Genomic DNA, 72,089 nt, shown 5'->3' on the forward strand with positions numbered 1-72,089 from the left:
TGCCATTGCTCCCCTTCCTATGTCCCCTTGGACAATGTACCTGTGTTACAGACTAGAACAATACCCTGGACTTTCCTCCATCATCACCCCATCCCATTGCACTTGCCCCTCATTATTTTAGCACTTCAATAAACACCCTTGGAAAAAAAAGAAGTATGGAGTATGTCAATTATTTCAAGTATGTATTCATTTAAAAAGGTATAAACATTGCATTTTAACTGTACAGTAAATGAGCATACGTTAATGACCTGTAGTTGGCTGCAGTGATCACACCAGGAGATATTGTGAGGCACCAACATCTGTAAAATGAATTGCCAAATGGTACAGTAAGTGGGCATATAAGTTGGAAATAACTTCAATGAAATGTGAAGTAACAATGTCTTACCTGTGTGTCATTGGAAGTATTGTCTGATGACTGAAGTTCTGTTGTCCGCATCCTCTGCCTCCTCATTGTCCACAGGGTCCACTGCTGACACACAGCCATGTCCAGCCTCCTCCTCCTTCAGAAAAGGCACATGGCGTCTCAGGGCAAGGTTGTGCAACATGCAGCATGCCACTACTATCTGGCAGACCTTCTTGGGTGAATAGCACAGGGATCCACCTGTTAGATGGAGGCACTTGAAACTGACCTTCAGGAGGCCAAAGGTCCTTTCAATAATCCTTCTGGTTCGCCCATGTGCCTCATTATAACGTTCTTCTGCTCTTGTCCTGGCATTCCTCACAGGGGTCAGCAGCCAGGCTAGCTTGGGGTAACCAGAGTCACCTGCAATATTGAGCGACAACATTTAGCCACACACTATCAAATATGGCCCACACCACTGATTCCGTTGACATTGTGCGCCGTTGCGGGAGGCAGTCGGAAACCACCGCGCAACTCCTCATTGTTTATAATTGGTCCCTATGGGTATCAGTGGCCAATGGTGATCTACACCAGCGGTGACGGTATGCACCACCGCTGACGTGACTGCCATTTTATATCTGATTCCTCACTTGCTACCTGATCTTCCACAGGACAGGACTTACACTGCATGTGCTGCTGTGACCTGTGTCTGGAACCTACCATGTCCCATCTGAATGGGGAAAGGGCCCCAGCCTTTACTTTGGCGGAGTTGGATGGGGACCTACCCCACTACGGACTGCTGTATCGGCCTCCAGACCAACAGGTGAGTACACTGTTGGCACAATGCATGTGGCATGAATGCATGGAGTGGTGTGTGAAAGCCTCATGTGAGGGGTGGTGGGTGGATGTCCTCTGCTCGGCGTATTGATTGTGTGCTGGGGCATGTGTGTGCAAATGGTGATGTGAAGGGGTATGGTGGGCCATAAGTGTAACAGGCAGGACTGTCTGACTAATACTATTTTCCTGTGTGCATTTCCTCTGCAGGTCAGCGCCTGTCAAAAGAAGGGTATATGGCATGCCATTGCCAAGGACGTGCGGACCCTGGGGGTCTATGGCAGGTGGAGCACCCACTGTCGGAAATGGTGGGAGGAGCTTAAATGCTAGGCATGGAAGATGGTGGAGGCCCAGCTAGGGATGGCCTCCCAATGAGGAAGGGGTGCCCGTGAAAAACTGACCCCCCTGATGGTCCTGGGGAGTGCAAGGCCACAGTTTCTCAAGTGGGTGGCTACTTCCACTGGTTCTGGAGGGGGCATTGGGCCCAGTGTGCTTCATCCTAGGAAGGATGGGGTGAGTGGATGGCTTCTTCCACTGGTTCTAGAGGTGGCATTGTGCCCAGTGTGCTTCATCCTGGGAAGGATGGGGTGAGTGGGTGGCTTCTTCCACTGGTTCTGGAGGGGGCAATGAGCCCTGTGATGTTTATCTTGGGGAGTGCAAAGTCAAAGTTTCTCACCTGGATGACAGACCCACAGGAATTGCTGGGGCCAGGCTGCACAACAGCGCATGGAGGCAGGACTACACTCTGCCGGCCTTGCAACTCCTCATTGTGATGGCTGCTCAGTGGTGGCAGTGGCGGTGCTGGTGGTGGTGCTGGCAGTAGTGGGGGGAGGCTCCAGCCCTTCCCCTGCAGCCTCGGACGGCTGAACCACCATGGTTGTTGGTAGAAACTCCCACTGAGTCCCAGCACCAGGTCTCTCTTACTTTTTGCCCTCTGGTGCAGGCCCCTTGCCCTTCCTGTCAGCAGCCGGGGATTGCCCCTTGCCCTTCCCTGTAGCAGCTGGGGGTGCCTCCTTGTCCTTACTAGATGCAGCCAGTGGTGCCTCCTTGCCCTTCCCTGTAGCAGCTGGGGGTGCCTCCTTGCCCTTCCTAGACCAGCTGGTGGTGTCTCCTTGCCCTTCCTAGATGCATCTCGTGCAGGCAACCTTTCACTGTGGCTGCCTGGTGCCCCGGGTTCTTCTCCAACCTGCAGTAGCTGTCGACACTACTGTGGCCGTGGACTGGGTGGCTGAGGTGCTTGCCTGGGTTCTGACCACCCTGGGCACACGTGAAGGACAGGGGGCGTGGTAGGGAAGAGGTCTACAGTGAAGAGGAAAAGCTTCTTAGGGACAATGAGGCGGGAAGAGGGTGAAGGTTTAGGAGTGGAGAAGGAGGAAGTGGTTGTAGGAGGTGTCTGCCTGCTGATTTTGGGTGCAGGTGCATGTGCTTGATGCTGTTGTAAGGTGGATGGCTGTTGGGTGTCTGAGTGCTTGCATTTGTGTACTTTGGGGGAGGGGACATAGATACAGTGTGAGAGGACACAGGGGACATGTGCATGGATGTGGAGGCGGTGACTGCCAGTGAGGGGCTTGTAGTGATAGGCGTAATGGTTGTAGTGGATGAGGATGTAGTGCATGCAGGTGTGAGTGTAGAAGTTACTGGGAAGGAGTTGGACAACGAGGAGGAGGGGTCACAGTGGAGGCAGTGGATGTTGGTATGTCTGATTCTGGATGGTGTTTGTGTGAGTGCCTGTGGGATGATGTGTGGTGCTTGTGTTTGCCTGAACCACTCCTGTGTGTTGTCCTGTGTGCATGCTGGTCTGCCTGTGTGCTTTGGATAGGCTGGGGTTGAGGGGAATGGGATTGGGTAGAGGAAGTTGGAGGGGGGAGTCTAGAAACTGGGACAATGGCTGCCATCAGGGAGGAGGCCAGAGCCTGGATTGATCTCTGTTGGGCCCCCATGCCAGAGTGAATGCCCTCTAGGAATGCATTTGTATGTTGCAAATGGGATGCCAGCCCCTGGATGGCATTCACAATGGTTGACTGCCCAACAGAGATGGATCACAGAAGGTCAATAGACTGCTCACTCAGGGCAGCAGGGCTAACTGGGACAGGGCCTGAGTTGCCTGGGGAGAAGGAGATGCGGGCACAGGAAACACTCTGAGGGGCTGCTGGGAGGGCGATGCTGGTACTTGGTTGGCGGCTGTACCTGTGGTTGGGGTGGTCACAGAGGTGTTTGCCACCACCAGGAAGCTTTCATCGGAGGAGGTAGCATTGTCCGAACTGTCCCCTCCAGTATCCGCCATTGTGCTCCCCTCGCCTTCCGTCCCGCTGGTGCCCACACCGTCAGTGGATTCGGCCTCTTGGGCCCTGTGGGATTCAGCTCTCCCCGTCGCCGGCGCCTCTGCTCCTCCGCCAGATGATGCTAATGCACATAAGGACAGGGTGTCAAAACAATAAGGGGGGGAGAGAAGAAGGATACATTTGGTCAATGGCGGCAACAACACCAACGGTGGTGTACAGGACACACACACACACAAGGAACAGCCCTACGCACTAGGCAATGCACTAACAGTCACAATGCTAGTCACCAGCCCATGGACAGGGACACCTAACGCCAATTGCAGCATACCTGAGACCCTCAGACCCCTCTACAGTAGTGCATGCCTACTAGCTTGGTTGGAGGAAGTTTACATCAGACCCTCCCCAACATGGGACCTACCCTGCAATGTTCAGTCTGGCCTAGGGGCACCCATAGGCCCACATCCCCCACCCCGATGCCACCCCACAACACGCAAGTAGTACATTGGGACACTGTACTCACCCCCTTGTGGCTGCTGTGATGCCCCCAAGTGCCCATCCTGCTCTGGATAGGCCACCGCTTGTATGTGGGCCATCAGGGGGGTCAGGGTTTGATGGACACCCCTTACTCATTGGGAGGCCATCTACAGCTGGGCCTCCGCGGTCTTCCATGCCCAGCGTCCCAGGTCCCCCCACCGTTTCCAACAGTGAGTGCTCCGCCTGCCATAGACCCCCAGGGTCCGCACGTCCTTGGCGATGGCACAACATGTACCCTTTTTCTGATGGGCGCTGACCTGCAGAGAAATACACATAGGAAAAGGTATCAGTCAGACTGTCCTTCCTGTTACACTCATGGCCCACCATAGCCCTCACATCGCCTTAGGCACAGATACGGCCCACCATACATGCAGCATGCTGCCCACTGCTCTTCCATCAACCCCCCCACACGAGTCCTCCACACACACCACTCCATGCATTTATGCCCCATGCATCGTGCTCGCAGTGTACTCACCTGTTGATCTGGAGGCCCATACAGCATTCGGTACTGGTGTAGGAACCCATCCACCAGTCGCTCCAACTCTGCCGCAGAGAAGGCAGGGGCTCTTTCCTCAGTGGCACAAGCCATGATAGGTTCAAGACACAGGTCACAGCAGCACATGCATTGTAGGACCTCTCCTGTTGAAGGTCACGTAGCAAGTGAATGAAAAGATAGAAAATGGCGGTCACATCAGTGGCGGTGCGTACCGTCACCACTGGCGTACATCACCATTGGCCACTGTAACCCAAAGGGACCAATGGTAACCAATGAGGAGTTGCACTGCAGTTTTCGACCGCCTCCCCCAACGGCGCACAACATTTGCGGAATTACCTCATTTCCACATGTCCCTCTTAACAGGACAGGCGGATGCCATTTCGGGGGGGGGGGCAGGCCATGGGACCTAACTGCGTCACAGTACACATAAGCACTATTTGGGCCTATCCAAACATATACTGTTACAGTCACAACATGCAATGAAGTGTAGTGTTTGGAAATATGGGATACAGACCAGCTGCTCACTGTTTTGCCCCATAGATTGCAACCGCTTCGGATGAATAGGAGATGGAGACATCCCCACGTGTAGAGGCCCCTGGTGGACTTGGCAACAATGGAGGACAGGCACATTATCCTCACCTATAGACTGGACAGGGCCACAGTCACAGAGCTGTGTGCCCAATTGGAGCCAGACTTGCTATCTGCTATCCGTCACCCCACCGGGATCCCCCCTCTTGTGCAAGTGCTATCAGTGCTCCTTTTCATGGCAACTGGCTCCATCTAAGTGACAGTGGGCTTGGCAGAAGGAATGTCACAGCCGATGTTCTCAATAGTGCTGACCAGAGTGTTGTCTGCCCTGATTAAATACATGCGCAGCTACATCGTTTTCCCCCTGGTGGAGGATTTGGCCACAGTGAAAGCTGATTTCTATGCAATGGGACATATCCCCAAAATTATTGGGGCTATTGTTGGTACACATATTGCATTTGTACCCCCACCTGGGAAAAATTAGCAGGCGTTCAGAAATCGAAAGAGCTTTCACTCTATGAATGTGCAGATAGCGTGCCTGGCAGACCAGTACATCTCCCATGTCAATGAAAAGTGTCCTGGGTCTGTGCATGATGCCTTTATCCCGAGGAATAGCAGCATCCTATATGTGATGACTTAACTCTAGAGGCACCGGGTGTGGCTGATAGATGAGCCCTGGTTCCCACCCAGTGGATGTTGGTGTATGGGTATGGTATGGGCCCTAAGGGTTAGTGTGTGTCTAACAGTTGTCCCTCGATATTTGCAGGTGACTCTGGTAACTCCAACCTCTCATGGCTACTGACCCCTGTGCGGAATCCTAGGACAAGGGCAGAGGAACGTTACAATGAGGCACACAGGAGAACAAGAAGAATCATAGAGAGGACATTTGGCCACCTGAAGACTAGGTTTTGATGCCTTCATCCCTGTGCTACTCACCCAAGAAGATCATCGTGGCATGCTGTATGTTGCACAACCTTGCCTTACGTCGCCAGGTGCCTTTTCTGCAGGAGAAGGCTAGAGATGGCCGTGTGGCAGCAGTGGACCCTGTGGACAGTGAGGATGAGGAGGCAGAGGATGAGGATGAGGACAACAGAAGTGCAATAATTTGTCAATACTTCCAATGACACACAGGTAAGACAGTGTAACTTCACTTTTAATTGACAGTTTTGTGTTTGACATTGTCACTGGGAGGCTGATTTTCCCACTTCTATAGCCACTTACTGTCCCCTATGGCATCTCTATTTGCAGATATTTGTGCCCCACTATCGCTCCTGGTGTGTTGACTGTAGCCAACTACAGGTCATTTATATGTATACATTACAGTACAGTTGTATTGCAGTGTTTAAAGCTTGTTAAATGAATACATATTTCAATCATTTGACAGACTCCATACTTTTTTCAAATGGTGTTTATTTAAGTGCAAATAAGTAGAGAGGGATGTGCAGTGGACTGGGGTGATGGTGGAGGAAAGTCCAGGATAGAGTCCAGTCTATGTGGATCACAGGTGGATTGTCCAATGGGGGCATAGGAAGTGGAGCAAGGGCAGTTCATGGTGGACAGGGTGACAGGGTGGAACACAAGGGTGACAATCAGGAGAGTCTTATTTCCTGGTGGGGGTCTTGCCAATAGTCTATGGCTTCTGCCTGGATCACAGGGACCATGTTGCAGGGTGGTTCTCCTTCTGCAGGGGGAGGGTTGCTGGTGGCCTGTTTGTCCTGTGGCAGGTCCTCCTGTCCAGTAGCGGCAATGGAGGTGGAGGGCCGGTCATTGGTTTGGCTAGTGGTAGGGGCTCCCGTGGGGTACCACTGCCTCCCTCATAGTGTTGGCCATGTCTGCCAGCACCCCTGAAATGGAGACCAGGGTGGTGTTAATGGACTTCAAGTTCTCCCTGATCCACAAGTACTGTCCTTCCTGCAGCTGCTGGTTCTCCTGGAACTTGTCCAGTAGCTGGCCCATCGTCTCCTGGGAATGGTAGTATGCTCCCAGGATCTTGGTGAGTGCCTCCTGGAAAGTTGGTTCCCTGGGCCTGTCCTCCCTCTGTCCCACAGCAGTCCTCCCAGCTTCCCTGTTGTCCTGTGCCTCTGTCCTCAGAACCGTGTGCCCACTGCCGCTGACCCCAGGTCCCTGATTGTCCTGTGTTTGTGGGGTGGCCTGGGGACCCTGTAGTGGTGGACACACTGCTGATTGACGTGTCCTTGGGACAGAAGTATGGGCCCGCTGGGTGGGTACTGTGCTAGTGTTTCCTGAGGGGGGAGGCTCTGTGGTGGTATGGGACTGTGCCTGGGTACCAACTTTCCAGAGATCCCTGATGGGCAAGGTTGGTCTTCCAGATCCAGGCGAGGCGTCCTGAGCTGCTGTCATCATTGTGGGCCTCTTCTGGGGGGGGACTGGATGCAACATCCTCTCTGGTGATGTTGGCTGAGGGACATGTGGGGATGTAAATGCAGTGTTATTGTTTATGCGTGTGACATCTTGTGCATGGGTGTGTTGCCCTCTATAGTTGTTATTGCCCTTGGCAGCTTTGCCTTGTGTGAGTAGTTATTTGGTGGGCTTGGTGTTTCCCTCTAGTGTGCATGATTCAGTGATGGGTGTCCGTGCAGGTCTGTGATGGGGGTCCATGCATTGGTGTTGCATGCAGGGCTTGGTTTTGGGGTTAATGGGTTGTGATGGTGGGGTGTGTAGGAGGTGGCGGAGTGATGGGAGTGTGGGTAAGAGTGGGGTTTTGTGATGGCATGCAGGTAGGGGGGGTGATAGTAGTAAAGAGTTGACTTACCAGAGTCCAGTCCTGCTGCTCTCCTGCCAGGCCCTCAGGATGCATGATTGCCAAGACTTGCTCCTCCCATGTTGTCAGTTGTGGGGGAGGAGGTGGGGGTATACCGCCAGTGTAGAGCTATTTGTTGTCTTGCTGCTGTGGAACGCACCTTCTCCCATTGGTTGTACCACCTCTTCTTGATGTCATCCCTTGTTCTGGGGTGCTGTCTCACTGCATTGACCCTGTCCACGATTCTCTGCCATAGCTCCATCTTCCTAGCAATGGATGTCTGCTGCATCTGGGATCCGAATAGCTGTGGCTTTACCCGGATGATTTGCTCCACCATGACCCTTAGCTCCTCCTTATGAGAACCTGGGGTGCTGCTGTGGTGCCATGGGTGTAGTGTGAGTGGTGTGGGTGAGGGTGTGTAGGGTGATGTGTTGGGGTGTGTGATGTAAGGTGCGTGGATAGTGTATAGGTGAAGGTGGTGTGTGGCTGTGGTCTTGTCTGTGATCTTGCTATCTCTCTTGTGGCACTTGTTTGTAATGGTAAAGGTTTGCGGGTAATGTAGGTGGGTGTGATTTATAGTGGTGTGGGTGTTTGGGTGTGGTGTGTGTATGAGTGTCAGGTGTGTGTAGTTTGAATTGTTCAATGTGGTGTTGTTTTATATGTGTGTGTATATTTTGAGCGCGGCGGTATTTAGCGCCAATGGTTTACCGCCATTGAATGTCCGCCGCAGTGATTCGTTGGTCATAATGCTGTGAGCGTAGTTCTGTTGGCATAACGGTGTGGGTTGTGTTACCGCCAGTTTATCATTGACCTTTGGGCTGGCGGACTTGTGTGTGGCTGTATAGTGACGGATTGCTATGCATGTGTCATAGTATGGGTACCGGTGATCCGCGGCAGTGGCGGTATGTTGGCGGCAGTCACCATGACAGTAAGCGGTACTTACCGCCAATGTCATAATGAGGGCCTAAATGTTTAAAATCAATTTCTATTGTTCTTTACTTACTAACCCGTTTCCGAGTAGCTTGGTATAAAGCACTTTAGCCAGTAATGAACGGACATGATGATCATGTATTAAATTTACTCACATATTATTGTAATGTTCATATCAAGTGTATTGGTTCACTGCAAATGATTGTCTCATTTCTATGTATGTATTTTTCTAATGAAAACAATTGATTGTTTTTAATTTGATCTGTTTTCATTGCATAGTCCTGAATATGGTTATGTTTGAGGTTTTCTTTGAACCATAAAATAAAACAGCAGAAAAGTCATGATTATTAGGACATGCTCTAAACATGAAGTAAACAATGTATCTGTCTGCTAGGAATTGTGGGTCGTATGTATGCGTTCTTATTTTTCTTTTTCAAACCTAGGTGTAAAACTATAGAGCTCAGTTCAACTAGCACAGCATTTCAATGTGACTTGGCTTTCATGAAGTTACCTATCATATTGTTAGAGAAAAGCAAACAAGGTCTAAATTAATATCAGCCACTGTTAATTATTCACGGTCGCATTTATGTTTGATTTTTTGTACACCTACATACCAATGAGACTTGATCCTGCTCCGACAGAAACCGTCCAGTCCGAGTGGGGTGGTCACGTTCCCACAGGGACATGGCCTAGCAGTTCGGCTGGACCGTTCCTATTAGAGCAAGTGCAGTACTGGATTGCTGATATTTACTCCCCATCTCGAGTGGCTCTTTAGGCAAAAATGATGAACTGAAATCCGAGTACCGAGATGGCCGGTTGCTGACACGTTTGCAAGCATCCCATTTGTCATCTTTTATTGTTTAATTGTTTTAGTTTAGTGTAATTTCTACAGCAATTTTCAAAGAAACTTTGATTGCTGATATGTTCTCCTATTGTGTACTGTATAAATTAACATGTAAATAAATTATTCCATGTACAATTTTCACGTGCATTCAATTTTGGTTTACTCCATTTTTAGTGGTGTCTTGTTTCACATACTAGTGATTCTGGTACTGTTGAGCTAGTTTTTTCTTCCAAGGCATGTGAGAAATATAAAGAACCTTTGTACTCTCACATCTCAGAAGTTTCCTTCTTATATCTTTCACACTATGCTTTTTTACCTTTAAATGTATTCCTTCAGTTAATTTTGCAGTTATTCACAGATGTCTGAAATATGTCTTGTGAGTTCATTAACATTAAATATTTTTGTTTAAACTTTCACCATAACGTTTGACATTCACCATATGCCATTTCAAACCCCGCAATGAGAGATGTGTATCTTTAGAAATTCGAATACATTTTAAAAAGCTGCATTGCATATCGCCGAAGACACTCGGAGCACGCTATCCATATTTTCCCAAGATATTTCCTTCATTATATGTTTTTCCATCAATAATTTATGTGCCATCTGCTTTTCCAATATTATAAACATAGATTCATGACTCTTTCACATAATAACATCATTACAATGCCTTTAACAATGTTCATTTTTCAATACAAGGATCCGTTACTTCTATAACTTGTGATTTGCAACATAAATAGTTGCATTACGAGTATTTTAACAAAATACGCAACTATTGTGTTCATAATAACAACAGTAAAACACACCATCTGAGCTTTAGCACAAAAAAGGGTGTTCACACCTATTGACACAAAACAGCAAGGAATACTTTGCTTCCATTGTGCACCGGCTTTGCTGGTATTTGCTTGTCCCAACTCAGAGTTATGAAGAATGGAAAAGCGCTATTCATTAATATGCAGTGTTTAGTGCACATCAGAAGTGCTGCAGTGTTCTTGCTCGGAGAGAGCGCAAGTGCACAGAATTTTCTATCATTTTGAAACAGGTAATAGTTTTCATTGCTTGGACATAATAACAGGGAGAAGTGTTCTCTAATGGCTCATACCTTAGAGGGCTCCATGTTTGGGTTGACCATAGGAGATGGTCAAATAAAGCTCAATCACGGCATGAGAGATGCTACTGGCCTTGCTAAGCATTACTTGGGCCTGATCATCAAGTGGATTCAGCAGAACTGTTGGACATGGAATGAAGTATAAAGATTCCTCTACTCAGGTAATGGGCAATGAGAAATGTCGGAGTGGATCTTATGCGATGTACACAATGGCAATGCATAGACAGAGGAGCAGGTCCTCCTGGTACCACTGGTGAGAATCAACAGTAAAACAGAGAGTGATCAATGTTTGCAGTTTTGGTTTGGGTCCCAAGCAGAAGCTGTAGAATGGTGAGTGTAGGAGAAATGACAGCAGTAATTATGTACATTTGTTTAAGTGTTAGAGGCATATTGCATGTTGACTTTTTGGCCATAGTTGGAATGGGAATAATACCTGCATCATGTATAATTGTTTTCTCTTGCCCAGAGCCCCCGACTGAGAGTATCTGTTATCATGGTTGATTTTGGTCACAACCTCATGCAATCTAGTGTGTGAGTGGGGTATGCCAGGCTGGACACTGCTCCCCTTTTGTTAGGAACTTCACTCTGCACTGAGGCTGTGTCTGGAGAAACGTCTGGAAAGGAAAGATGAAAGAAGTACCTGCCTAAACCAGTTCTTTACCTCCTGTCTTTACTGTGACTATATAAAAGTGAGAGTCACAGATCCACTTGTTCCCCTTCCAAGTTGTGAAGAGAGTGCTCCGCTGAGTACTTAGTGAACTGCTTCACAACCACGGCTGGTGTCTGCCTGACAGCCAGTTACCGAGGGCTGAGGGCACATCAACTACATTTCGACCTGTAAACACAAACCTGTCTGTCTGTACTGAAGCACCTGCAAGTCACCTTGGGCTAGATGTACCAAGAAGGCCTTTTGCGAGTCGGAAATAGCGATTTTGAAGAAATCGCTATTTCTGATTCGCAAAATGCAATGTATCACATTTGCGATTCGGTAATAGCGATTTCTTAAAAATCACAAATGCTATTACCGAATCGTAAATTGTGATACCGGCCCCATTCGCACCTATGGGCCTGTAGGCCCATATTTGGGAATTGTTTGCATTTCCAAAATTGCGATTTCTTAACTGGAAATCGCAATTTTGGGAATGCAAAACCCCAGGGTGCTGGGGGCCTAAGGCCCCTTCTGCTGCACCCCAAAAAGTTTTTTAGGACATGTAAGGTGCACACATGCCAAAAGGGCATGTGTGCTTTACATGTACATTTTAAAAATGCATTTTAAATGTATTTTTTAAATTTGCACATGGTTACCATCAAGTTCAACTTGGTGGTAAATAGAGATTCCTTAATGCCCCATTCGCATGAAGGAATTGCTTCTTACATGTGCTTAGAAATCGCAAATAAGGAATCCTTATTTGCGATTTCTTATTTAGAGAGTCGCAATTTGTGACTCTCTAAACAGGGTCGCAATTTTAAGGAATCGCTATTTTAGCGATTCCTTAAAATTGCATTCAGAATGCCTTTAATACATTCTGAAATTGTTTTTTGCATTCGCAAACGGGCATTCGCACTGTTTGCGAATGCAAAAAGCTTTCATACATCTGGCTCCTTGACTGCTGAGAGAGGGAACAAGTGTACCAACTCTAAAGAAGATATGATTGATGAGAACGAGCAAGAACCAGTTGACCCTGGAGCATAGAGGGCCATCTACTGAGGAAGATAAAAAGAGTGACTTGCGTGCTCCATGTACTTGTGCACAATTTCCCCTGATTGACAGCCAGTATAGCATCAAACGTGTTAAATTGTACCCAAGCGGACCATTTCACCTCTACATCATGAAGTTGTAGCTGCCTTCTATTACCGTCCCAATTTTTAAGAAAGGCAAATGGGCTGACCCTGCATGCTTTCGCCCCATTCGTTTGTGGATAGTAAGGTCAAGGTGTTACGAAGGGTTCCCCTAGATTGCCTTTCCAATTGCGCTAAAATTAAGAATATCCTCTCAGAAGCCTAACATGGTTTTCGGGCCAGATGGGGTACTGTCGACCAGACCATGAACCTTTCTAAGCTGGTCGTGAAGTACACCAGGTCGAAGGCAGGGGGCCTTCAGGGATCTAAACTTGGCCTCTGATAGAGTAAATAGAGCTGAACTGTGGGCTGCACCCTGGCCCATGAGGATCAAACCAGTCCCGCTCTCCTTCCTGCATACCTTCTATGAGGGTTTTTCTGCACTCCGTTGGGTATGGGCTGAATGGGGAATGCACCTTGCCCCTGAAGCTGAATAGAGGGGTGCGGTAGGTTTGCATTTTGGCTCCTTTCTCTTCACTCTTTACATTAACAGCCTGGAGGCGACTCTAATGGATTCCGGAACAGACCTTTTGATTGCAGGCAGCTGTCGTTTACCTGTTCTTTTATATGCAGATAACACTGTACTTATGTCACATATGGCTAAGGGCTTACAGCGTCTAATCTCACCAACCACTATTCTAAATCTCACGTTATGGTGGTGGGATCAAGGAATACCAGATTTAAAAGCTTCTCAATTAAGGACCATATTAATAAAAGTGTGGATCTCTTTTCATATTTAGGGATCCTACTGGACTCTAGCCTCTCTTGGCAAAGTCTGATAAAGAAAAACATGTTTAGGTTTAAATCTGCTATCAGTGGGGTCAGTGTTCCGGCTAGGTGCTTGAGGCATACTCTTGTTGAGGCAATGTTAAGAGTATTCAGGGCTAAGTGCGTTGTGATGGCTTGTTATGGATGTGACGTGTCGTCCTCTCAGCTTCAGGTCATTGGGAATTCCTTCTGGTAAAGTCTTCTCAAAGTCCCCCAAAGCACGCCCTCTGAAATGTTTCAAAAGAAAGTGGGCTTGGGGCATATCTCTGGCCTAATTGGACTGCACCCTCTGTTACTGTGGCTGTTTGTTTCGCTGAAGGAGGACCATTCTCTCAACAGGCTTATTTTGTGTGACTGCCTGGCTTTGGATGGAATGCCACATATTTCCTGGCTCTCTTACATTAGATGTACCATAACCTCCTTGGGCCTCCTTAGCTTTATGTAGAACCGGAGCGCATAGCTAGGACAGATATCTCATATTTAAAGAAGGTCTTTCTCACTAGGGTGGCTGCAGAACGAGAGGCCATGGCCCTATAAAAGCGTACGATACGCCATTCGGCTATGGAGAAAACTGTTCATGGAATGGAGCCTTACCTGACCCTCGAGATCCCTAACTTCCACCATAGGTTGCTAACCTTTTTTAGATTCAACTTGTTCCACCAACTTTTGTTGCCTAAACTGTTTTAGTATAGCACTTTGGACCTCCTGGCATGTCTCTTTGATGACGTCTCTCTCTCTAATACGTTTCACATTGTCATGACATGCCCAAGGTTTAACAACCTTTGGCTCAAGTTTATTCGTTTGCTCCTCCTCCTATGAATGTTAACAAGTGAGGCTGGCTTTTATTTCCCCCTCCGCTGTTAAAGTCTTCCACTATCTGCTTCTGCCTGATTTGCTTTTTATCTGGGGTGTTGCATAGGCGATGAATTTTAGCACGTTTCTAGTGGGTTTTGTCCTTTTTTAGCTCATCCGCTGTGATTTTAACTATGTTTTTAGATTTTTATAGTGCACTGTTTGTTTTTCTTTTACATGTTATTTTTAATCTGCTGTAGATGTGACTCAGAGTTCTTCTCTTGTGTATTTTTTCTCATGTATACTTTGTGATCTTCTTGGAAAATTGAATAAAGTTTAAATATCACGAGTAGATTTTGCTGCTGTGACATCTTAAACTTGTCCAGTGCATACCATACCACTTTAATATTGTGAAACGGAGCGTAGGCAGACCTGCAGCTGTGACCTCATGGAGCAGTGCCAGAAAGCATTGGACCACTATGACCTTGAAGTGCACCGGAGTGGACAGCCTTACTAACACAGAAACTTGAGGCTTGTTGGGGTTGTGCTCCGACACTACTAATGGGACGAGGTAGCTCCATGACTGTTTGCCCCACAGATCACCACCCTGACTCATCCAAGTCCCAGAAGCTGGCTTGCAGCCAGCTAAACAATGATGCCAGAGCTTGTACAACGGCAGCCAGCACATCATCTCCCAGATGAAAGCTGAAGAAAGACAGACATGTGCTGAGGGTCCCTGCCGTAGCCGAAGAGCACACAAACTTTTGCAGCGGTGAAATAAGGACAAGTAGGACTAATAAGAGGAACTAAGCACACTTTCTCAATAGACAGAGGTACACAGCACCTGTGCCTGATACCCACCCAAGACAGAATTCGAACCCTGGAAAAGGGAGGGAGTAAGACAGATTGCCAGCCCCAATTATAGTTGCCACAGGTCAGTGAAGCATTTGTATCTTAGTCATTCAGTATTTAGGCCCATATTTATATATTTTTGCCCCATTTTCTGATGCAAAAGCAGCACAAACTTACAAAATACAATTATATTTTGTAAGTTTGCGCCGCTTTTGCATCAAAAAATGCCGAAAATGCAAAGTATAAATATGGGCCTTAGTTTTCAGTGTGTATTAAAGTACTTTCTTTTAACAATCACTAGTGCTGGGGAGGATAATCTGTTATTCTGGGTGATGGATGATTATTGAGTTCTGAGCTTGAAGCATCCCCCACTGCCTCCCTGAGAAGCCTGTGAATGTTCATCATTACTACCACTGAGAGTCAAATGCTCCCACAGCTGAGGCCACAGCTGAGGCCTTATAGCCCCTGCTTGCTCCGCGCTCCCAAACCACCGGGACGGGGTCTGACAGTCATCCAGGTGTTCATACTTCAATCCCCTCTCCCCTCCATTATGCAATGCATGTCTTCCATGATCTGGCCCACACTTTGCAAGTAGAAAAAACAAGAAGAAAGATTAATGCAACAAAGCACGCTTCTTTAAAAAGAGTTTATCTAAATTTAGAAAGAAAGTGACTCTTCATTGAGGACCCACTGGAACTGGTGCAATAGAACTTAGGGCCAGATGTATCAAGTCTTCGAATAGTGATCACCAAATTGCAATTTTTTGCGTATCGCAATTAAGTAATCACTCTTGGAATGTATGAAACTCCACGAGTTTCATATAGCGATTCGCGAGGGCTCGAAAATGGACCTACTTTATTAATATTCATGAGGTAGGTCATAATTTGAGAACCACTGTGAATGTCTACAATCACAGGGATGGTAGCCTGCTGGGCTCAGCATACCACCATGTCTGTGATTGCTTTGAAATAAAAGCAACCTTTTTTTTTAATGCAGTCCATTTTCCTTAAAGGAAAATAGGATGCATTTAAAAAAGAAAAATGAAAACTTTTATTTTCATTTTTTAAGAATAGGCAGTGGTCCAAGCTCTTAACATTTTTTTTTGCATGTATTCACAAAGGGGAAGGGGTCCCTTGGGGACCCCTTACTCTTTGCAAATGGGTTACCACCAATTTGAAATTGGTGGTAACTGTGATTGTTTTGCGACCGCATTCACGGTCACAAAACAATCATACATACATCTGCGATTCGATATTAGGGAGGGCCTTGACACGCCCTTTCCTAATACCAAATCAGTATTTAGTCGCAAATCCAATTCCAGGTTATGGAATTGCAAATTGGATTTGATACATACCAAAATGTAGTTTTTGCAAATCACCTGATTTTGCCACCATTGTATCTTGTCACTAAGATATTTATGAGAGATGAGTAAAGATGACATTCCAAATGGAGAAAAAGCTGATTTTTTTGATGAATGAGCGCTGCATATGTACCACCTTTATGATTACAAATACTTTGACGGTGAACACGGATTTGACTTCATAGAAGATGCCCAAGTTTCTTATTTTGAAGGGATGTATAGAGGGGTTTAAATACCATGGGGTCAAACAAACGGTATTCTGCAATGTTTGACCTCTCTCATAATATATTCTTGGTTTTAACTCTGTTCATACAGAAAGAAACTTTCTTCATCTAAAAAAGGTCTTAATCATGATAGAAGCACATCTTAATTAGAGCAGTGCTCTGCAGTACTGGAAGTAGATACTCTTAAACTAAATTAGAGTCAGCAGTTGACAGTCATTTGCTTTACCCTCATGGATGAGGTTTTCGGACACACAAGAGTTTAAAGCCACGTGGCTTATGGGGATGCTGGAGATAAACAAAAGGAAGACCACCTTCATCCAAAACACTACCGATTTCCAGTGCTGGATTTTTGAGTAATAGTCTAATGCAGTTAGGACGTTGTAGTTTAATTGTGCTTCCTGTGAACTAACTAGTGTAGGGCACTGACATTAGTAATTTTTATGTGAAAGGATCAGGACTGTAGTCAGTTTCCTTGATGACTTTGAGTGCTGTGGTCACCCTAGATACAGCAGTATGGGGTGGAAATGTGTTACTGGCTGAAAGCGAACAGAAGCAAAACAGAGACGGATAGTGTAGGTGACCCCAGTAGTCTTACAAATATGTTCTAATAGTTATATGTTTAATGGCTCAGGCAGTAAAGCAAAGGTGTCTTTAAAGCCAGATGATTGCTTTGATACTAAAACCAGTTGTAGAACTCCGCATTGCCGGCAGGGTCTGCAGAATTCGGGCACTCCGAGCTTCGCATAGTAGCACTGAGTTCCTGAATTCTGCAATCCAGAGCAGAGTTCATTCACAAGGTTTGGTTTTGGCACTCTCTCTTGAGTGCCACAATTCTCTAGGGCTGCTAGCCAGTATGCAAGACTTTGTGTTAGTTCGTGCTGTTTGACGCTGAATGCATGAGACTTTGCATTTACCCACGCTTCTTCCGGCCAAGAAGTAGGTCAAAACAGTCCTGCTCGCAAGCATGAATGCATTTAGAGTTGATTTTATGCTCGAGATACATCCAAAGCCAGTCAAAAAGTGTTTTTTGAGTGGACTTTCTTCTCTAACGGCTCCTTCAAGTGTTTTTTTTTTTTTTTTTTTTTTTTACTGAATAGCCTTTTTTCTCTTTTTCTCAAACAGGAAGGAAATGCCCCAGAGACTCCAAATAGCTCTTCCTATCCAGCAGGCTCCACCCAGTGCTTTGTCCATCTCCTGGTCGCTTTTCACTTGGATTTCGATATGGAAGGATCACTCTCTTTGTCTCCTGGATATACATTTGGGTTTAAGGACTTTGTTTTGTGCAATCACACAAGTAAGTTCCTAAATTATTGAATAAGCGTGTTTTTCGTTTGCTTGGGCATGCACCAGTATTTCTTTGTACTTTAATTTGATTTTAAAAATGTATAGTGGTGAGAAGCCTGGATTTTAAGTATAGGCTTAGTTATTGATTTTGCATTTGATTGATAGTTCATCTTTTGTAAAGGAAAAATGTTGCACAGCTCAGTACCTATCCTTTTCTACAGATTTCCAAGGGGCCATCTAGCATCCAGTACTAGTAGTTATGAGTGCATGAAATAAATATTTCACTGGTATATATTATTGACACTTGATTTAGGGCAGGGATGGCATTGGGTGAAGTTAAACCTATTGGCTATTGTTTTCATTTAATTTTTTTGCAGAAAGTGTATATGTTGTGTTTTAATATTTGATGGCATGGGGAGATGTGTACTGTTGTGAAATTTTTATAGCTCATTTAGTTCTCATATTTTGCCTTGCAGAATTAATGGGAGTGTTTTCTTCAGTGTTACTACCACACCTCTTTAAGGCCAGTATGTGTGTGTGTCATTGTACACCATTTGTCTTTGTTCTCCATGCCATGTGCCCAGGGGCCATTTTGTGTAGTATATGTACTTAGACTTGCATTTGTTCTCTGGTCTCCATGCCTCCTTGTTCGCAATCATTGTTTGACCATCTGGCTGGTGACTATTCTGCCCATTCAGTCAGTGTCCCTTTGCCATAGGCTTGCATGCATCCTTGTTTTCCATGCCTCTTTGCTCCTTGTTTTTGTTTTACCATGTGGCCGGCAGCCATTTTGTGCATCCAGCCAGTGTGTCTTTTCCATAGGCTTGCATGAGTTCTTCTTTGCCCCCCTTGCCTCCTTGCTCTTTATTGTTGTTGTGTGACCATATGGCTGGATGCCATTTCGTCCATCCATCCAGTATCCCTTTGCAATAGGCTTGCATATGTTCTTTGTTTTCCATGCCATCTTGCTCCTTGTTGTTGTTTTACCATGTGGTTGGCGGCCATTTTGTTCATCAAGCCAATGTCACTTTGCCATAGACTTGCATGTATTCTTTGTTTGCCATGCCTCCTTGCTCCTTGTTGTTTTACCATGTGGCTGGCAGACATTTTGTGCATCCAGCCAGTGTGTCTTAGCCATATGCTTGCATGGGTTCTCCATCCCTCCTTGCTCATTGTTGTTGTGGTTGACCATGTGGCTGGCAGCCATTTTATGCATTAGATGTACCATAACCTCCTTGGGCCTCCTTAGCTTTATGTAGAACCGGAGCGCCTAGCTAGGACAGATATCTCATATTTAAAGAAGGTCTTTCTCACTAGAGTGGCTGCAGAACGAGAGGCCATGGCCCTATAAAAGCGTACGATACGCCATTCTGCTATGGAGAAAACTGTTCATGGAATGGAGCCTTACCTGACCCTCGAGATCCCTAACTTCCACCATAGGTTGCTAACCTTTTTTAGATTCAACTTGTTCCACCAACTTTTGTTGCCTAAACTAAACTGTTTTAGTATAGCACTTTGGACCTCCTGGCATGTCTCTTTGATGACGTCTCTCTCTCTAATACGTTTCACATTGTCATGACATGCCCAAGGTTTAACAACCTTTGGCTCAAGTTTATTCGTTTGCTCCTCCTGCTATGAATGTTAACAAGTGAGGCTGGCTTTTATTTCCCCCTCCTCTGTTAAAGTCTTCCACTATCTGCTTCTGCCTGATTTGCTTTTTATCTGGGGTGTTGCATAGGCGATGAATTTTAGCACGTTTCTAGTGGGTTTTGTCCTTTTTTAGCTCATCCGCTGTGATTTTAACTATGTTTTTAGATTTTTATAGTGCACTGTTTGTTTTTCTTTTACATGTTATTTTTAATCTGCTGTAGATGTGACTCAGAGTTCTTCTCTTGTGTATTTTTTCTCATGTATACTTTGTGATCTTCTTGGAAAATTGAATAAAGTTTAAATATCACGAGTAGATTTTGCTGCTGTGACATCTTAAACTTGTCCAGTGCATACCATACCACTTTAATATTGTGAAACGGAGCGTAGGCAGACCTGCAGCTGTGACCTCATGGAGCAGTGCCAGAAAGCATTGGACCACTATGACCTTGAAGTGCACCGGAGTGGACAGCCTCACTAACACAGAAACTTGAGGCTTGTTGGGGTTGTGCTCCGACACTACTAATGGGACGAGGTAGCTCCATGACTGTTTGCCCCACAGATCACCACCCTGACTCATCCAAGTCCCAGAAGCTGGCTTGCAGCCAGCTAAACAATGATGCCAGAGCTTGTACAAAGGCAGCCAGCACATCATCTCCCAGATGAAAGCTGAAGAAAGACAGACATGTGCTGAGGGTCCCTGCCGTAGCCGAAGAGCACACAAACTTTTGCAGCGGTGAAATAAGGACAAGTAGGACTAATAAGAGGAACTAAGCACACTTTCTCAATAGACAGAGGTACACAGCACCTGTCCCTGATACCCACCCAAGACAGAATTCGAACCCTGGAAAAGGGAGGGAGTAAGACAGATTGCCAGCCCCAATTATAGTTGCCACAGGTCAGTGAAGCATTTGTATCTTAGTCATTCAGTATTTAGGCCCATATTTATATATTTTTGCCCCATTTTCTGATGCAAAAGCAGCACAAACTTACAAAATACAATTATATTTTGTAAGTTTGCGCCGCTTTTGCATCAAAAAATGCAGAAAATGCAAAGTATAAATATGGGCCTTAGTTTTCAGTGTGTATTAAAGTACTTTCTTTTAACAATCACTAGTGCTGGGGAGGATAATCTGTTATTCTGAGTGATGGATGATTATTGAGTTCTGAGCTTGAAGCACCCCCTACTGCCTCCCTGAGAAGCCTGTGAATGTTCATCATTACTACCACTGAGAGTCAAATGCTCCCACAGCTGAGGCCACAGCTGAGGCCTTATAGCCCCTGCTTGCTCCGCGCTCCCAAACCACTGGGACGGGGTCTGACAGTCATCCAGGTGTTCATACTTCAATCCCCTCTCCCCTCCATTATGCAATGCATGTCTTCCATGATCTGGCCCACACTTTGCAAGTAGAAAAAACAAGAAGAAAGATTAATGCAACAAAGCACGCTTCTTTAAAAAGAGTTTATCTAAATTTAGAAAGAAAGTGACTCTTCATTGAGGACCCACTGGAACTGGTGCAATAGAACTTAGGGCCAGATGTATCAAGTCTTCGAATAGTGATTACCAAATTGCAATTTTTTGCGTATCCCAATGAAGTAATCACTCTTGGAATGTATGAAACTCCACGAGTTTCATATAGCGATTCGCGAGGGCTCGCAAATGGACTTACTTCATTAATATTCATGAGGTAGGTCATAATTTGAGAACCACTGTGAATGTCTACAATCACAGGGATGGTAGCCTGCTGGGCTCAGCATACCACCATGTCTGTGATTGCTTTGAAATAAAAGCAACCTTTTTTTTTAATGCAGTCCATTTTCCTTAAAGGAAAATAGGATGCATTTAAAAAAGAAAAATGAAAACTTTTATTTTCATTTTTTAAGAATAGGCAGTGGTCCAAGCTCTTAACATTTTTTTTTGCATGTATTCACAAAGGGGAAGGGGTCCCTTGGGGACCCCTTACTCTTTGCAAATGGGTTACCACCAATTTGAAATTGGTGGTAACTGTGATTGTTTTGCGACCGCATTCACGGTCACAAAACAATCATACATACATCTGCGATTCGATATTAGGGAGGGCCTTGACACGCCCTTTCCTAATACCAAATCAGTATTTAGTCGCAAATCCAATTCCTGGTTATCGAATTGCAAATTGGATTTGATACATACCAAAATGTAGTTTTTGCAAATCACCTGATTTTGCCACCATTGTATCTTGTCACTAAGATATTTATGAGAGATGAGTAAAGATGACATTCCAAATGGAGAAAAAGCTGATTTTTTTGATGAATGAGCGCTGCATATGTACCACCTTTATGATTACAAATACTTTGACGGTGAACACGGATTTGACTTCATAGAAGATGCCCAAGTTTCTTATTTTGAAGGGATGTATAGAGGGGTTTAAATACCATGGGGTCAAACAAACGGTATTCTGCAATGTTTGACCTCTCTCATAATATATTCTTGGATTTAACTCTGTTCATACAGAAAGAACCTTTCTTCATCTAAAAAAGGACTTAATCATGATAGAAGCACATCTTAATTAGAGCAGTGCTCTGCAGTACTGGAAGTAGATACTCTTAAACTAAATTAGAGTCAGCAGTTGACAGTCATTTGCTTTACCCTCATGGATGAGGTTTTCGGACACACAAGAGTTTAAAGCCACGTGGCTTATGGGGATGCTGGAGATAAACAAAAGGAAGACCACCTTCATCCAAAACAGTACCGATTTCCAGTGCTGGATTTTTGAGTAATAGTCTAATGCAGTTAGGACGTTGTAGTTTAATTGTGCTTCCTGTGAACTAACTAGTGTAGGGCACTGACATTAGTAATTTTTATGTGAAAGGATCAGGACTGTAGTCAGTTTCCTTGATGACTTTGAGTGCTGTGGTCACCCTAGATACAGCAGTATGGGGTGGAAATGTGTTACTGGCTGAAAGCGAACAGAAGCAAAACAGAGACGGATAGTGTAGGTGACCCCAGTAGTCTTACAAATATGTTCTAATAGTTATATGTTCAATGGCTCAGGCAGTAAAGCAAAGGTGTCTTTAAAGCCAGATGATTGCTATTGATACTAAAACCAGTTGTAGAACTCCGCTTTGCCGGCAGGGTCTGCAGAATTCGGGCACTCCGAGCTTCGCATAGTAGCACTGAGTTCCTGAATTCTGCAATCCAGAGCAGAGTTCATTCACAAGGTTTGGTTTTGGCACTCTCTCTTGAGTGCCACAATTCTCTAGGGCTGCTAGCCAGTATGCAAGACTTTGCGTTAGTTCGTGCTGTTTGAGGCTGAATGCATGAGACTTTGCATTTACCCACGCTTCTTCCGGCCAAGAAGTAGGTCAAAACAGTCCTGCTCGCAAGCATGAATGCATTTAGAGTTGATTTTCTGCTCGAGATACATCCAAAGCCAGTCAAAAAGTGTTTTTTGAGTGGACTTTCTTCTCTAACGGCTCCTTCAAGTGTTTTTTTTTTTTTTTTTTTTCTTTTTTTTACTGAATAGCCTTTTTTCTCTTTTTCTCAAACAGGAAGGAAATGCCCCAGAGACTCCAAATAGCTCTTCCTATCCAGCAGGCTCCACCCAGTGCTTTGTCCATCTCCTGGTCGCTTTTCACTTGGATTTTGAGATGGAAGGATCACTCTCTTTGTCTCCTGGATATACATTTGGGTTTAAGGACTTTGTTTTGTGAAATCACACAAGTTCCTAAATTATTGAATAAGCGTGTTTTTCGTTTGCTTGGGCATGCACCAGTATTTCTTTGTACTTTAATTTGATTTAAAAAATGTATAGTGGTGAGAAGCCTGGATTTTAAGTATAGGCTTAGTTATTGATTTTGCATTTGATTGATAGTTCATCTTTTGTAAAGGAAAAATGTTGCACAGCTCAGTACCTATCCTTTTCTACAGATTTCCAAGGGGCCATCTAGCATCCAGTACTAGTAGTTATGAGTGCATGAAATAAATATTTCACTGGTATATGTTATTGACACTTGATTTAGGGCAGGGATGGCATTGGGTGAAGTTAAACCTATTGGCTATTGTTTGCATTTAATTTTTTTGCAGAAAGTGTATATGTTGTGTTTTAATATTTGATGGCATGGGGAGATGTGTACTGTTGTGAAATTTTTATAGCTCATTTAGTTCTCATATTTTGCCTTGCTGAATTAATGGGAGTGTTTTCTTCAGTGTTACCACCATACCTCTTTAAGGCCAGTATGTGTGTGTGTCATTGTACACCATTTGTCTTTGTTCTCCATGCCATGTGCCCAGGGGCCATTTTGTGTAGTATATGTACTTAGACTTGCATTTGTTCTCTGGTCTCCATGCCTCCTTGTTCGCAATCATTGTTTAACCATGCGGCTGGTGGCTATTCTGCCCATTCAGTCAGTGTCCCTTTGCCATAGGCTTGCATGCATCCTTGTTTTCCATGCCTCTTTGCTCCTTGTTTTTGTTTTACCATGTGGCCGGCAGCTATTTTGTGCATCCAGCCAGTGTGTCTTTTCCATAGGCTTGCATGAGTTCTTCTTTGCCCCCCTTGCCTCCTTGCTCTTTATTGTTGTTGTGTGACCATATGGCTGGATGCCATTTCGTCCATCCATCCAGTATCCCTTTGCAATAGGCTTGCATATGTTCTTTGTTTTCCATGCCATCTTGCTCCTTGTTGTTGTTTTACCATGTGGTTGGTGGCCATTTTGTTCATCAAGCCAATGTCACTTTGCCATAGACTTGCATGTATTCTTTGTTTGCCATGCCTCCTTGCTCCTTGTTGTTTTACCATGTGGCTGGCAGCCATTTTGTGCATCCAGCCAGTGTGTCTTAGCCATATGCTTGCATGGGTTCTCCATCCCTCCTTGCTCATTGTTGTTGTGGTTGACCATGTGGCTGGCATCCATTTTGTGCATCTAACTAGTGTGCCTTTGCCATAGGCTTGCATGTGTTCTTTATTCCCCATGCCTCCTTTCTCCTTGTTGTTGTTCTTCATTCCCCATGTCTCCTTGCTGTTGTTGTCTGACCATGTGGCTTGGGTCCATTTTGTGCATCCAGCCAGTGTCTTTTTGCCATTGGCTTACATATGTTCTTTCTTCCCCATGCCTCCTTTCTCTTTGTTGCTGTTGCTTGAGCATATGGCTGGCAGCCATTTTGTGCCTCTAGCCAGTGTGACTTTGCCATAGGCTTACTGTAGGAAGTTGGCTCTGTATATACTATTTCAAAGTAAGAAATAGTGTGCACAGAGTCCAAGGTTTCCCCTTAGAGGTAAGATAGTGGCAAAAAGAGATAATTCTAATACTCTATTTTGTGGTAGTGTGGTCGAGCAGTAGGCTTATCAGAGGGTAGTGTTAAGCATTTGTTGTACACACACAGGCAATAAATGAGGAACACACACTCCAAGACTTACTCCAGGCCAATAGGTTTTTATATTGAAAAATATATTTTCTTAGTTTATTTTAAGAACCACAGGTTCAAGATTTACATTAAACACTTTAAATGTAAGGTACTTCACTTAGATAGTTTAGGAACTTTGAATAAAAGCAATATCATATACAGTCTTTGTAAAAATGGCAATAAGCTATTTTCAAAGTGGACACTGCAAAAATCAACAGTTCCTGGGGGAGGTGAGTAAAGGTTAGGTTTGCAGGTAAGTAAAACACTTACAAGTCTCAAAGTTGGGGCCAAGGTAGCCCACTGTTGGGGGTTCAAGGCAACCCCAAAGTTACCACACCAGCAGCTCAGGGCCGGTCAGGTGCAGAGGTCCAAGAGGTGCCCAAAACACATAGGCTTCAATGGAGAACAGGGGTGCCCTGGTTCCAGTCTGCCAGCAGGTAAGTACCCGCGTCCTCAGGGGGCAGACCAGGGGGGTTTTGTAGGGCACCAGGGGGACACAAGCAGGCACAGAAAGGACACCCTCAGCGGCACAGGGATGGTCGGGTACAGTGTGCAAACAGGCGTCGGGTTTTAGATAGAAAGTAATGGAGGGACCCGGGGGTCACTTCAACGATGCAGGCAGACACAGGTGGGGCTCCTCGGGGTAGCCACTACCTGGGCTAGGCAGGGGGTCACCTGGGGGTCGCTCCTGCACTGGAGTTCAGTTCCTTCAGTTCCTGGGGGCTGCAGGAGCAGTGTTGGTTCCAGGCATTGGGTAACACAAAAGGATGATGGACGGAGTGCTGAACAATGCAAACACTCACCCCCAGTCACAGATCTGGGTTTAATCCATCGTTCTTTTGCTCACCAAGCCACCCCAGTTTGGACCCAGCCATATGCAAATCAGTCTTGACCCTGTGCCTCATGGGAACAGTCCAGCCCGAACTGCCAAGCCAGGTCCTCACTGGACCAGAAACAAACATCCTGGGACCGGTTTCAGGGTTTCACCCTTCATCAGCCAGGCTAGCTTGAATCCAGTGGCACAGTGAGCAAGGGACCCACGTCTGGGCTACTTTAGCAACACAAAAGGATGATGGACGGAGTGCTGAACAATGCAAACACTCACCCCCAGTCACAGATCTGGGTTTAATCCATTGTTCTTTTGCTCACCATGCCACCCCAGTTTGGACCCAGCCATATGCAAATCCGTCTTGACCCTGTGCCTCCAGGCATTGGGTCCCTTGTTACAGGCAGTCACAGTCAGGGGGAGCCTCTGGATTCTTTCTGCAGGCGTCGCTGTGGGGGCTCAAGGGGATCGTCTCTGGTTACTCACTGGCTCGCAGTCGCTGGGGAGTCCTCCCTGAGGTGTTTGTTTTCTGCAGGTCGAGCCGGGGGTGTCGGGTGCAGAGTGGAAAATCTCCCGCTTCCGGCAGGAAACGTGAAGTCTTTAAAGTTGCTTCTTTGTTGCAAAGAAGTTGCAGGATTTTAAACAGAGCTGCTGTTCATGGGAGTTTCTTAGTCCTTGGGTGCAGGGCAGTCCTCTGAGGCTTCGGAGGTCGCTGGTCCCTGTTGGATGCGTCGCTGCTGCAGTTTTCTTTGAAGTTGGGAGACAGGCCAGTAGGGCTGGGGCCAAAGCAGTTGTCATCTCCGTCTTCTCTGCAGGGCTTCAGGTGAGCAGTCCTTCTTCTTGTTAAGGTTGCAGGAATATGATTTCCTGGGATCTGGGGTGCCCCTAAATACTGGATTTAGGGGTGTGTTTAGGTCTGGGGGGCAGTAGCCAATGGCTACTGTCCTTGAGGGTGGCTACACCCTCCTTGTGCCTCCTCCCTCAGGGGAGGGGGGCACATCCCTATTCCTATTGGGGGGATCCTCCAAAATCAAGATGGAGGATTTCTAAAGGCAGGGGTCACCTCAGCTCAGGACACCTTAGGGGCTGTCCTGACTGGTGGGTGACTCCTCCTTGTTTTTCTAATTATCTCCCCTGGTCTTGCCGCCAAAAGTGGGGGCTGTGTCCAGGGGGCGGGCATCTACACTAGCTGGAGTGCCCTGGGGCATTGTAACACGAAGCCTGAGCCTTTGAGGCTCACTGCTAGGTGTTACAGTTCCTGCAGGTGGGAGGTATGAAGCACCTCTACCCAGAGCAGGCTTTTGTTTCTGTCCTCAGAGAGCACAAAGGCTATCACCCCAAGGGGTCAGAAACTCGTCTCTCAGCAGCAGGCTGGCACAGACCAGTCAGTCCTGCACTGAAGGATTGGGTAAAATACAGGGGGCATCTCTAAGATGCCCTCTGTGTGCATTTTTTAATAAATCCAACACTGGCATCAGTGTGGGTTTATTATTCTGAGAAGTTTGATACCAAACTAACCAGTATTCAGTGTAGCCATTATGGAGCTGTGGAGTTCGTTTTTGACAAACTCCCAGACCATATACTTAATATGGCCACACTGTACTTACAATGTCTAAGAATGGACGTAGAAACTGTAGGGGCATATTGCTCATGTAGCTATGCCCCCACCTGTGGTATAGTGCATCCTGCCTTAGGACTGTAAGGCCTGCTAGAGGGGTGACTTACCTATGCCACAGGCAGTATTTTGTGGGCATGGCATCCTGAGGGGGATGCCATGTCGACTTTGCCTGTTTCTCCCCACCAACACACACAATCTTAAATGGCAGTGTGCATGTTAGGTGAGGGGTCCCTTAGAGTGGCACAACATATGTTGCAGCCCTTAGGGACCTTCCATGGTCACAGGGCCCTTGGTTCCACTGGTACCTTTTACAGGGACTTATTTGTGTGCCAGGGGTGTGCCAATTGTGGAAACAATGGTACATTTTAGGTGAAAGAACACTGGATCTGGGTCCTGATTAGCAGGGTCCCAGCACACTTCTCAGTCAAGGCAGCATTGGTATCAGGCAAAAAGTGGGGGGTAACTGCAACAGGGAGCCATTTCCTTATACAAGCCCTCCCCCCAGCCCACAGGCCAGGAGACTCAGCCAAAGTGGGGAGAGTCTTCCTAGTCTGTCAGGCGAGGAAGAGTAGTGGAAATAGGCTGGTTTGTTGCAGGGCCTACTCTGACTTACATCATCCTGTTCAGGTCATTCCCTCTGGGGAACTGACCCACTTCCACAGTGATAGGACCCAGTCTGAATTGCCTCTTGTCTGTGCTTTTAATGTCTTCACCCATTCTCTCTATTTTGGGGTTAGAGGTATCCACCCCTGCTAATCTTATCTTAGCCAGGGCCACCCCTAGCTTACCCAAAGAGGTTACCCAGAGCTGGAGTAACCCCACCATGACCAATAGGGTCAGGGGGCCTAACATGTTATTTGGCATGGGGTCGGACCACCATGCCAAGGATAGTGCAGCCATAAAGGCTAACACCCAGCAGAGGCCACTGACAGCTGTCAGTGCCCAGAACCACACCTTTTGGTCTTCACCTGCAAGGGAAGGAGCTAAGTTACAGGCTTATTTGGGTTCAGGGTCCCTGTCTGCTGTGTAAGAGTGGGGGGTTACTACATCTTGTAGTAAACACCCTTCTTCTACTCTTTCTTCTGTTAACTGAGGAGCCACCCACTCAGGTTTAACAGTTGCCTGACTAGCCAGGACTTCTTGTGGGTCAGGTTGGACCTTACCAGTGCCACCTTTAGAGCTCTCCCCTACTGGAGTAGAATCTCCTTGGCTTGCTGGAACCTTGGCTAAAGGTTGTCCACCCTTCCTATTCTGTTTTCTTTTCTTTTTCTTCTGGGGCCTACTTGCAGTTACTGCAGGGGAAGCACCTCCAGAATCCTTGGGAGAGAACTGGCACTGGACGAGTTCCCCTGTTGGGCTCTGACTAACCTCTGGGTAGTCATTTCCAAGGAGACAATCAAGGGGGAGGTCTGTGCTGACTACCACCCTTCTCTAGCGATGAGCAGAAAAGGCAAAGGCCTATCAGTGACCCTGTCTGGGCTAACTCTTACTCTGGCAGTCTCACCTGAGATGTACTGGTTTGAGAACACCAGCCTGTCATGCACAATAGTGTGACTGGCACAAGTGTCTCTCAGGGCAGTGGCTGGGATTCCATTCACCAGTAGGTGGTGGAAGTGTCTACTTCCCTCTGGAAACTCCAACTCACCTGTTGCGCCCTTTTTCCAGTTGAAGACAATGAAGACCTCCTCATCTGAGGAGTCATCCCCAATGGCTACACTGGTCACCCCTGGGATTTTGCTAGGGGGTTCGTTTTTGGGACAAGAAGTGTCCTTGTTGTGGTGCCCTGTCTGTCTACAGTTTTGGCATCACGCATTATTGGCATCCCAGTTCTTACCCTGGTACCCACCTTTGTTTTGGGTTGTGTCTTGGGGCTCACCCACCTGGTCTGGTTTTTGGGGGCCTACAGAGGACTCTTTTTCTTTGTTTCTAGTGTCACCCAGTTTCTCCTGGGAAGGCTTTGTAACCCCTTTCTTTTGGTCACCCCCAGTGGAAGTTTTGGTTACCTTAGTCTTGACCTAGTGGTCTGCCTTCTTTCCCAATTCTTGGGGAGAAATTGGACCTAGGTCTACCAGATACTGGTGCAACTTTTCATTGAAGCAGTTACTTAAAATGTTTTCCTTCATAAACAAATTATAAAGCCCAACATAGTCATGCACTTCATTTACAGTTACCCAACCATCCAGTGTTTTCACTGAGTAGACTACAAAATCAACCCAGGTCTGGCTCGAGGACTTTTGAGCCCCCCTGAACCTAATCCTGTACTACTCAGTGGAGAATCCAAATCCCTCAATCAGGGTAGCCTTCATGAGGTCATAAGATTCTGCATCTTTACCAGAGAGTGTGAGGAGTCTATCCCTACACTTTCCAGTGAACATTTCCCAAAGGAGTGCTCCAGTGAGATCTGTTTACTTTTCTGGTTGCACAAGCCCTCTCAAAAGCTGTGAACCATTTGGTGATGTCATCACCATCTTCATATTTTGGTACAATCCCTTTGGGGATTTTTAGGATGTCAGTATTCTCTCTGACCCTATTTAAGTTGCTTCCACCATTGATGGGAGCTAAACCCATCTCTTTTCTTTCCCTTTTTATGGCTAGGAGCTGTTTCTCCAAAGCCAATCTTTTGGCCATCCTGGCCAACAGGAGGTCATCTTCATTGAGGCTGCCCTCAATGTTTTCAGAGGTACTGGACTCCTCTATGGAAGAACCAGTCTGTCTGACTGGGATTTGAGGAGTCAGGGTTTGAGGGACCCTGTTCTCCCTATTTAGGACAGGAGGGGGGAAGTCATCCTCCTGTTCACTAATTTCCCCATCTGAAGGATTATCCTCAGAGGGGTGGTCCCTTTTGAACTCTGCCAAAAGCTCCTGGAGCTTTACTTTGGTAGGGTTGGACACAGTTTGTATCTTTTTTAGCTTGCAGAGAGACCTTAACTCTGACATCCTTAGATGCAGGTAAGGGGTGAGGTTGAGTTCCACCACCATCTCTTCTGTGCTAGACATTATTTTTCTAAAAATTGGGATACTTTTTAAGAATCTAAAACTATTTCTAGAATTTAATCCAAACTTTTACAATCTTCTAAACTCTAAAAGAAATACTTACAGGGACTTACACAAGGCCCTAGCAGGACTTTTAAAAATTTCAAAAAATAGCTAAAATTGCAAAAACCTGTTTCTAATGACAATTTTTGGAATTTAGTCATGTGATCAGGTACTGGCTGAGTAGTTCAGCAAATGCAAAGTCTTAGACCCCACCGCTGATCCACCAATGTAGGAATTTGGCTCTGTATATACTATTTTAAAGTAAGAAATAGTGTGCACAGAGTCCAAGGGTTCCCCTTAGAGGTAAGATAGTGGCAAAAAGAGATAATTCAAATGCTCTATTTTGTGGTAGTGTGGTCGAGCAGAAGGCTTATCAGAGGGTAGTGTTAAGCATTTGTTGTACACACGCAGGCAATAAATGAGGAACACACACTCCAAGACTTACTCCAGGCCAATAGGTTTTTATATTGAAAAATATATTTTCTTAGTTTATTTTAAGAACCACAGGTTCAAGATTTACATTAAACACTTTAAATGTAAGTTACTTCACTTAGATAGTTTAGGAACTTTGAATAAAAGCAATATCATATACAGTCTTTGTAAAAATGGCAATAAGCTATTTTCAAAGTGGACACAGTGCAAAAATCAACAGTTCCTGGGGGAGGGAAGTAAAGGTTAGATTTGCAGGTAAGTAAAACACTTACAAGTCTCAACATTGGGGCCAAGGTAGCCCACTGTTGGGGGTTCAAGGCAATCCCAAAGTTACCAGACTAGCAGCTTAGTGCCGGTCAGGTGCAGAGGTCAAAGAGGTGCCCAAAACACATAGGCTTCAATGGAGAACAGGGTGTGTCCCGTTTCCTGTCTGCCAGCAGGTAAGTACCCACGTCCTCGGGCGGAGGACCAGGTGGGTTTTGTAGGGTACCGGGGGGGACACAAGCCGGCACAGGAAGTACACCCTCAGCGGCACAGGGACAGCCGGGTGCAGTGTTCAAACAGGCGTCGGGTTTTAGATAGAATGTAATGAAGGGACCCTGGGGTCACTTCAACGATGCAGGCAGGCTCAGGGGGGCCTCCTCGGGGTAGCCACAACCTGGGCTAGGCAGAGGGTCACCTGGGGGTCGCTCCTGCACTGGAGTTCGGTTCCTTCAGGTCATGGGGGCTGCGGGTGCAGTGTTAGTTCCAGGCGTCGGGTCCCTTGTTACAGGCAGTCGCAGTCAGGGGGAGCCTCTGGTTTCACTATGCAGGCATCACTGTGGGGGCTCAGTGGGGTCGTCTTTGGTTACTCACGGGCTTGCAGTTGCCGGGGAGCCTCCCTGAGGTGTTTGTTTTCTGCAGGTCGAGCCGGGGGCATCGGGTGCAGAGTGGAAAGTCTCACGCTTCCGGCAGGAAACGTGAAGTCTTTAAAGTTGCTTCTTTGTTGCAAAGAAGTTGCAGGATTTTGAACAGAGCCGCTGTTCATGGGAGTTTCTTGGTCCTTGGGTGCAGGCAGTCCTCTGAGGCCTCAAAGGTTGCAGGTTCCTGTTGGATGCGTTGCTGTTCCAGTTTTCTTCGAAGTTGGGAGACAGGCCGGTAGGGCTGGGGAAAAAGCAGTTGTCATCTCCGTCTTCTCTGCAGGGCTTCAGGTCAGCAGTCCTTCTTCTTGCTAAGGTTGCAGGAATCTGATTTCCTGGGATCTGAGGTGCCCCTAAATACTGAAGTTAGGGGTGTGTTTAGGTCTGGGGCCCAGTAGCCAATGGCTACTGTCCTTGAGGGTGGCTACACCCTACTTGTGCCTCCTCCCTGGGGGGGGGGGGCACATCCCTATTCCTATTGGGGGAATCCTCCAAAATCAAGATGGAGGATTTCTAAAGGCAGAGGTCACCTCAGCTCAGGACACCTTAGGGGCTGTCCTGACTGGTGGGTGACTCCTCCTTGTTTTTCTCATTATCTCCCCTGGACTTGCCGCCAAAAGTGGGGGCTGTGTCCAGGGGGCAGGCATCTCCACTAGCTGGAGGGCCCTGGGGCATTGTAACATGAAGCCTGAACCTTTGAGGTTCACTGCTAGGCGTTACAGTTCCTGCAGGTGGGAGGTATGAAGCACCTCTACCCAGAGCAGGCTTTTGTTTCTGTCCTCAGAGAGCACAAAGGCTATCACCCCCAGGGGGTCAGAAACTCGTCTCTCAGCAGCAGGCTGGCACAGACCAGTCAGTCCTGCACTGAAGGATTGGGTAAAATACAGGGGGCATCTCTAAGATGCCCTCTGTGTGCATTTTTTAATAAATCCAACACTGGCATCAGTGTGGGTTTATTATTCTGAGAAGTTTGATACAAAACTTCCCAGTATTCAGTGTAGCCATTATGGAGCTGTGGAGTTCGTTTTTGACAAACTCCCAGACCGTATACTTAATATGGCCACACTGTACTTACAATGTCTAAGAATGGACTTAGACACTGTAGGGGCATATTGCTCATGCAGCTATGCCTTCACCTGTGGTATTATGCACCCTGCCTTAGGGCTGTAAGGCCTGTTAGAGGGGTGACTTACCTATGCCACAGGCAGTATTTTTGTGGGCATGGCATCCTGAGGGGGATGCCATGTCAACTTTGCCTGTTTCTCCCCACCAACACACACAATCTATAATGGCAGTGTACATGTGTTAGGTGAGGGGTCCCTTAGGGTGGCACAACATATGCTGCAGCCCTTAGGGACCATCCCTGGTCACAGGGTTCTTGGTACCACTGGTACCTTTTACAAGGGACTTATCTGTGTGCCAGGGGTATGCCAATTGTGGAAACAATGGTACATTTTAGGTGAAAGAACACTGGTGCTGGGGCCTGGTTAGCAGGGTCCCAGCACACTTCTCAGTCAAGTCAGCATCAGTATCACACAAAAAGTGGGAGGTAACTGCAACAGGGAGCCATTTCCTCACACATACATACAAACATCGTTAATTAGTGCTCATTTGTTTATTTCAAGTTTATATTTTAATTTTCTATTCTATTTTACATGTAATTTTTTTTTTTTCATTTTCAATGTCATTTATTTTATACTGTTTAGGTTTATTTTTTTAATTACTTGTTTTTTATTTTTATTTTAATTGTAATTTTAGTTTTTATTTAATTTTTTTTATTTCATTTTATTTAAATCTGCACTTTGCCTTAATACATCCATCCATCTGTCCATTCATCCGTCCACCAAAGGCGCACAGCAACACTACAGCATTGGATTTCTTTAGGTGTATATTAAATCCATTTCCTCCTGGACACCCTGGCTGCAGTGTACTGCAGACAAATCACCAGCACAATTTATTTTTTTAAGGTTTATTACATTTCCCCCGGACCACCCTTCCACTACAGCTTTTTAAATGATTATTCCATTTACCCATGCACCTCTCTCTGACTACCACATTTGAAATCATGTTTTATGGTGTTGTTGTGTGGTTTGACTTTTCAATGTTTGATTAAGTTGGTAGTAAGTACATAAGTAATGAAATGCACTAATATCACATTTGTATGTACTACTTCATCGTGCAACAATGCCACATTTCACTATTTACATTTCCTTCTTGGGTGGTTGCTTTTAGGTGCACAAGAGTAGAGATGTCACATCACATGCAGTACTGCCAAAGAGAAGGCCTGTACGGTTAAGTTATGAAATATCTTCCACTTGTGCAGCTTAGTGCCACTGCCAACTGAGAGCTTTAAGATGGACCCAAAGAAAGCTACTCCCAAGAAAGTGGTCAGTGAGAAGAAGCAGCTTCCACCAGTGGTGTGCCGACTGCAACCTATTTCAGGAGACATGGGTCTGTCACACTGACCTATGCGGTGGGACCTGGGAGCAGCACTTCTGCACCACCCCAACTTAAGCCCAAAACCATGTCAGTGAGGCAGCCACTGCAATCACGGCAACACCGACAAGCAGTGACATTAAATTGGATTTGTCCCTTTTGCAAAGTAGTACCCAATTATCTCAGGAAACAGAGCAATGTGGACAGCAGCCATAGCCAGCAATAGTAGATCTTCCTGAAGTTGTAGCAGAGCAGATGGTCGAGTTTCCTTCCAAGCAAGAGCCTCCTCCTTTAGAATCAATGGTTCCCAGATCGCCATCAAGAAACAGGAATGGTACTACTCCACCATCTTTTTCAAGCACCACTTCTGATGACAACAATAGGCACATAGAGTGGACCCCAGCAGAGTCAGGGAGACACCAGGAGAGGCAAGGGAAAAAAAAGTTACAGAAATCCTTAGACTCATGGAAGGGGATGATGGTGAGGAGGATGATGACGATGAGCCAGTTATTGTGGATGCTGACACAGAGGAGTCCAACCTTACGATCAAACGTGCTTTGAGGGATGTGGCACTGGCAGCACCGCCAGCTCCCATATTTGTAATGCCCCAGCAGAGATCTGCAGCAACCCGTACCTTAGTAGAAGAATGCACTGCAGAGAGGCAGTCGACACAGCCACCTACCTCAAGTTCTTCTTCAGGCATTGGAAGTGGCCCAGTAAGATGGTGCTCCTCACCAGTTTGGGACTTTTTTATGTTTAGCAAATCACAGTGGAAGGTGAGGAAGAAGGGGGTGACATCCTCACACAAAACAGCCCTGTCCCAGCAGTGCACCAGCATCACCTGCCTCAGGCACCTCACAATGGCACAAAAAGAATTCAGATGGAGACATCATGACATACAGTGACTGCACACAACACACTTTGAATCTACTCCCAGCTACATCTCAAAAGTCGCTTGCGTCAGTGCCCCACAAAAGAAAGAAAATCAAGGTACATTATGGGCATGTTTAGGCTGGAGGGACCCTACGACCATAATCATACAATGGCATGTTTGTATAATGTGAAGCTGTAAAAATTTTAGCAAGAATGTTAGCGCTGGACTTCCTCCTTTTTTTTGTGGAATGAGTGGCATTCTTAGAGTTTGTGGCAGCCATCTGCCCAAAATGGAAGGTTCCAAGTTGGACCTATTTTGCCCAAGTTGCTGTCCTAGCACTGCATCACAATGTGCTGCAATTGTCCGGACAAACTTTGCAGCAAAATGTTGTCCACAATATCCACTTGATGACAGACATGTGGACCAGTTGCCAGGCTACTGATTACATGTGCATCACTGCACACTGGATCACTTTTGTGAGGGTAAAGCAACAGCTAGGTACAGGTCTTGGCACTGAAGAAATTTTGAAGAGCGTTCAGCGTCATGGAACAGTACCCATGTTTGCCATGGAGAAATCACATGCAGCTGCAAACATCTTGGATGAATTTAAGAGCAAGGTGTCAGAATGGCTGTGACCCAGAGGTTTCTAATCAACATCCTGCCCACCTGCAGATTAATCTGCACTAATTGCAGCCATTCTTTTAAAGCCCAGAAGTAGATGTGGATTATTCAGCATGGTTACAGAATACCAGTTAAAGCCACTGATACAGAAGTGCCAGCACATTGGAACTCAACCTATTTTATGCTGCAACATCTGTTTGAGCACTACAGAGAGATCGATGACTATGTCATTCTAAGAGGAAAGGATGCAATTGGGAAAGCTATGACCATGGTTGCAGAAAAATTAAGCCTAGTGAAATGACTGACACAAATGCTGATCCCTTTTGAAGTTTTCACAGGAGAAGTTTGGAAGGAGGATAGTACAATGGGCCAAGCTATCCCGTTTTTGCATTTGCTACAGGAGCAGCTAAAGAAGGTGTCTGAAAGTTTTGCAATCGAAAGTGTGAATGAAGACTCAGAAGTGCATGCCTCGGCCGAGAGCCTAAGTTATCGCTTAACTTGTAATGCAAGGCTGAAAAATGACATTATTTTGTCCAAAGAGTGCATCTGTGCCACCCTCCTTGATCCATGCTACAAAGAAATTCTTCCCACTTTCAATCCTTTTTTTGAAGGGGATGTTTCAAAATACAAGTGGTGGATTGTTCAGCAAGCCGGAGAATTGGAAGACGAATCACTAGAACTTAGAGTCCTATTCCACAGCTCTAGGGTGCCACCTTTGACTTCCAGAAAGGGAAGTCTTGACTCACAGCAGCCAACACCAACAACAAGAACACAGGCAACAACAGAATCTTAGGAATCTGGCCAAACCTCTGTGTTGGCTTGGTTTCAAGTGGTAGGTCTTAAATCCAGTGCTGAGGCAAAAGCAAAAGAGGTCAAGAGGTTCCTCTGAAGTGTCATGGCAGCACCAATGACACTTCAAGGGATGTTCCAGGAGTATCTGGATGACCCAAAAGAGGTGTATGTGGATCAAAACCCATTGGTATTCTGGTATGGAAAGATGCGCCAAAGGCCACAGTTCAGCAAGCTGGCAATAAAGTGGCTTGTCCTGTAGCCAGTAATATCTGCTGAACGTGTGTTCAGAGGAGCTGCCTCAGTTGTTACAGTGAAAAGGACCAGTCTCCCACCTCAAACTTTGGAGAGATTAACCATGATCAAAATGAACCAGCATTTTATAATACCTTATTACACTATTCCTAAAACACCACAGTAGGAGGAAGAGGATGATTAGTCAGGGTCAAGTGTGTTTGCTGACCAACTTCTGGGTGAACCATCTGAGTTTAAGGACAAACTCTACTTCCTGGACTGAGTGTGCCAATGCCATCATAGAACATTTTAATTATTTCTCATTGAACTTCTTTCTCACTTTCTTTCTTTGCAAAAAATAAAATAGATAGTGGAACATTATGTTTGTGTCAGAGTTATGCTGTTCCAGTGTTTTTTAGTCACATGTATGGCCGGATTGAAGTTGGACCTGTGTGCAATGAAGAAGCCTTCACATTCCCTTCAGGATATTGGAGACACTGCCTGCCTCCCTCACATGCCATTACCTATCCTTTATTTACATTGCACACCAGGGCTGTCCCAGAAGATCATTGATTAGAAGACTGCCCTTACCAATGCCAAATTCCAATGTGTTGCTACAATCAAAGAGAAAATGATATTTTGTATCAACCACTGTGCTTGGATTGGAAGAGGTAACTAAGAACTATTGCACAAATGAGTGGTAAAATGGTGAGTGATTGTGAGAGTTGATTGATGATGTATGTGGTAGCTGACAGTGAGGGAGGGAGTTCAACAAATTGATTTCAATGGTTTGCAATGTTTGGGTTTTGATCATTTTTTCCTAAAAGTGATTGGCCTTTCAAACTTAGTGACCTTTGCCTGCAGCAGGGTCCACTCCTTTTTTATGGTTCCTTAGAGACCAGACCAAACACTTTAGGTACCAAACACAAATATACACAAATACTCGAATTCTGTTTTTCTATTTGTTCTTTAACACCAGCACAATGCAGAGGTCTACCTCACTCAGTTTGGGACTGGGACGGAGTTACTCAGAATCATTATGAGGAGGATTGAAGGGCTCAGGACTACCTCAACAGCTAGAAGGAGAAAGCAATCAACTTCAAAAAGAAACTATGATGATGGTGAAGACTGTGAGACCTGTGAGACCTAGTGCTCACTCAGTTCTGTGGACTAGAGAGTGGTGAGTTGATTTGGGAAATGCTGCTGAGAGTGTGCTTGCTGCTTTGCTGACTCAAACGTGAAAATCCTCTTTGTGTACTTGCGTTGCCTCTGAGTCTTTTTGGTATACTCCTGACTCTTCATGAAGCTTACTTGACTTCCTTTTCTCCTTTTTTACTCTATTATACAGTTCCTGTTTTTCAATATGCAGGCTTTTTCCTAGTGCTCTGCTGCACAAAATTGTCTGAAAGCTCAACACTCCAGCTTGCCTACAGGACATGTTCAGCCAGGTACCCATGAGTGATGGACATTCCAAGAAGAATGGAGATGCACCACCCGATTTGGCATTACAGGGTCATTTTCCTTTAACAGTCACATTTTTGAGAACTGGGTGGGTTAACTTCAATCCTCCATAATTTGTATTTTTCAAACTTAGAAGACATAGCATTTAGAGGTTTATTATCTTAAGTCTCTCTGGAGCAGAAGGACTGTTTGCAATGCAATTAACTGAACTGTCTCATACTTATCCTTTCATCATCTCCTTCCACAACAGATTGATATTGGTGTGATGCTCAGTGCCCGATGTATATTGTAATGGCTTCTTTTCTGTAGTGTTTGTCTTTGTCACACTCTTCCTCAAATCCACTTTCCCATCCATTCATCGAGCCCCTAACCCTCTTCCCTCTGGGCTTTGTGATTTATTGAGGTGTGACTTCATTTTACACCATAAATGGATTAAACACTTGCTGTGGTGGACGTGGTGAAAGTGACACCAACTCACTTCATGAGACCTTCTATTACCTGAACAATATTCCACACCAGCCCCTTCAACATCGTGATTAAGGCCTTGTGTTGCGTAAACACTTAACCTTGTCTAACCACTCCGGAATCTAAGCCCACTTCTCTTGACTCAAGAAATTAATTTCCCAGGTTTCATTTTTAAATACTAGCTCCACATTGCTCAGAAGAAATTGATATTGCTAGTTTTCTTATCGTATCAGGTCTTCTTTGTTGTGTTTCAAATACTGTCATTGTGGTAGTCTGGTCTCAGTCTTCCTAAAGTTATGATATAATGTATGACCCGCCAACTATCTGTTTTCTTTTAATCTACTTGACGGTGATGGGTAACCCTTTGATTACTCCTGCAGTTGGAGTTTGCATAGGTAGAAGTGGTAAGAGAAGAACAATGGATTGGAGTGGAATTGTTCAATTAGTGATTACCTATTACTGAAGACGTCAAAATAGGCAATTTCAATCATCTCGTAGTGGTCAATACAGTTACATACTCCCTCCCCACCCTCTCCACTCACAATAGGTCCCCAACCCAAAAAATTTTTTTTGTTAAAAGGGCTTAGAAGAGGGCATTGTCTATTTGGTTCTGGTCCAGGCTAGCTGGCTCTACATATGGTCCATCTGCTGCAGGATGCGCTGGAGTAATGCCCTTTCATAGCGGGAGGAGGTGGCAGCAGGTGTAGACCTGGTCCCTGATAGCTGGAGCCGGTGATGTAATGACCAGGTGACTGAGGGCTGGGGCTGGTGTTCTGCTTAACTGGGTCCTGAGTCAGAATCAATTATGTCCCCCTCTTCAGACTGGCGTACCTTTTTTCAGGAGTGAAATGGACACATGCTAGTTCCCTACTTCCTTGTGAATCTGACATACCATGAAGATGGTCAAGCCTGACCCACTGGGACAAAGGGACGAAGGGATGAAGATTGCTCAGGAAGTCTCCAGCCTCCACCTGATGGTATCTAGGTTGTATCCAGCTTGTGGAAGAATCAATAGCATAAAGTTAATGGATAGATTACAACAAGATGACTTATAGCTGTGCTCAAGTTCTGCCTGCCTAAGTATGTCATTAATCATGTTTCATATGTATAACAAGAAAGAGCCACTCACACATACTTAGATGACTAGGCTCTATGTTAGACCTGACAGCTATAGGTTGGTCATCCCCCAACTTTTTTGCCTGCCTCCCACACATTTTCTGACTTTTTTTTGCTGGTTTTAGGACTCTGTGCACTTTATCACTGTTGTCCAGTGCTAAAGTGCATATTCTCTCTCCCCTAAACATGGCAGCATTGGTTTCTACCCAATTGACATATTTAATTTACCTGTAAGTCCCTAGTAAAGTGCAATTGATGAGCTAAGGAACAGTAAATTAAGGGGCATATTTATACTCCGTTTGTGCCGGAATTGCGTTGTTTTTTTTTACGCAATTCCGACGCAAAACTAACTCCATATTTATACTTTGGCGTTAGACGCTGCCATTGGGCAAGGGGGCATGACTCCTGTCTTTGCTAAGACAGGAGTCATTTCTATGGGGGTTGGGAGGGAAAAAAAATGGCGCAAATCGGGTTGAGGCGAAAAAATTGCCTCAACCTGACTTGCCCCATCTCTTGACGCCCAAGCCTCATATCCCCCTACGCCGGCGCTGCCTGGTGTACGTTGTTTTTTTTTAACGCACACCAGACGGCGCCGCCGGCTAACGTCATTCAATAAATACGGCGTCCGCATGGTGCTTCAGAATGGCGTTAGCCGGCGCAAACATTTTTGATGCAAAACTGCGTTAGCGCAGTTTTGCGTAAAAAAGTATCAATATGGGCCTAAATGCTACTAGTGGGCCTGCAGCACTGATTTTGCCACCCACATAAGTAGCCTTTTAACCATGTCTCGGTGCTGCCACTACAAGACCTGTGAATGCTGTTTCACTACCACTTCGACGTGGCATTTAAAACTACTTGCCAGGCCTTAAACACTCCTTTTTCTATATATGTCACCCCAAAGGTAGGCCCTAGGTAACCCATAGGGCAGGGAGCAATATAGGTAAAAGGCAGGACATGTAATTATGTGTTTAACATATCCTGGTTGTAAAAAAAAACTTATACATTCATTTTCCACTACTGTAAGGCCTGCTCCTCTCATAGACTAGCATTAAAACTGCCCTCATATACTTTTGAGTGGCAGATTTGGATCAGGAAGGAGTTGCCCTGTCATGTTTAGTATTGCCAGAATGGTAATAGAAAATCCTGCTTACTGGTGAAGTTGAATTTAATATTGCTATTTTAGAAATGCCACTTGTAGAAAGTAGGCATTTGTGTGCACTTACTGCCATCTGTGCCTTACAGCCTGTATCTAATCCTCATCTGGTCTGAACTGGTTGACAGCTCCCCTTGTGCATTCCACCCAGACAGCCATAAACACTGAACACCCAGTCACATCTGCAGTCATCTGCATACTGAATGGGTCTCCCTGGGCAGGAAGGGTGGAGGAGTTCTCTCATACATTTCAAAGGCCACAGGGATCAAGGCAGACTTGCACTTCAAAACCACTTTTTCAAGTTTCTCCCACTTCAAAGGCATTTTTGGGAATATAAAATCAGACACTTCTGGACCTATAGATTAACTCTGTCAGAGGAACTGCCTGGCTGCGCAAAGGACTCCTCTGGACTGCTTTGCTGAAAAGGACTACTACCCTGCTGTTGCCCTCCTGGCTTCTGACTTTGCTGGAAGGACTCTACCTTCCCCAAAAGTGCTCTCCAAGGGCTTGGAATTGAGCTTGCCTCTTGTTTCTGAAATCTCTGGGCCAACAAAGACTTCACCTCTTTCAAGAAAATCCTTGTGCAGCAGAAATTAACGCAACACCTGTAGAAATTGATGCAAAGCCTGCATTTCGGCAGGGAATTAACTGCACCATCAACAGGAATGATGCAGTACCAACTTTACAAAAGGAAATTAGATGCAGCGCCTGCCTCACGACCCAAACTTTGACGTATTGACTACCAGATCGATGCAGCGCCTGCTCCTTCTGCCAATGCGTCAAGGATTTTCAACACTTCGTCCATGGGTGTCAAAATATCCTCGCATCGCAGTGAGGACCCAAGACTACATGCCTGAAAAATGATGCAACTCCTTGCAGCATCAAAAGAAAGGATACACCATCTATGCCCCACCATAAAATCCAACATAACACCTTATTTTTCCATGCATCTTCTCCTCTGTGGTCCCTCGCATCATTATTTTTGATGCATCCCAGATACTGTGTATTATAAAGAAACAACTATTGATTTCTAAGGATAGATACTCCTTTAAATGTTTTAAAGGTGATATTTCAACTTGTGCATGTTGAATTTTTGTCGTTTTTACTTTATTTTATTTATAAAACTAATATCTATTTTTCAAAACCTGTGTGGTGTATTTTTGTGGTGTTTTCTCGGGGTTCCTCTATGGATTAGTGCACACATACTTTACACATCACCTTCTAAGTTAAGACTAACTGCTAAGGTACCAGAGGATGGGTATAGGATAATTTAGATTGTGTTGTGACATACTGTAGGAGGCTGGCCTGGCTTATAGTGGGTACCTGATGGTACTTACACCTTGAGCCAGGTCCAGTTATCCCTTATTAGTAGATTAGTAGTGTTCTAGCAGCTTAGGCCGATATAGGTAGCTATAGCAGAGCAGCTTAGGCTGAACTAGGAGACATGCAAAGCTCCTACTATACCACTTATGTCATATAGCACTATATCATAAAAATCACAATACTCAGAGTTAATAAAAATGGAAGTACTTTATTTTAGTGACAATGTGCCAAAAATATATCAGAGGATATACTCCCTTAGGAGGTAAGTAAAATACACAAAATATACACACAAACTAAAATCAGGTAAGTTAGAAAAGTAGTGCAAACACTGAAGAATACAATAAGATGCAATAGGCCTAGGGGCAACACAAACCATACTCTAAGAAAATGGAATGCAACCTCTTAGGTACCCCAGGCCTAGTGTAGTGTGTAGAGGGTCGCTGGGAGTGTAAGAAAACACTAAGGGTGTCCAAGATACCCCACCCCAAGGCCCTACAAAGTAGGAGTAAAGTGACCCTTCTTCCCCAGAAACACACTAAAGTCGTGATAGGAGATTCTGCAAAGGCCACAACTGACTGCAAAGCACTGAAGATGGATTCCTGAACCTGAGGAACTGTTAAGGAAGGGGACCAAGTCCAAGAGTCACGAAAGTGTCGGGGGGGGCAGGAGCCCACTAAACCCTGGATGAAGGTACAAAATGGCTACCTCTGGGTGGAAGAAGCTGAAGATTCTGAAACAACAGAAGATGCCAGGAACTTATCCTTTGCACAGAAGATGTCCCACGGCGTGATGGGGGATGCAGAGTTGCTTCCATGCAAAAAGACTGTAAACAAGCCTTGCTAGCTGCAAAGGTCACGGTTGAAGAAAATTGATGCTGCCTGGGTCCAGGAAAGACCAGGAGGTCGCCCCTTGGAGGAGGAGACAGAGGGGGCACTCAGCAACACAGAGAGCCCATGCAGAAGCAGGCAGCACCTGCAGAAGTACTTAAACACAGGTTCAAGATAACTGAGCATGGCGGTCATCACACCACTGCAAAGGAGGGTCCCACGAAGCCGGTGGTCAGCTCAGCGAGTTGAGCAATTCAGGACGGAGTGCTGGGGACCTGAGCTGTGCCATGCACAAAGGATTACTTGCAAAAGTGCACATAGGCCCTAGCAGCTGCAGTTCATGCAGTACACAGGATTACTGACTGGCGTGGGGAGGTAAGGGCTTACCTCCACCAAATTTGGACAGGTGGACAACTGGACTGTCAGGCTCATTTGGATCTAGCTCCTGTGTTCCAGGGACCACGCTTGTCATGATGTGAGGGGACCCAGAGTACCGGTGAAGCAGAAGTTTGGTGCCTGTGTTAGCAGGGGGAAGATTCCGTCGACACAGGAGATTTCTTCTTGGCTTCCAGTGCAGGGTGAAGGCAGACAGCCCCCAGAGCATGCACCACCAGGAAACAGTCGAGAAAGCTGACAGGATTAGGCACTACAATGTCGCTGGTAGTCTTCTTGCTACTTTGTTGCAGTTTTGCAGGCGTCCTGGAGCAGTCAGTGGCCGATCCTTGGCAGAAGTCGAAGAGGGAGATGCAGAGGAACTCTGGTGCCCCCTGGAATTCATTATCTGAAGAGAAGCCCACAGGAGAGACCCTAAATAGCCCTCACAGGAGGAGTGGCCACCTACTCAGGAAAGCACCGATCAGGAGGGGTCTCTGACGTCACCTGCTGGCATTGTCCACTCAGAGGCCTCCATTGTTCCCTCACACCTCTGTATTCAAGATGGCAGAGGTCTGGGACACACTGGAGCACCACCCCGGAATTCAATAAATGGTTTCCTCACCTGTTACTCAAGAAATGATTATTTCACAAGTTACTCAAATAAGGATAAAAAAAGTAAGATAAGTATTTAACTGGTTATTTTTTCCTGATTGGATAAATGTTACAGTGAATGGGTTGCCACTTGAACCGTTGTCTTTCTTTGCTTTGCAGTCACCGAGTAATGTAATGGAAGCAGAGATGGAGACAGCTGAACCCGATGGTCGAGAATGCATCCATCTTAAAACCTGAGGACGAAAAGGCACTGAGCAATAGTGACTGTGGGAGAGCAGGAAGATGCCAGCAAAGACATGTAAACACTGTAGGGAAAAGAGAAACACTCACAATGACAAGCGAGCATCTAGGTGCCATGCGCAGCCATAAAGGCTACATGCTGTGCCCCTTAAAGGGACTGCTCAGTTGGGTAACCACACAGGGGGTGTTGTGTAGCCATTCTATTTATAGCTCCATGCACGTTATTTTAACATACGAGGCTTGCCTCTGTGCACTTTAACCTAAATATATTTTATTCTGCTTTTCCTTATTATTGATACAGTAGACAATTTTACGGTCTTGTTTTATTTTCTCTCTAACTGACTGTTTCTGCCTAGGCCAGCACTCTGTTCTCAAACAAGACATTCTTGCTCACTCTGTGCTTCTTCCAAGGCTGCAGTAAGATAGGTTGCCGGTGCACGTGGAATAAATCTAGTCTCTGACATTCATAGAAAATACACATCCTTACAAAGGGACATTTTCTCAGAACATCAGCTGTTTTATTATAAAAACACTTCCCTGTCTCTTACACGTTAGAGGGAGATTCCAGCCAGAGATCCACGACTGTATGCTGATTGCTGAATGCTTCGCTACAGCTGTTTTGCAGACTTCAGGCCTTTGCTCAGGAACGGGGGATGATATCTTCCCAGGGGAACCTGAAGGGCAGAATTAGAGCTTAACACACTGTGCTCTATCATAGCCTAGGTAGGAATTAGTCTGTTGACTCTAGTGACAATATGGTAGCTTTATTTTTATGCTTCACCCTTCTAGTCACAATTTTAATCTTGTCATGCTGTGTTGTCCTGGTTATTGCAGTACATGCTTTGCTATCTAAGATGCAGTCCCACTATTAAAGCATTATTGAAATATATACTGCCTCTGTTTGTCATTGTGTATGTGATACTAATGTAACTGAGAGAAACAGGTAAGACCTGAGTGACCATGGCTTCTCTGGGTAACCAGTTATGTCATGCGCTCGGGTGCCCAATCATCCCTGCCCTTGGGTAGAGATGAGGCACTATTAGTTAGCAGGAGCAGAACCCGGATTGGAGAGACAGGTGTTACCTGTAGTGGGTCAGACTCAGTCTCCCACATCGCAGGCGATTCTGTCACTTGAAACCCAGTACTCTCATTAGAATAGTGAGAGCCTACGTGACAGGAGCAGCTCAACATCTTCATCGTCGAGGACCACCAGCTGCCTGTATTTGTCCTGTATAGCCTGCAGCCTCTGCTGCCGCATACAGCCCACTATCTCCTGCTTGGTGGGTGCTGCTCGTCTACCACCATGAGTAGCCATATCAAGAAAAACAAAAATAAAAAACACACATTTTAAACAATGCTCTAATGAAACATTTCTTTCAAAGTAAGTAGTGGATGACAAAGTAGCAGTATATTGCTGGTCCCCTGGGGACATCAGAATTTGATATGATTATGATTAGGAGAGCCACAGGGTCATTTTTATTTGTTTACCCACACATTCCTCACATAAAAAGAACTGACTGTCTGGTAGAAAAGAATTAAGGCGGAAGAACATCAGTTTAAAAAACAGTGATTTGATTTGGGGAAGCTATAGTTGATATCTGTCTTTAATACTAATGGCCCTGCTCTTCTCCAAATGCCTTTCACCTAGTTTCTACCCGGCTCCAGAAAGGCAGATGAATAATAAATAGGATATGTCACACACGTCACATATAAAATGCAGATATATTATCCTGTCTGTCGTAATTAGACGGTGGGGAAAATTTTGCAATGCACTACAGGAAAAGGAACAATATATATTGATTGTATTTGGCATGTTCAGCACAGAGTATCCCTGATGCCAAACTTAAAATCAAATCAGCCACCTACTAATCCCACTTTACTTGCTGGCCTCACACACCACTCCAAATTATTTACAACAATTTCATTCCCTGGGCAGTAAGGGAAGGAACGTTGACTTACTCTACTGAAGGGTAAAGCAGAGGATTAGGCAGGTAGGTAGAGCTTTTGCTATAGAACAGAGGGGTATCACTGATCATTGATTTATCATGTGCCTAAACTTTGGCTTATTGAGTCACCCTCTAGATGAACGTCTAAAGGGAACAATCTGAACAGGAGTAAAATAAATCTGTTATGGAACACCTTGAACTATATTTTGGAAACACTTCACAAGGCAATATGTATGTGGCACATGCCAAGAATGGATTTTTCAAATGTATTGGTAACCTGGGATGGAATAATTTAGGAAAGAACAAAGGAGTGAAGTACTAAGAGGTGAATAATTTGGCAAATTGAAACATAACTTATGTGTTTCGTTTGCAATGCATTGAAAACTTTGTAAATGCTGTATTACCTGAAGCACATGCACAGTGCACAGCCAACACTGTAGGCATAAACTGAACAATACTTCACTTTTTTGGTCATGTGTGGCGAAATGTCATGGGCAGGGTGGGGGCTGATGAATTATGATTGGTGGGATACATATCTGCCTCACTTAACAAATACAGTGAGTCACAGAAATAGAACACAAAATACCCCCACTTTAAACCATAGCTTTGACAACCATAAAACAAAGTAAGCAAAGTAGGTGAGCAGCAGGCCCCTCTCCAGGAAAGCTCCCTTGTTTATTCAGACAAGCAATTATTCAATCATCCTTTAATTCTTCCTACTATATTCACCCATAGTCACCATGATTTAAGCTTTTTTTGCTCTCATCCAGTCATTTACCAAAATTCCAAATCCAGTATCCATCCATTTCGTATCCACCCATTTCTTTCAATCATCCTTACACCCATCCATTCATTTACCCAATACTCACCCACCCCTGCTTCCTTTCACCCACCCATGCATCCTTTCCTTTCACTCATTTCACCTTTCCCTTCCATTCCCTTCGAGCCATCATTTCTAGCGCACATTAGGTGAGCTTTTGCTGAGTTGCAGATAGAAGAGGCCATGCCCAACCACCGCTGTAGCTGGTAACACAGGGGGTTCAAAATCATGCCGACACACTTGTAGCGAGTGAGTATAATAGTAAATGTCAATAAGCAAGCAATGTGACTTACCACTGCCCATCCCTGTCATCGCTTCTACCCCTCAAACTGACTCTCCTCCTGCAGCAGCACTTAAGCTGGTGCCACTGTGGTCAGTGTGGCTAGAAAAAAAGCATTACACATTTTTTGGATCCCTTCATTGTTTTATTAAAAAACGCAACCAGAATACATTGCTATAGTTCAGTTAGCACTGCAGTATCTTCTATCAAAAATATCACTCTGGGCATTTAGTTGTTTCTCAATGTTAGGAAACCTAGGTAGTCAAGTCAACTAAAAACCTTTCGTAATGGAGGGTCAGAGCTATAGCCTATGATGATGAAAAATATGAATCATTGAAGCACATTGAAGGTGTGGAATAATAATGATCAATGAAAGACAGAAAAAAAGATAATGCATGGATAACAGGAATCAAACAAAAATTGGATAACGGAGTTGGAAAAAAGGAGACAGTACAAAAAAAATAAACAAGGCAAAATTAAAGCTAGTATATTAGTAGGCAGAGATAAAGGTTAGGGAAATAATAGTAATAAACATAAGGACCTACTGGGATCAGCAGAGTCCTTGACAGTGGCACTGGTGGTCAGCACCTTCTCTTTCCCAGCTCTTCCTGGACCTGTGTCAGCACTGCCCCTCTTCTTGCCTATGGGTGCTGATGTAAGAAATAAAGAAGATAAAAAAATGGATTAGTGGTTCAGTTATTCTCCACAAAATTATCATAACAGGCAAGTTCAGTAACATTGTACTTATCCAAATTAATCATAGGGTACTATTATTGACAATCGTTGAGTTAGCTATACTAATCCTAAAATCCCTATTCCAAGTTTCCTTAACAAACAAAAACCACATTTGGAACTAATGCATAGCAACGAATAATCTTCGTTCTATTCTCATTTTTCATCCCCCTTGATTTACCAACTCAGTGTCCTATTTTTGCAATGCATAGATGCCTACTAGTACTACACAGTGTGAAATTGCTTGGAATTGTATGAGCAACATAGATAACGCTAACTCACTGATATCACTAGTTCACTAGGGTCACAGAAGAGTCTGCATTGCAAGGGCTTCTCAAATAATCAGTCAAAGCGAGCGCTGATGAGTACCATTAGGTAGCGCTGACAACCTGTGTTATAAGGTAAACTATTAGCGGTGAGTAGATAATCTTTTCTTGGTTTTATTGTCAAAGCAGAGATTAAGATAAGGAGGTATTAAACATCCCAGCCTCCGCTCCAATGTCCGTCTCTCTCTCTCAAGCCCTTCACTCAGAACCAACGTAACTCCAAGATTCCACGGCTCTAGACTATAACTACAGATGAACATTCTAAATCCATAACAAACATTAATGTAATGAATATAACTACCTGCCTAGCTCAAACTGCATCATAGAGTAATATTCCTAATGCAAACTAAATGTAACTTACACATGAGTGTGAGCAGCATGCTATTTGGAATTTTATTTAGCATTTTAGAACACAAACACAACAAATAATATAAATAATACTCACTGAGCCCCAGAAGCTTGATGCCTTGCAGGTCAAGCAGGTCCTGCTCAGGGTCGAGGATATCTGCCCAGCAGTGTGTCAGCTACTGGTGGTGAAGTGGACCTGGCTGGTATGCCGCACACACTTGCACATCCTCCCCAATGTAGCCAATGCTCCCACAGGGAGAACCCACTGCCAGGCCTGCCACTGCTTCCAGCTTGGAGGGGAGGTGGTGCTGCGCATAAAATAACAGTGCTGCCACCTGAACCTCACAAAGGATGGGCCAGGGCTGCCTCCCATGGAGGCTCCACTGCCCAAAAGGTAGGTGGCTGCTCCTGCTGGCTCCTGAGGAGGGTCTGGAACTGATGTTTTCCTGCTCATCTTCACCACACTGCTCCTCCATGGTGCTGGGTGTGGTAAAGAAAATGAAAAGAAACAGAAGGAAGGAAGGGAGGAAGAAAGGAAGGAAGGAATCCAGGAAGGAGGAAATAAGGAAGTAAATGGAAAAATACAAATACTAAAAGTAATGAAAACATAAACAAATATTTAAAACTGTGAAGTGCACAGACACAAAAATATGCACTAATAACATAAATGCAAATGAGAGGTGCATTAACTAGTGAGGCAAAAGATTGAAAAGATATAGGGGGTCATTACAACATTGGCGGTAAAAGGCGCTTACCGCCGTGCAGAAGACCGCCAATACACCGCCGCGGAAATCTGCCACAGCTATTATGACCCACATCTCGAAATCCACCGAAATTCAGACACCCACACAAGACCGCTGCACCAAATGTCAGTGATAAACTGGCGAAAGCAAATCCTCCACCGTCACGTCAGCAGAAACACGCCCATGCTATCACGACCCATGAATCCACGTGGCGGTCTTTCAACCGCGGTATTCCATTGGCGGTACACACCGCCGCGCTCAAAATACACACACATCTCCAAAACACCGCCACATTGGACAATTCAAAATACACACACCTGATACACATACAAACACCACTCCCACACACCCAACACAATATAAAACACACACCCACATCACCCACAAATCCCTACAACCAAAAATTATTGACGAAGGCCAGAGAGAGAGCACAGCATAGACAACCCCACCACACAGAGGCACACAACACCATCACCCACACAACATCCACGCACAAAAGACCCCACACCTCTACACATAACCACACTCATCACCCCATACACCACCCCACACATCACCTACAACACCCCATAGCATGGCAAAGACACCCCAGGTTCTCTGAGGAGGAGCTCAGGGTCATGGTGGAGGAAATCATACGGGTAGAGCCACAGCTATTTGGATCACAGGTGCAGCACACCTCCATAGCTAGGAAGATGGAGCTATGGCGAAGAATAGTCGACAGGGTCAACGCAGTGGGACAGCACCCAAGAAATCGGGAGGACATCAGGTAGAGGTGGAATGACCTACGGGGAAAGGTGCGTTCTGTGGTCTCCAGGCACAACATCGTGGTTCAGCAGACTGGCGTCGGACCCCCACCTCCTCCCCCAAAACTAAAAACATGGGAGGAGCAGGTCTTGACCATTATGCATCCTGAGGGCCTCAGAGGAGTCGGTGGAGGAATGGACACTGGTAAGTCAAATCTTAACTATCATATCCCCCACCCTACCTGCATGCTATCACACACCCCCACCCTCGCCCCCTCCCCTATCACTCCAACTCCTCACTAATGTACTAATAACACAAACCACCCATCCCAACACCAAGCCCTGCATGACAGAACAAAGCATGGTCACCACTCACTAAAGCATGCCCCCTGCACATACCCATAACACCCCCCCAACCATCATCACACAAGCCCCCACACAGGAATGCTAGCACTGGGGTACACGCTCACCCACCCATTGCACACCATGACACACACAGATGCAATAATCATGCTTTTACACCCCTGCAGTTGAAGACTTCTCTTCTTCCCCTGTACATGTCATGTAGGTCAGTTCCCACCAGAAGAAGGATATTTGGTGTGCCATCGCCAAGGACGTCCGGACCCTGGGGGTCCACCAAAGACGGAGCACCCACTGCCGGAAAAGATGGGAGGACATTCGCCGCTGGAGCAAGAAGACGGCGGAGGCTCAGCTGGGGATGGCCTCCCAACGTGGGAGAGATGCCCGTCGCACCATGACCGCCCTGATGTTCCGGATCCTGGCGGTGGCCTACCCTGAGTTGGATGGGCGCTTGAGGGCATCACAGCAATCACAAGGGGGTGAGTACAACATCATTCAGTGGCCTTTGCGTGCAGTGAAGGTGTCTGGGTGGGGGAGGAGGGCTGTGGGTTTCCCTAGGCCAGGGCGAGTTCCATAGGCTAGGCCCCTCCGTAATGCAGGCCATGTTGCACTCCACCCCACCTCTGTAGAGTGCCAAGTAGAGGTATACATGCCCCTGTGTCATCTATGTGTGCTGATGTCCACCATAGCCATGTAGGCCATATCCCAGGAACTGCATCAGTAGAGCCCAACATCGCGGCGTAGTTCAGGGGGCTGCTGTGTCTGTATTGTCCGCAAACGGTAGCGGTAAGCCATGCACTCAACCTGTCTTTCTTCTGTCATCCCCCCCCCCTTTTTGTGCTCTCCCTGTTCTTTTGTGCATCAGCATCATCAGGCGGAGGTACAGTGGCACTGGAGCACGAGGGAGCTGCATCCCACATGGCCATGGAGGGCCACACCACGGACTCTGAATACACCAGTGGGACAGAGGGCGAGAGGAGCTTCATGGCAGTCACAGGATCAGCAACAAGCGACACGTACTCGTCCTCCAATGAGAGCTCCCTTGTGGTGGCGGCAAAATCTGTGCCCCCCACTTCTACAGGTACAGCCACCACCCCCCCTACCAGCACTGCCCTCCCAGCAGCCCCTCAGCCTTCGCCCCATGCCCGCTCACCCACGAGGGTGGGCATCACCTTCGCCCCAGGCACCTCAGCCCCTGCCCCTGTCACCTCTGCTGCCCTCAGTGAGGAGGCCATTGACCTCCTCAGGTCACTCACTGTTGGGCAGTCTACCACTGTGAATGCCATCCAGGGTGTAGAAAGGAAGTTGCAACACACTAATGCATTCCTGGAGGGCATTCATTCTGGTCAGGCTGCCCATCATCAAACCCTGCAGTCTCTGGCCTCAGCACTGATGGCAGCCATTGTCCCTGTCTCTAGCCTCCCCCCTCCAACTTCCTCCACCCAGACCCAATCCCCTGTACCTCTGCCTATCCCAAGCACACCATCAGACCAGCCTGCACACACGTCAACACACAAGGGAAGCTCAGGCAAACATAAGCACCACACATCCCACAGGCACTCACACAAGCATCACCCACATACAGACACAGCAACATCCACTGCCTCCACTGTGTCCCCCTCCTCGTCGTCTCCCTCCTCCCTCCCAGTGTTGTCTACATTCTCACCTGCATGCACTACCACTACAGCCACTAGGACCCGCACCAGCACACCCACCACCACACCCCGCTCACCTGCACTCACCACCCCCACTACCATTTACACATCCTCTGTGTCCTCTCCCAGTGTGTCTGTGACGCCCCCTCCCAAAGTACACAAACGCGGGCACACACACACCCAACATCCATCCACCTCACAACAGCCTCCAGCACAAGCACCTGCACCCAAATCATCAAAAGTTACACCTCCTACAACCACCTCCTCTTCCTCCACTCCCAGACCCCCTCCAGATACCCGTACCAGTGTTCCTAAGAAACTTTTCCTGAGCAACGTTGACCTCTTTCCCACCACCCCCCCTCCAATTCATAGGTCCCGTACTAGCACCTCAGCCAAAAAATCTCCGGTACCAGTGGTGCCTGTTAGAGGTATGTGGAGTGCACCGGGCACCAGGGCAGCCAGTGTGACACAGAGCAAAAGCACAGCCAGTGCCCCCCGTGAAGCACCAGAAGTTGGACAGTGCCCGACGGGATAGGGGGAAGACTCCAGCCAGCAAAGCCGCTCACAAGGGTCCAGGGGGAGTGTCGACTCAGCTGTGACTCCTCCCAAGGTGGGGAAGGGGCAGAAGAAAGCGCCAAAGTCTGGGAAGAGCAGCATGGCAGAGAAGGCCGCCATAATCCCCGCTGCCCAGGAGGCCACTGCCAGCCCGATCGTCACTGGCCAGGAGACCACCGCCAGAGTCAGTGCCCAGGAGGGCAGTCCCATCGTCAATGGTCAGGAGACCACCGCCAGAGTCAGTGCCCAGGAGGGCAGTCCCATCGTCACTGGTCAGGAGACCACCGCCAGAGTCAGTGCCAGGAGGGCCCCGGCAGCCCCGCTGGGCAATGAGGGACCGCCATGGCAAACACCGCTGCACAGGTCAGAGACAGCAAAGTCAAGCACCACTGAACAGGGCAAGCACCGCTGAACAGGGCAAAGACCGCCATGGCAAGCACCGCTGAACAGGTCAGAAACTGCAAAGTCAAGCACTGCTGAACAGGACAAAAACCACCATGGCAAGCACCGCTGAACAGGGCAAGCACCGCCAAATCAAGCACCGGTAGTCCATGTGCGGCAGGGGCAGTGACGGAACTGGGACCGTCACGGGGAGAGTGATGCACTCTGGGCACCAGTCCCCCTCCAGAACCAGTGGAGAACAGCATCCACTACCTCCGTCCTTAACAGGATGAAGCACTCTGGGCACCAGTCCCCCTCCAGAACCAGTGGAGAACAGCATCCACTACCTCAGTCCTTAACAGGATGAAGCACTCTGGGCACCAGTCCCCCTCCAGAACGAGTGGAGAACAGCATCCACTACCTCAGTCCTTAACAGGATGAAGCACTCTGGGCACCAGTACCCCTCCAGAACCAGTGGAGAACAGCATCCACTACCTCAGTCCTTAACAGGATGAAGCACTCTGGGCACCAGTCCCCCTCCAGAACCAGTGGAGACTGTCATCCACTTGAGAGACTGTGGCTTTGCACTCCCCAGGATTGAACAGTGGGCAACCCACCCACTGTAGAGACTTGTGAGACTGTGGCTTTGCACGCCCCAGGATTGAACAGTGGGCAACCCACCCACTGTAGAGACTTGTGAGACTGTGGCTTTGCACTCCCCAGGATTGAACAGTGGGCAACCCCCCACTGTAGAGACTTGTGAGACTGTGGCTTTGCACTCCCCAGGATGGTACAGTGGGCAACCCACCCACTGTAGAGACTTGTGAGACTGTGGCTTTGCACTCCCCAGGATGGTACAGTGGGCAAACCACCCACTGTAGAGACTTGAGAGACTGTGGCTTTGCACTCCCCAGGATACATCAATGGGCATGGAGCCCCCTCGTGGATCTGGCGTGGTGTTGTCATCCGGCTGAGGTGCCCCTCTTCCATTCCCCCTGAGGTGCCTGTTGTATTTCGATCTGATGCCCCTGCAGTGTTCTCTCCATTTTGCTCAGGTATCATGGGTGGGCCTCGCCCATGCATTTTGGGCCCAGTGGTCCATGGACATTGAATGGTGCATACCTACACTTCTAATCGTGAAGTATATTTTGTTGAATGTGTATATATACCTGTATATATTAGCTTACTGTATTTTGATACATTACAATGGTTGCACTCATTTCCTTTTGTCTTTGCATTCTTCTGGGGGGTTTTGGGGTTGTTACTGTAATGTTTGGATATGCATTGGTGTGTGTGTTGTAGTGGGTGAGGGTCGGGGTGCAGGTGGGGGTGTTGTGTGTGTGTGTCCCTGACTTTTGCCTCCCCCTCCCCTATGTCGTAGGTGCAGTACTCACCGTTGTCTTCGGCGCCGGCGTTCATGATGATCATACAGGAGCAGGAAGACTATCGCAGGGAGTATTTAGAGTTCCGGCTCCATGGTGCCCTCCTTCCTCGTGGAGTGTGTAGAGGTGAGCGTTTTCCCATTGAAATGGTTGTTTCCGCCGTGTTTTTATCCACGGTGAATCCGCCCCGGAAAATGTGGCAGATTGATAGGTTGTGATACTGTGGGCGGTACTTTGTCTCCCGCCTGTCTGTTGGTTGGTCACCGTCGCGCTGCTTGTCTGTACCGCCGTGGCGGTCGGAGTGTTAAAGTGGCTGTCTTTGTTGGCGGTTTCCGCCACGGTCATTATTTCCTTTTTTTTTCGCCGGCCTGTTTGCTATCTTACCGCCGCTCTAACACCATCCGCTAGGGTTATATGATCCAGAACAGTGTCATCTTACAGATCTTGGGGGGCCCTTGCAAGATACACTCTGAGGGCTCTTACAAGGAACAAATTTGAATTGTAGTACTCTTTCACTGCTAACGTGAGCTTGTGTGATGCCAATCAATATTAAAATATATGATAGACTTTTAACAGGGTCTCAAAAAACAGTTAAAATATGTATTGATGAGACCACAAACATCCTCCAAAGTTTTGAAGCTGGGGGCCTTGGGTAATTGCCTACTTTGCCCATGCCTTACAAAATCTCTGTGACAAGAAAGTGTGACACAGAAGTTACCATCATACATTTGGGAAATGCAGCACTGGGCTCTGGATGAAAACTCGGGCTAAGATTCAGTTGGGAGTGCAGGATAGTGTAGCGCAAAGGCAGACCTTCCAACATAATGCATGCTATGTTTGAATACATGGATAACTTCAGTCATTTCCAAGCAAACATAAGCTCCATAATGTGTGCACCATTCCATCATGGCAGTTGTATAAATATAAACATTGAGGGTGAGGAAAATTGAGATAGTCAAACAAATCACTTTCAGGAGCATAGGTTGCCCAGAAGCAGCATTATAGCTGCCATATTGTAAACAATATTTAGAAAGGTGTAATTTCCTTTATAATTTCTCTTTTAGCAACATATTTAGAGCCCTGGAGTGTGACTGTCTTCTTGCTTGTTTTCTTCCTTGTTTCAATGATGCTTGCACATCACTCCACTTGGATAGTTCAAGGGTTAACAACATTTTGAGTCATAATGTTGTGGTCATTTATGTGTCTTCACAGATGTTGAAGTGTTATTTCCTTCCACTTCATTTTGCGGCCTCATTTTTTTTGGCACTCTCACTTTTAAGGTGGGTGTACTGGCAGACAATGTTTTTGAAAGTGACCTTTTCATTTTGAAAGTTGGGAAATCTGAAATTGGCTGCTCAAAGAAGCACTCCTACAGAATGGGTAGAGTGCCAAATTAGAGCGATAGTAGAGTGTTAGGAAGCTAATTCAATGAATCCTATTTCAAAGTTCTCTTACTGGAGTCCCGACTACCTTAACCCAAACCCCCCCAAAATATATAGACCTAAGAAAAGACAATATATAGGATAAAGTGGCAAAGCCAATGAGTATGGGTTTAATGCACTAATAGAGGCAGCTCTAGCATATTAAAGCATGACATACAGGAGGAAGGAAGCAGGAACAAACAAAGAGGGGAATATTTGTAGAGTATCTCATGCAAATACTAAAGTAGAGGCGGAACATGCACACAAACATCTAATAGTATTAGATGAACAATGAATACTCCTTTGGGTTGGGCCATGAAGTGATTGACAAAACCTCAAGCCAATGGGTGAAAGAGGCTGGTCAAGGTCAAAGAAAGTCAATGCCTGCAAGTGAGAACCCAAAGCCCACTCTGTGTATATTAATAACAGTAGCTCTACTTGACAGCTGCCAGTTGCAATGTCATAATGAAGAGTTAAAAATATTAACAACCTAAAAAAACTCTTCAAAATGACAATCAAAGAGTGGATCACTGTTGCAATAAACCCTAATTGTCAGCCTGCCTCACACTTGCTGATATTATTGTTCCAGCAGTTGCATCTTTATTTCCATGACTGTCTTTCAACCATAGCAAGTGACATCTGTGACAGCTCCACAAAGGAACAGAGTTAGTATGTGATTTGTCTTTGTTTCTCATCTTCATATTTCCAGGAATGCGGGCTTCCAAACTTGGCATGCAACTTTGTTTACATAGGATGGTGACCTTTGAAAGGAACCATTCTAGTCAAGATGCAGGCAGTTCCTGTGCAATATATCTTCTATTTGGGGTGATCAGCCAGGGTGATGAAACTGAGGCTCTAATAATGTTTCCTTGTGAACTGGTGCTTGGAGCACTGGCTTTGTAATTGACAAGGAGAATGCTTAGGGTTTGTTGTGATACAGTCAGGAGGCAGAGGTAAGGTCTTGGAGATTCAGATTTGACTAAGCAATCAGTTGTTGCTAGTTACTTGCTCGCTGAGAAATTAAAGTGAATTACTGTGGTGTCATAGTAAAAGTGGGGCCTGTTGTTCCAGTGGGTATAACGTGTGGACAGAAGTGATGTTGGACAGGGGCAACACATGTTGTTTCTAGTTGAATATCATAGACACAACAGTGTTTGAGCAGTGGACAGCCCCCCTGGGAGTGCCCGGGACCTTTGAACCTCATATATATTGCAATGTCAACACAGGCCACATTAACTGCTCTTGCTTTGGACCTTCAAGTTTGATAGAAACTTTGGGTCGGTTTGCCCAAGCATGGAGGCATCTGCATGTGGCCATTTTGTTAAGGAATTCTAGACAATATGAGAGAAGGGCTAACATTGGGAAAAGTAAACCTTTCTATAGAATTCATACTTATCAAGGTGGTTTTGTACATGCTAACATGTGTATCCTTCTTGGTGTGGCCCATCTGACAATTGTCACTCATGAGGAAACAATATCTCATCATTAAACTGTTATCACTTGCATTCCAGGCTTCCTATAATTCCTGCGCTCTAAATGAAAAAAAAATGTATACTTTCCTCCATGGTTCTGTATGACAGAACTTATATTCTGGAACAATCATAAGCTCATTCTGCAGGAGTAGGCATTCAAATTCATTCAGTTAGGTTATACTACAGAAATCTACAACCACATTGTCACTTTGTTTGAACCTCACAGCATCAGAATCTTTCTAGATAGTTGATGTTGCAATCATTCACAGAAAACACCTAAAAATATCTGCAAAATACAGGCACAAGACTCCTGTCATTGAGGCATTTTAAATGCGGGTCCAGGTAAAGTGGTGGCAAGAGGGTAAAGTTGTGAAAGATTGAGGTAAAAATTAGGCAGTTCTTAAGTTGAAATCACTAGGTGGTAGTGCATGAAGCTTTTCCTCTAGAACAAAGCTTATGAAGGGAATTCAATTGAAAGGGAATTAGAAGGTCAAGTCAATTTTGGCAGAAACCACCAAAATGTTTTTTCTCTAAACAAATCAAAAAACATTTGTGTAGCGCACTGCTGTTTCAGCAGAAGTGTCCCAGCACTCAAATGGAGATTGATCACTGAAATGACTACAATGGAAGAGGGGTTAATTTTATTGAAAAGAAAGGTTTTCACATATTTCATGAAACAGAGTTGGGTATGTGAAGACTGATCATTAGTACATTCCACAGCTTGGATGTTAAAACTGTGAAGGATTTCCCTCCCTACCAAGATTTGTGAATTTTGGGGCTTGAAGCAATACAAGATTATGTTTTCTAAAGTGATCTGCATTGGCTGTATGAACCAAGTCTTTTTCTCAAATCAGTAGGGCACTCACCCAAAAAGGCCATAAACAAAATTTAAGGGCTTTGAAATTAATTTGCTTTATGACAGGCAGTCAATGAAGATGCTTCAAATGAAGCAATATACACTGCTGATACAAAAGTCTTCAGATCAGTCTAGCTGCTGCATTTTGGACTGTATGAAGTCTAAGTTTTAAGTAGGCAGGAAGGCTCAGATAAATACAGTTTATAAAGTCTAAATGGGAGGTTACCAAAGTGTGGACCACCGTCTTACATGTTTGATCCAGGGTCCAATGCAGTAACTTCTTCAGAGATATGAATTTAGCAAAGCAGATTAAGATCTCTTTAATTTGAGTGGAAAAAAGAAAGGCTTGAATAGAATACTATTCCCAGGTTTCTGGTAGTGGAAGTAGGGGATGGGGAGGATTAATTTCCTCATGCCACCAAAGACTACGGGAAGGTTGACCACATGGACCTGTCATCTATGCCTGCCAGTCTAAGTCTACATGTGAAACCATAATGAATGCTTCTAATGGGCCCAACATTATCACTGTTAAAGAGCATGAGCAGTCGAGATGTTCTCCAATATATTCATTCACTTACAATAAAACCGTTTCAGTGCTCACACCTTGTCGAAAGCCAGATTGCTAGTCGTGAAACCGGCCATTAAATTTGAGAAATAAGAGAGCAGGCCATTTACCAATTTCTCCAAAGATTTTGGCTGCTACTGGTAAAAGAGAAATGGGCCTAAAGTTATTCAGGGCGACCAGACCTGCAGTAGGTTTCTTAAATAAGGTTCAGCAAAAGCTTGTTTCCAGTTGGAGGGAAAATGGCCAACCTCTAGGAAAGTGCTCAGACCATTATTGTTGATGGTAGAGGTGATTCACTGTAAGATTCATGGTAGGCATAGATCTGCTGGGGATGCTGAGTTACAATTTTCAAGTTCAGACTGTGAATCTTCCTCAGAAGTTGTAAGAAAGTAAGAGAGTAGATGACTTTGAGGTACCTCCTGAGTCTACCAGCACCTCTGGGGTTATTCTTGTGGAAAAGGTTGCATACATTTTCTGAATTTTATTATGAAAAAATGATGATAGATCACAAAGTTCACAAGAGACTGATTTTACTACTTACCTCCTCAGGAGAGAGAAAAGAATGAACAATGTTTGATACTTCACATGAAGCATTTGAAGATCTCGAGATTCAAGAGAGAAATGTGAGTTTGTGCAAACATTTCTTAATGCTTCTTTGCAAAGAGGCTTAACCTCCCAGAAATAGGACTTTGTCCAGAATCATTTCAGATTTTTACAATGGCTTTTCCTTTCCCTTAACGTGAAAGAGAACTAAGGGACCGAGGCTTTGGTCCTTTTTGCTAACTGAGATTTTAATGGAGCCACTAAATCAAGGGAGTAAATAATCCATTTGTTAAAATTGGCCACAGGGGCCCCTGTTAGGGAAGGTGATGTAGATTGTATCTTTAGGGAAAGGGGTGCCATCTTAATCTTATGCCATGTTCTGGAAAGAGATAGGGATTTGTCCACCTTCTTCCAATTTGGCAGCCCATTAAAGCAGAAAATGATTAGCAAATGGTCTGATCAAATGAGACACTCTGAAAGTCAGAAATGTTAAAGAAGCTCAGATCATTCATATGTGCAAAATTATGTGAGGGGGACTTAGGGCCAGATGTAGCAAACTTTTGCGAGTCGCAAATGGCCTGAATCGCTATTTGCGACTGTGCAAAATCGGAAATGGGCTGCAAAAATCGCATTTCCGACTCGCAAAAAGCGATGCGAGCCGTTACCGACTCGCAAAATGTGCGACCCGATTTTGCGACCCGCAAATAGCAAGTCGCAATTTGTGAGTCGCAAACCATATGCAATAGCAACTCGCAAATTGCGACTAGTCACAAAAAGCCCAGTTTGAATGTCCCATTTACCACTAACTCAGAGCAGGTGGTAACCATTACCAAAGTATAAAAGGAAACCCAGAAGGCATCTGGGTTACTCAAGATGGCGGAGATATACCTGATAGCAGTGAGGAGGAGAGTCCACGCAGCCCAGCAGAGAAGGAGGAGGAGCCAGAGACAGGAGAAGATTTATAGAACAAGGCAGACTCTGTTCCAGCAAACTGAGGAAGAGATATACGATAAATACCGCCTTAGCAGCGCAGCCATACTATAATTAATTGAATTACTAAAACCACAGCTAGAACACCAGACTCTGCGCGGCTGCGCCATCCCTACGCATGTGCAAGTGCTATGCTCACAGCACCTCTTGGCCTCAGGGAGCTATCAGGGTTCATTGCTGTGGCAGGTGAGGTATCTCAAAGTGCAGTGTCAAGGTTCCTCAGGGCCTTCCTAGATGCCATACTCACACACATGTCTCACTTCATATACCTACCCAGGAATGAGGCAGAAATTAACAGCACCAAGCTGGACTTTTACCGGATTGCCAACTTTCCCCATGTCATAGGATGTGTAGATGGGACACATATTCAAATATGCCCCCCTGCAAACCTGGAACATCTGTTCCGCAACAGAAAGTGTACCCACTCACTCAATATTCAGCTTGTTTGTGACGCCCATTATGTCATCACTGACATTGTTGCAAAATTTCCAGGCAGTACCCATGACTCCTACATTTTTAGGCACAGTGGGATACACCAACGCCTGGAACGTGGGGAGTTTGGAGACGGATACCTCCTAGGTAGAGCTGCATACACCTCGTAGACATACACACAGATCAATGTGCACACCAACCAGGACTTTCTAACAGTGTAATGTTTGTGCCCAACAGGTGACAGTGCATATGCTCTACGGCCATGGATAATGACTCCGTTCTTAACACTCAGCAATCAATGTGAGAGGTGATACAACAGTGCACATAAGAGGACCAGGAACCTTATTGAACGCACCTTCAGATTACTGAAACCAAGATTCAGATGCCTCCACCGCAGTGGAGGTGCCCTCCAGTATACCCCCATTACAGCATTCAAAATTGTTGTCGCATGCGCCATCCTGCACGATATTGCCACCCGACTTGGGCTACCTCTCACCCCTGCAGACCCAGATCCTGAGGATGAAGAGTAAGAGCAACCACATCGCCATTATGGGGATCGGAGTATAGCAAATCAAGGCAGACTGAGACGGGAACACATCGCAAACCAATACTTTGGAAGGTACGTGTCAACTCCAACCATACTCACCTACTGAACAAAAACTCCATTTGTTAAGTGGAACAAAAAAACTATTTAATATGTGCAGAAATACAACTATTTACAATTACTAACTGTACATGGTCATCTAAATGCAAACCATGCATGGGGCACATTGCTGTCATGTGCCATATCATCAGGGACAGGGTTATGTCTATGTCCTACGGCGGCCCCTGCCAGCCTGGCTGGTCCCTGGTGGTTCTGCAGTGCTCCGCCTGGTACTCCCACTCTGGAGCACCCTAGTGTCACTGGCAGAGACACTGATCACTGTAGAGCCCTCCTCGCTGTCCTGGGGTGTGTCCCCTGTGCCCCTGGACAGATACTGTGCCTCCATTAAGTCAATCACGTGTGTGATCCGGCCCAGGCCCCTAGCCACATCTCCTGCAAAATGGCCCATTTCGACTTGGAGGCCAACTGTCCTTCTCGACAGGCCAGTGGTGTTCACAGCCAGTCTGCCAATTGATGTGGCCATCCTGTCAAGCCTCTGTAGCAGCTGACGTCCCTGCACCACCCACCCTCACCCTGTGCCAGTAGTCCTGCCACCAGATCCCTCATGGACAGGGCTAGGTCCCCAGTGTTTGTGGCAATAATGTCTCTTCGGGAATTTAGCTGCTGCATGCTGGCCTCGTTGTTTCTGACAAAGCGGTGCAGCACACCACTAATCCGCCCTAATATATTGTTTTGCAGGCGCTGACCACGGAGCAGCTGTGCCTCGCTGTTGGTGGTAGATGGATGGCCGGACGCATCCTGTAGCCCTGCTCTCCTGTACCTGCGTCGCCTGCGCAGCGGTGGCTGCCCTGTGTGCTCTACTGTGCCACTCCTGCCTGTTGCTGGCGCAGCCTCCTGAAACACAGTTGCAGCAGGTGTTGACATCACAGAGATGGTGTTGGTCGTGCAGGTGGGAGTGGTGGCAGCTCCTGTGCTGTCCTCATGGGGCTGGCTGCTGTGGGTTGTGGTGGTGTCTTGTGGGAGACCTGTGGGACATGGGGAACAGACTGTCAGTGTCTACTATCTGTTGCACACTCCCAAATAAACATTTGCCTATGAACTGCCTACTTGACTACATTTCCCATAATGCATCATTCTGGTGTTTGCTACCCTGAAATGGCGCTATCTTGGTTGAGCATGCCCCTGTATACATGGTGGGTGGGGGTATGGCATTGATAGGGGTACAGGCATATCACATGGTACTCACCGGTTGATGTAGTGGGCTTAGAGGTGTCCAGATCTCCAAATCCTGACCCTGCCTCCTGCTCCAGGGTCTCCTCCACGCTTTCTTCCAGGGGTGTGGGTGGTGGTACAGATGATGGTCCACCTCCTGTGCCTCTCATCTCCCGGAGCCTTTCAGCCACCCTCTCCTTGGTCCGGGAGCGGAGGTCATACCACCGTTTTTTAATCTCTTCCACACTCCTGTGGCTCACCCCCAGGGAGTTAATTTTTTCTTGGATCTCCTGCCAGAGTTGTTTTTTGGTGGCCTCTGGCACATTGAGGGCTGCCTTTCCGAATAGTTCATCATAGTGCTGACAGCATTCGTCTGTCAGCACCTCCAGCTCCTTCTCTGAGAATTTTAGTTTTCTTTTTCTAGGAGTTTCTTCCATTGTAGCTGCTGTTCCTCCTGTTTGCAGTTCAGCAGTTGGAAATGGGTGTGGTCCTCCATCCTCGCAGGTGTATTTGTAAACTTCCTGGCTGTGATGTCATCATCATGTGCCAGGAAGTGTTTCCAGAGTGTTCTGGAGTGGTTTCTGGAGTGTTCTGCAGCACCTGTAATCAATTTACATGGTACTCGCAATTTGCGACACCCACTCGCAAATTGCGAGTTTGTTTTTTGCGCGGTCGCAAAAAGCGACCTCGCAAACAGCGGACTCGCTATATGCGTTTCGACTCTGGGTGCGAGTCGCAAATTGTACACTGACATTGTACCTGCATTTCTATTAGCGACACCCAATTTGCGAGTCGCACATACTCGCAAATTGTGAGTCACTAATTTTTTTGTACCTACATCTGGCCCTTAATCTGTTGTAGGAGGTTTGTGTCTGCCAGAGTAAGAATAAGCTGTTCTGCTTGAGAGCATTTAAGAATGACCACATACACATGTAAATCCCCAAGGACAGTAAAAGTTGAGTATTGCAAAGACAACTGAGCAAGATGCTTGAGCAGCCAGGAGGTCTGTGTAACTAAATTACTGAGAAGGAGAAAGAGGGATCTAATTTGAAGCTGATAATAAGGCCCTCCATACATTCTATTTGCTTCAATGGGGTAGGGACCTAATTAGAAATATAATAGTGACTCCACCTCCCCTTTTTTACCTTCACAATTGACATGTATAGTAAGATATCATGTCCTGGAGAAATGGTGAATGCTAAATCTGGAGCAGATATTTCTTTCATCCATGTTATTGTCAAGAATATAAAATCCAAGGTATTATCAGAAAGTAATTTGAACACACCAAAGGAGGGCTTGGGAAGTAAACTACTATTAATGAGGCAGGCTCTGTATACCAGACATATACTGTTAGGGGACGTTGCAGGTAGATTTGGAGACTCACTTTGGTTACAATAGATACCTAGTCATGCTGATAGATCCTGCAGGGGATTATTTAGAACTATCCCACACTCATCTCAAACACAACATACACACACAAATACACATCATTATAACATAAACGTTACTGCCACCCTGCTCTTGGCAGCCACTTCTACATGTAATGGACCCACCATACCAGCAGGCAAGATAAATATATCAGATGTTCCCCCTAAGGAGTGGCAGTGATGTTAGCTCTACCTCATATGCAGTTTGGGGAGTATCCACAAAAGGTTAATTCAAGCCTTGAGTACATGCCTAGCAGGACCATTATAACAATTTAGTCATCAAAAACCAACTCTTAATATTTTGTCTAGTAGAATGCACTCTTAAGCTCTTCTGCGGCCTTTGCCTATTTAAAAAATAAAAGTAGTAGACAGGTTGCAGTTTAAGATTAAACCGTAAATGTTCATGAATCAATAATTTCCTATTCTATGTTTCGTATATGTGGGGTTCTATCTGGCTGCATGTGGCTTATTCTTTCATGCTGTTGTTTCAGTCCAAGGTCTGTCACAGTCAACATGGATTTGCAAACACCCATGGTAAACTAGCATCACCAACTATAATTAGAAAAACGTCTGTGAACTGTATTCTCTCATGCTATATCGAGGCACTGATCGAAAACACATAGATTTGCCCGACAAATAGCAGCAGCCTCTTTAAACACCCACATTTTGTCCTCTTTGGATAGCAGCTGTTCACAGAACCAGACACTTTACACAGCCCTACCAGATTTTATATGACAAAGCGTAAGTCACTCACTAATTGTTCCCTCCCTTGAAGCTACAAATTCACCCCTCAGTGAAAAATATGGTGGTCATTTAAATATAGTGACCTAGGAAAACCTCATTAATCTCATAACCTCTGAGTACTCCTCAGACTCATTAAAATAATTCCCTCTAGGATTTAGGAAAGATTGATCAGCTCAAATCTATCAGCATGATCACACAATCAACAACTATTACCATTGTATTCAACTTTTTAATCATCTCAGGTAAAAATAGAAAAAGGTAAGTTCACCTGAAAGTCTCTTCCAACTAAAGACAAACACCACAGCACAAAGGCACTTAGGGCCAGATGTATCAAACGATTTTGCATTCGCAAACGGTGCGAATCGCAGAAATCGGCTGTTTGTGAATGCAAAAACGTGGTCTGCAATGTATGAAAGGCATTCGAATGCCAAAAACAAGGAATCGCAAAATTTGCAATTTTTTGCGAAGTGACATGGTTTTGCGTATCGCAGTTTGCGTCTCGAAATTTGCGACATGAAATACCGAATCGCTATTAGCATTTCACAAATTGCGAGTCGGAATAGCGATTCGCAAATACAGAATCAGTATTTAACATCGGAAATTGCGAGACGCAAATGCAACACACAGAATGGCCTTTTGCACATGCAATTTACCACGGATTGAAACCAGGTGGTAACCAGGTGCAACCTATATAAAGAGGCCAGAATGCATCAGACTCATTTCCACAACAGTGCACTCTATGTCATGGCGAGGAGAATGAGGATCTTGGCAGGTTTGAGGAGAGGGAGGAGGAGACAGGAGCGCATTTTCAGAGTGCGCATTACCCTTTTTGACCAGACTGAGGAGGTTATATATGAGAAGTACAGGTTGAACTCAGCCATGATACTTGACCTGATAGCTGAGCTACAACCCATACTGCAGCGCACAACACACAGGACCAATAGCATACCCACCCATGTGCAGGTATTATGCTCCCTGCACCTACTTGCCTCAGGGAGGTATCAAGGGGTCAAAGCAGCAGCTGGAGGGGTATCACAGAGTGCCCTCTCTAGATTTTTCAATGCATTTCTAAATGCCATGCTGAGTATTATACACCAGTACATCAGATTCCCCCCACCCCACAGGAAATACCGCAGAAAAAATTGATTTCTACCAGATAGCACAGTTCCCCCACGTCCTAGGTGCCATAGATGGGACACATGTTGCAATCTGTCCACCATTGGTCACAGAGTATGTGTACCGCAATCATAAATACCAACATTCAATGAATATACAGGTGATATGCAATGCCTCCTATATCATAACTGATCTCGTGGCCAGGTACCCTAGGAACACACATGATTTGTACATCTTTCGCCACAGCGGGATTCACACAAGACTGCTAACTGGGGAATTTGGTGAAGGTTATCTACTAGGTATTTTCCCTCTTTACAATGGTGCATTGATGGCAGTGTGATGTCATATGGCTCAGCTACTGATTATACTCTCTGTTCCTTCCAGGAGACAGTGTCTACGCAGTGCGCACCTACATGATGACGCCCTACCTAAATCCTGCAACACCAGCAGATCGGAGATTCAATTCAGCACACAGGGCAACCCGCAATGTGGTGGAACGCACCTTTGGCCTGCTGAAGAGTCGCTTCCGGTGCATCCACAAAAGTGGAGGGGCACTACAGTACAGCCCGGGCACGACCTGTAGAATAGTGGCCACATGTGGGATCTTGCACAATATAGCTACCACCAGGGGCATACCTGTGGAAATATCAGAGCCAGGCTCAGATGACGATGATGATCCCATACCACCCCTACAGCCAGCAGACAGGACCAGTGCAGCAGAGGGCAGGCAAAGGTGTGCTGACATCACGCACAACCATTTCAGATGTGAGTCATGACAACACAACCTCACTGACATGTGTTCTGGTAGTTAGCACCCTTATTACCTTGACTTCAGGTAACATACGTGTCACTAGGACAAAGCAATACACATGTGTAATAAATGAGCCATTTACAGTGTTGCACTATTGTCTTCATAGTTTACTGTAATTCAACGTGCAGTTAGTCCCCTGTGGCCATCAAAGTCACTTTTTACGGCCACGCATTCCACTCGAGTGTGCAGTGGCCTCGCCGGCACCTCTTGTATCAGCCTCAGTGGCAGTGCTGTGCCTGGCACTGCGACGCCTAGGATCCATAGTGGGCAGGCGGCTGAGGCTAGATGACTCCTCAGTATCCCCAACTCCCAGTTCACTGGGTGAAGCACTGCAATTTGCCAGCATGTTATCCAGAACGTTTGTAATCTGGAGCAGTCCCTGGGCTACGTCCCGACTGCTATGTGCTGCCTCCACCTGTGCGGCCACAGCACGCTGTGATATGAGGGCAGTAGATGTAGGCTAGGCGATTGATCTACAAAAGCCACTGAACATCACCATGAATCTCCTTTCATGCCTGCGGTGGTTGACTCTCTCATGCCTTATCTCAGTACAGAGTTCCTTTCCTGCATTGGTCAGTTCCCTGGTGTTCTCCGCAGCTGTTAGCTGTCCCTCATGCAACTTGCAAATGTTGGTATTCAGACACTCCAACTGCTTCTGCAGATCCCCCATGTTGGTATTGTGTGCCTGCATTTGCCTGTGCATTGCCCTCATGTTCTTGTTTTGCAGGAGCTGAACTTTGAGCATTGATGCCTCCAGGCCACCGAAGAATGATGGGCCCTCACCTACTTCCGTGTGCTGTGTGCCTGCATCGTGAGGCCTCATGCGGGGTGTTGAGTGACACTGGGGCAGGGACTGCTGCCTTCCGGTGGATCTGGCTTCTGGGGATGGAGTGTGGCCTTCATCCTGCATGTCATATGAGTCCAGGCTCAAATCGGAGAGAGGTACAACCCTTGCCCTGCGTCTGATTTGCGCAATACTCAATGATGCGCTGGTGTTGGAGTCTGATGGAGGCTATGTTTCAGCATCCCCCACAATGGCACAATCTGCTGCTGCTGGGCCTGGGCCATCTGCAACAACAATGTGCAGCATGTAATTTATGTATGTATCACCAAATGTTGCACAATGGTAATAAATGTACACTTACATCGTATTACTCTGTAGTGGATGTTGTGTTCTTCTGGGTGTCACTCTACTTAATTACATTCTATGTGCTACTTTCAGTTCTGGGTTGTGGACTATCACTCCCATATGGCATTGTTGTGTCACATCTAAGATGTGGACTGGAGTACTTATCACAATGGTTTGCACTACTTGCTGTTTCCTAAGGGGCATTTGTACATACACATATGGGGTTACATATCAATATTGGACTTACCTTTACTGGTGCTGGGTGTGCCGGACGTGTCTGTGTCAGTGACCCCACTGACAGCTTTTGGGAGCAGTGTCGACTCCACCAGGTCTTCCATGGTGGTGGAGGGTCTGCCTCCTGTGCTCCTTGCCTCCTGTAGTCTGCTGGCCACCCTCTCCTTGGCACGGGAACGCAGGTCGTACCTCCTCTTTCTTATCTCCTCCACTGAGCACTGCACAACCTCCATTGCACAGATTTTGGTCTGGATGTCAGCCCAGAGTTTGCCCTTTTCACTTTCTGGGACCTGGAGTGAGCTCTTCCCAAATAGCTAGTCATGGCTCCTCACCACCTCCTCAGTGAGCACCTCCAGTTCTTGCTCACTGAACTTAAGCTTTCACTTCCTCTCTCCCTTCTCCTTCCCATTAGCAGCATTGGCCATGGTGATGTAAAGTCCTGGCTTGCTCACAGACTTGCTCCCTGGGGCTGGGCTGTGTCTCTCTCACTGCTCCTTTGGGTGTGGCTCCTGGAAACAGCCTGGGCTGACTCACTTCCTGCTTGTGATGTCATCAGGCTGTGCCAGGTGTCTGTTTTCACAATTTGCGATTTTCAAATACCGAATTGCAAATATTTTTGCGATTCGGTATTTGGGCCTCCCAATTTGCATTAGCGATTTTTAAGAAATCGCTATTTCTGAATCACAATTTTGTTACATTGCATTTTGCAACTCAGAAATAGCGATTTCTTAAAAATCGCTATTTGCGATTCGCTAAGGGTTATTTTCATACATCTGCCCCTTAGTCACCCAATCGAGCCTTATAAACAGACTAGGATGTCTTAGAAGAAGATCTATCAATCACCTTCAGCATCATCCCTGGTCACCAGCATCATGATCCTCTATACCTTTAATATTCACACTGCCTAGGCCAGATATTCTGTAACATACTTCAATCATCATTCTTGCAACTGCATCATATGTAAGCCTCTACCTTGGTCACGTCCGACTCCCAGCCACACAGTTGTAAATGCGGGTACCTTTACCACTAATACCTTTGCTTCATATCAATAAATACACGATCTGCCATTAAAGATGCTGCAAAAATTCACGACTTGATCTCTAACCACTGCCTGTATCTTACGGAGCTCACCAGGATATAGATCACCCTTCTCCAGGTATCCCCTAGCAGGAATCCACTTGGTAAAGAAATCATTGGAAAGAGTAGAATTTCCTCTTTCCACTGAAACCACTCCTGCTGTGTTTGGTGCTGTTGGATGAGCTGTTTTCATGAGGACCAAACTCAGTGAAAGTGAAAGAAGATAAACTGCTCCTTTTACTTTCACTTCCTATAGTGCTTACATCGGTGAACCTTGCATTCTGATTGTCATTCACTAAAAAAGACAAACAAACCTTATACTGCTTGGCAACTTTTCCCCCATCAGCCCAAGATGAGATTACAGAAAGGCAATCTCACTGATGAGGTTGGAGGTGAATGTCTCTCCCTCCAGAGTAAACATGTTAAGGTCACCAGGCTTCAATGTGTTGAGAACTTTCTTATTTATAATCTGTCAATGTGTTTCTGGGATGCTTATTCCAAAGACTGGGCTTTCTTGCATGTAAGGGGCAAAGTAATTGATTGAATGAGAGCTGTTGCTTTTGAATACATTTCTATTTATTTTAAAATGCCATTTCCATCAAGGTATGGTGGGCAGGGTTCTGTTATGAACACCGACTGTATAGACAAATAGCCACTAGCACATAGGTTTTACAATTGGTAGAGAGTTAAAAAGCTAAAATGCATTCAATTTCTGCAATTTATCAGATTTATATTTTTATTTTTCGATTTAATTTTTCTGAAAGTGCAAAAAATATTGAGCACCAAAATAGTGTGTGCTTTAAAATATAATGGAGTATCACTGTACAATTAATTGACCACTAACAGAATCCTTCACAATTTCTTTCATGCACAATAAATACTATCCACTACATTGATGATGCAAAGTAGCTGCAATACATTGACCACAAGCATAGTCCTTCACATTTCTTTCAAGTAAAACAAATTTTATCCACTACACTGTTGACACAATACAGCCAACACATGTTTAACGGCTCACAAAAATCACCGCTTCTTGAGGGCAAATGTTTCCATGAGAAAATTAGTTCAACACTATTCCTTTCCCCTAATGTACAACCCTATCAACATCCTTGTAAAGTTGTATAGCTTCACAGGACAACATAAAATCACAATGTCCAACCAAATTCATTCCTTTTAGTTGTTATGAAAGTCCTCCACTGCAAATTACAACTTCAGCGTGCTGACACATGTATACAAAATTTGCTTAATATTGCCATTGCTACCATAATTATCCATTACACAAATTGCATCACATAAAGCCTGAGTAACACACTCATAGCTGCTAAAGACCTCAGTTTACAAGTTCATCCTCCTGTCTTCTGAAGTATGTGAATCTGATTGGACGCAGTATGCAACCTTGTGTGGGGTGGGGGTCACTCAACTTGGATGGGACATTTATGTAATGAGAAAATTCAGAGATGTGCCAGTTGGCAGACGGGTCCGATAGGGGTCCTTGACAGAAGATTAGGTCTATGTCAGGAAGAAAGGGACATAGAAGGAAGACTAGAAAATGCAAGGAGCATCGCAAGAAAGGGAGGCTAGAAAAGAATGACTAACAGGAACACACTTTTCAGAGGCAAGCCAGGAGAACACAGAAAAGAGTAGGGGAGAAGACAGAAGTGAAAGGAGAAAAGTAGAGGAAGAGAGATGGGAATGGCACACATGACCCTCAAGAGCAGTAACACATTGAGGAGACTTTAAATCGAGACAAATGAGAGTAACATTGCATTTAAGAATGAGCCTGAAAGAAACCAAAGTTTGGATAGAGGTGTTGAGGACATTGCCTCCTGGGATAATTGAAAGCCATAAGTCTGCCAATGTCCTGAAGGGCTGTGGCATTGCCAGTTGGTAGTTAAGGTCGGGAGGGTGTCTCTAATCAAGGAGGTCATTTGGAAGTGAACAAAGAAGATGGTCAAAAAGTAATAGACACTTGAGAGAGGATTTTATTATTTAAACATCATCATTACCAGAGCTTTCACGACAAAATTAATAGTGGCTCTCAAGATCATATTTTGCTTGTGACTAACTTGAGATAAACAGAAAAAAAAGAAAAAAAAATGGCAATGGTGGAATCTAGCTAACAAATGTGACCATGGCCCTCATTCTGACCCTGGCGGTCTTTGACCGCCAGGGCGGAGGACCGCGGGAGCACCGCCGACAAGCCGGCGGTGCTTCAATGGGGATTCCGACCGCGGCGGTAAAGCCGCGGTCGGACCGGCACCACTGGCGGGGTCCCGCCAGTGTACCGCGGCCCCATTGAATCCTCCGCGGCGGCGCAGCTTGCTGCACCGCCGCGGGGATTCTGACCCCCCCTACCGCCATCCAGATCCCGGCGGTCGGACCGCCGAGATCCGGATGGCGGTAGGGGGGGTCGCGGGGCCCCTGGGGGCCCCTGCAGTGCCCATGCCACTGGCATGGGCATTGCAGGGGCCCCCGTAAGAGGGCCCCTAAATGTATTTCACTGTCTGCTGCGCAGACAGTGAAATACGCGACGGGTGCAACTGCACCCGTCGCACAGCTTCCACTCCGCCGGCTCGATTCCGAGCCGGCTTCATCGTGGAAGCCTCTTTCCCGCTGGGCTGGCTGGCGGTCTGAAGGAGACCGCCCGCCAGCCCAGCGGGAAAGTCAGAATTACCGCCGCGGTCTTTCGACCGCGGAACGGTAACCTGACGGCGGGACTTTGGCGGGCGGCCTCCGCCGCCCGCCAAGGTCAGAATGAGGGCCCATATGTCTTAAAAGTGAGTGAAAGGTGAATGTGAGAAGTAGCACAACTTACTTATGTTCTCTGAGTAAGTGGTGTATTGGTAGGGGTGAATTGAGGTCTACAACAAGTAATAAAGACACTATACTATTAGGTCCAGTAAAAGGATTCAGTAAGTTAAACCTGAGCTCAACCCCTAGTAGCTGTTGCATAGAGCACACAGGCTGACTAAGAGTATTTAGTAATACCAAAACAGCTAAAAAGTACAACACAATACAATATCAACTATAATTTAGGAAAATACA

This window comes from Pleurodeles waltl, chromosome 3_1 (genome assembly GCF_031143425.1).
Source record: "Pleurodeles waltl isolate 20211129_DDA chromosome 3_1, aPleWal1.hap1.20221129, whole genome shotgun sequence".
Lineage (NCBI taxonomy): Eukaryota > Metazoa > Chordata > Amphibia > Caudata > Salamandridae > Pleurodeles > Pleurodeles waltl.